Consider the following 60,254-nt stretch of genomic DNA (forward strand, 5'->3'; position numbering starts at 1 on the left):
AAGTAAGTCTTCTATATATAGCTCTTATTAGCCTAGTTAGTAGAGCTAGCAACAATGAATTGCAGATTAAGGGGTCCGAAGCAAGTTAGCTGGTAAATTCACAAAAATCCTGCATTTTTTCATATTTCGACCACCACATATCAATTGTTATTAGTAGTATTTTATATAGCCAGCTTTAGTTAAAGTTTATCGTAAGCTTGTTAGATTCTAAATGCAGTTGGAGCTAGACTGTAGGTTTACGTAAGCAACACTTTTACTCTAGCTAGCTGTAGGCCTACATGTATCATAGCCAGAAGATCACCACAAACAAAAGGAGTGGAAGAACACTGGACATATTGTACAATAAAATGTTTTATTGAATGCAATTGGTTGCCTTGTTTATTCTGTTCTATTTACCAAACTCCTTTCTTGTCTTAAATTGAGCAGTTGCTGGTGATAATGGTTAGATTCAACTTGCATCAAGTACTACGAATATAAGTGTTGTTAATGTGGTAAATTGTAAGTGGGCTGATGAATAAAGTCCCATTTACTTCAACAGTCGAAGGTTAAACGTTAAGTGGAACAATATAGTTAGTCCTCATAAGGCTACTGTTTGGTATGTACAGTATGGTACAGTACAGTTGGTACAGTATGGTAACTAGCATAGCCATTTCTAGCTCTGCTTCACAATATTGCGTTATGTATTATAAGTTCATGTAATACATACATGTTAATAAAGTATCAGACATACATGATACAACACACCAGTACCCAATTGACATTGTGTTAATATACCAAAAATGTCAGTGAATCGAGATGGTGCTGCTGTCTGTCCCGCCGAAAACCATTCAAACAGGTTCACAGCAGTGGGGTTTTTGTTTAACTACAGCGAGCTATCGGAACCACGTGACAAAAAAGCTCTAGCTTTTTTCCTGTGTTTCACTGGCAGTGAGTGTTCACAATGTTGTATTTCACTCCATTCTACACCAAACACGTCAGGGAGGACTACCTTTTGTAGATACGAGTCTGCTGAAGATAGCTAGAATATCGGATTTCTTTAACCGAGCCTGTTTCATTCATAATTTGCCTAAGAAAGCGACTTCCGTTGGCCGGCTTCATTGAAAACCATTCAAACCGGTTGACAGCAGTGGGTTTTTTGGAACTACAGCGAGCTACATGAACCACGTGATCACGTGTCGGCGAGATCAAAGCGTGTTGCAACTCTCTTATTCTATGGCTCTGGTGTAGACCTAACTGTAAAAAAGTGAACTTATGAACATGACGCGACCAAAACATGGCTGCCGCCTAAGTCTATGCGGTCTCCCTGGCGCATAGGCTTATTACAAAGACTTTCACGCCCCAAATCAAAATTCTGAGCCGACAGGTCTGTGGGGAATTGCTTTTTCTCCTAAAGGCTGCCCTCCTCAACCTTTTTTATGAACAATTTGCCGAGATGCAAAATGACTCACTAATGAAGAACACAGAGGAAAAAAGCTAGAGCTACAGTAGCTACTTTTCGAGTTCGGTTTTCCGTCACTTCAGACTCACGATCTAAAGGTCTAAAAGGTCTAAAACCTTCACCATAATTCAAGAGTAGTGTACTTTCACGAACCCAATCATTGATTCTAGCTTAAAATGTGTAAAAATAGGACTTGGGGACCGAACGTGGCTGCCTCCAACACTATCAGGCGATTCCAGTTGAAAACAACAATGGCCGCGGAAAAATAATTGATATTCGTAACGGCGAGCTGCGATTGGAAGCGAAATAAAACAGGAGCTAAAAACAGAGGGTGGGGCTTGGACAGCACACAATTTCCAGAAAGGATGTGTGTGCGTCTCGCCAAGCTCGCACGTGTCAAGTAGGGTGACCACTGACCACCTGTCCCCCTTTGCGCTGTATCGCACAGCATTTTCAATATGGGACGTGCGAGACAAGGGGTGAAAATGCTGTGTGACACAACGCAAAGCGCGACAGGTGGTCACCCTAGTGTCAAGGGGCAGGATGCGTCTGAGAATTTGGAGCACGCGCGCTGTGGAGCAATTCAATTGAATTCAATCATATATTGACATATCAAGGTGAAATTACTTCAGAATGATGTCATCTTGAAGGCACAAAGGTTTGAAAAACCATCAGTCAAAATTATATTTGATTTATTAACACAAAGATATTGTGGCAATGTGGACATTTACATAAATACACTTCTTTCAGCCATTTTGTATTGCATTCCTTATTCAATTTCACCCTATAGAAAGACATGTATTCTACAAATCTGTAACAATTTGGTTCATGAGGAGAAGGGTTTTGAAGGTTGTACCAAATTTGGACAGTACAGCAAAATCTATCATGGCGGACCTTATGGGTTCTTGAGGCTTTTTTGTTCCCCATGAGAAATAAGGCATGTATACCAATTTTCAGGCATTTTGGAATAATGGGGCGCTGGGGAAATGACGTAGACTTTGGGCGTGGCTTATAGCGCCACCTATGGGCGTACATGGGCCATTAGCGGTCTGGGAGTAGTGAGTGACCTGTTGTATCATTGGGCCAAATTTGAAAAAATCGGGTCAAGGACTTTTTGAGCTATTGGGCCATTTAGCGGAGAAATATAATAATAAGAATACTAACAAAAACAATGGGTTCCCTCTTACCGGAGAAACCCTAAATACTAACAAAAACAATAGGGTTCCTCCTACCGGAGGAAGGATTGCTTGCTTGATATTTCAGGCATGTTGAGCAGGTCGTCACCTCATTTTCCACATGTTCAAATTCCTTGGGTCCATGCAAACTCTTGGTTCTCTGTTCTTTTTATTCACTATGACAAGCGAACTCACCCAGTCAGTCAGCTCGTCAATTTTTTCAATCACATTAAGTCCTTCCATTCTGTCTAACTCCTCTTTCAGTGGCTTTTGAAGAGCCTCCTACCGGAGGATCCCTAATAATAAGAAGAATACTAACAAAAACAATAGGTTTCCTCGTACCGGAGGAACCCTAATAATAATAGGAATACTAACAAAAACAATAGGTTCCCTCCTACCGGAGGAACCCGAAATAATCTTCTTTTAACCTTCGCAATGTGGGGGGTCTGAGACAGCCCAACGGTTAAAAGAAAATGCTTCACTTTGTTTTTGTATGCGGTAAAGTTGTCGCAATACGACGGTGGGTCACAATGACTGATGGGTCAGAATGACCCGAAGATAACACAAGGGTTAAGAGAGTGCTGGTAGTAGACAGTGACCAAGAAATGTATTATGATGAACTCATGAGAGTACAGTGACCTGTTCAAGGACCTACGATGCCTACCTGGTGAGCACACAATCAGAGTGGACAAGAATGTGCCGCCAGTAATCAATCCATGTCAGAAAGTGCCATTTGCTCTTCAAAAGCCACTGAAAGAGGAGTTAGACAGAATGGAAGGACTTAATGTGATTGAAAAAAATTACGAGTTGACTGACTGGGGGAGTTCGCTTTTCATAGTGAATAAAAAGAACAGAGAACCAAGAGTTTGCATGGACCCAAGGAATTTGAACATGTGGAAAATGAGGTGACGACCTGCTCAACATGCCTGAAATATCAAGCAAGCAATCCTGCCGAGTCGCTACTGCCGCACCCAGTGCCCGACAGGCCATACATGAAGGTGGGAGCAGATCTTTTTGTTTGTGCTGGGAAAGACTACGTTGTAGTGACTGATTACTATTCGCTGTATCCAGAGGTGTAGACTGAGCTCCACGACAGCAGAGGCTGTGATAACAGCCATGAAGGCAGTGTTTTCCAGACATGGCGTGCCAAGTGAAGTGTTTACGACCATAGTTTTCCATTTCAAGCTTTAGACGCTTTGCAGATGAATGGAATTTTGTGCACACAACATCGAGTCCTCACTACCCACAGTCTAATGGGTTAGTGGAAAAATCTGTTCAGACGGTGAAGAGACTGCTGTACAAAGCTAAGGATGATGGGACAGACTTTTACCAGAGCTTGCTGGTATACCGCACAACACTACTTGACTGTGGTATGTCACCAGCGCACCTCCTCATAGGACGTAGGCTGAGATCAACCTGCCCATTCAAGAAAGTCTGCTGAAAATAGGGTTGTAAAGTCTGCTGTAAAACTGGCTCTTGATAATGATGTCTTTAGGATGAGGTTTCCCTGTTTTATGCTCTTAGAGCAAAAGGTCATTTAGACTCCCCTTACTGCTGCCTGTATTTGTTGTCACTGCCAACTTTCGAAATCTGAGTCAAAAACATTGGCAGACATAACAAAGTATGGCAGAAATAGACATTTCCAGAATGTCTAAGGTTTCCTGAAATGCCCTGGCAATGATAAAAAAAACGTTAACAAAACTTGTGTGCTGTAGTATAAATAAAACTCTGTGGGTCTACTATGCACAAAATCATAGAATTACTTATTTTTGACGTAATAGCTTTCTTTGTGTCTCTGATCCTATACAGTTTGTAAAACAGTTTTGAATTGTAGCGTCTCGGCTACTGATATCCTGTCGTGGTAAAAGCTCAGTCCAGTCAGGAGTTCTACGTCTCGGACTCGCGCAGCATGGAACTGAGCCCAGTCTTGGACCCACTGGAAGTCTGATCCATTCTACAGGAGAAAAGACGGAAGAAGAGCAGGGTAATATAGGAGCTCATTACATTTTCTACAGTGCTGCCTTATAACTTTGGCATGCATTAAGAAGCTATCTTTACTTATAGGCTGGTTCAAATTTGTCTACTTTATAGAAATCTAGAGAGAAGATCTTATTTGTTCCGTTAAACGAGAGATCTGTATTTGAGTCGATTTTCCACAGAGTGGACTGCAGACCCACAAAAGGATAGAATGGGTAGCTAGGCAGCCAGACTAGGTAACCAGGTGGAAAAACAGTCAGCCAACCAGACAGACAGCCATTCAGCCAAACCTGAGACGGGGGTTTACTCACAGCACAGGTCTCTGTGTGGTCGGCCCTGTGGGGGAGGAGGAAGGACCGGGCCTGAAGGGGACCCTCACAGTCCACAGGGGGGAACGATGAGTTCCCACAGCTGGTCAAGATCACAAAGTAGTGAGTGGGCATGTTCCTGTACAGGGATGGATGAGTGGGATTACTGCCAGGTAGACTGGGGTCACTGGAACATTGTACCTATTTACTGAAAAATGCTATACATGACTCATGGGATGTTATTAATCAGACGCAACACACTTACACAGAGTTTGTTGAAAAATCATCAAAGTTTCCATCATAGTCATTGTCAAAGACAGGCCCACTCATCACATTGACTCCATTCAGTTGCTGTGAGTATTTTGGCACAATGACATCATGAAAGTAGGTCCATACATCTGCAAGGATGAGATACAATTATAATAAAGTAATATTCAATAAACCAACATGAGATGGCCTGAATATCCACCCTACCACCAGAGGGCACTGTCTCTACACTGAACCACTGAAGAGTCAGGGCACATTAATGATGAATCAATCCATCTTTTAGGCCACAACAATTAACACAAGTACTGACAAAAACATTTCAGTGCTTGACAAACCTTCATTATTGTCTCAACCACCAGAGGTACATGTATTAATATAGAGTATATCATTCTAACCAGTGATCCAAGATGGCGCCGATGATGGCTGCCTCGGTCGTTAGGTGCGCTCTTTTTTGTCTTGTTTTGTCTGTTAATTCAGTGTTCTGCCAAGATTTCCGGGGTTCTCTAACTAGAGAAGTACTTCTAAACATCAGGACTACAACTCCTGTGGATTTATTTCCCACTTTTCTGCTTCCAGCGGCAGAATTAGTGGGAATTATAGTCAAAGCCACCCTCGGCTTTGTCCTAGCAGCGAAGCGCCGTAGGAGAGGCAAACGAGCCGGTGCTCTGGTGCGACTCCGTTGGCGTGGGGCACGCACAGCGTTACCGGGGATATTTCTCTCCAACGTGCGTTCACTGAGCAACAAACTGGATGAACTTCAGCTACTGGTGTGGAAAAACAGAGACTTTCATTCATCTTCCGTTGTGTGCTTTACGGAGACATGGCTGAGTGAACTGATCCCAGACTCTGCGCTACAGCTAGCAGGTTTCAAACTGCTGAGAGCGGATCGTGACCATGTGCTCTCTGGCAAAACGAAAGGCGGTGGTATTTGTTTTTACATTAACAGTGGCTGGTGTGAAGATGTGACAGTGATTCTGCAGCACTGTTCTCCTGATCTGGAATCATTTTTTATTAACTGTAGATCTTTTTACTCGCCACGAGAGTTTGCATCATTCATTCTGGTTGGCGTCTACATGCCTCCGCAGGCTAGCGTCAACGTGTGCTTGCCAGCCAGATACTGAGTGTGGAGCATGAAAATCCGGATTCCTTGGTTATTGTGCTAGGCGACTTTAACAAAGGCAATCTCACTCAAGAACTCCCAAAATATAGACAATTCATCAAATGCCCTACCAGAGAAGGAAACACCTTGGATCACTGCTACTCTACAATCAGCAAAGCATACCATGCGGTCCCCCGAGCAGCACTGGGTCACTCTGACCACGCCATGGTCCACCTGATTCCTGCATACAGGCAGAAGCTAAAGCGCTGTAAGCCTGCTGTGAGGACATCAAAACAGTGGACCAGTGAAGCTATGGAGGATCTGCGGGCGTGCTTGGACTGCACTGACTGGGACATGTTCACGACTGCTACCAATAGTCTGGATGAGCTCACAGAGGCTGTGACATCATACATCAGCTTCTGTGAGGACTGCTGTATACCAACACGCACCAGGGTAAGCTACAACAACGACAAACCCTGGTTTACAGCTAAACTCAGAAGGTTGAGGTCAGAGAAAGAGGCCGCGTTTAGGAGTGGGGACAAAGACAGTTTCAAGGAGTCGAAGAACAGGTTTAGCAAGGCGGTGAGGGAGGCTAAACGACTGTACTCAGAGAGACTAAAACACCAATTCTCTGCAAACGACTCTGCTTCTGTCTGGAGAGGGCTCAGGCAAATTACCAACTACAAGCCCAGAGCCCCCCACTCCACTAACGACTCCCGCCTGGCCAACGACCTGAATGAATTCTACTGCAGATTTGAAAGACAATTGGACAGTCCTGAACTACCCCTTCCCACCCAGGAGGCCTCCCACCTCCCCCCCTCTACAGTGACGACTCTCTCCATTTAGGAGGGTGAAGTTAACAGACTTTTCAAGAGGCAGAATCCCCGCAAAGCAGCTGGGCCGGACTCTGTCTCTCCAGCCATCCTCAAGCACTGCGCTGACCAGCTGTCTCCGGTGTTTACCTACATCTTTAACACCTCCCTTGAGACATGCCATGTGCCGGCCTGTCTCAAGTCCTCCACCATCATCCCTGTGCCCAAAAAGCCAAGGCCAACAGGACATAATGACTACAGACCCGTCGCCCTGACCTCTGTGGTAATGAAGTCTTTCGAGCGCCTGGTGCTGGCACACCTTAAATCCATCACTGACCCTCTACTGGACCCCCTGCAGTTTGCCTACAGAGCCAACAGGTCTGTGGACGATGCAGTTAACATGGCCCTCCACTTCACCCTACAGCACCTGGACTCCCCAGCATCCTATGCCAGGATCCTGTTTGTGGACTTCAGCTCTGCCTTCAATACCATCATCCCCGCCCTGCATCAGGACAAGCTCTCCCAGCTGAACGTGCTTGATTCCACCTGCAGGTAGATCACAGACTTCCTGTCTGACAGGAAGCAGTGCGTTAAGCTGGGAACACAAGTCTCTGACTCCCGGTCCATCAGCACCGGATCACCTCTGGGCTGCGTCCTTTCTCCTCTGCTCTTCTCCCTGTACACCAACAGTTGCACCTCCAGTCATCCGTGGTCTGGTGGAGACGAGTCTGATTATAGGTGGGAAGCGGCCAACCTGGTGACCTGGTGCAGCCAGAACAACTTAGAGCTCAATGCTCTTAAGACAGTGGAGATGGTTGTGGACTTCAGGAGGAACACAGCCCCACTCACCCCCATCACCCTGTGTGACTCCCCAGTCAACACTGTGGAGTCCTTCCGCTTCCTGGGCACTATCCTCTCCCAGGACCTCAAGTGGGAACTGAACATCAGCTCCCTCATCAAGAAAGCACAACAGAGGATGTACTTCCTTCGGCAGCTGAAGAAGTTCAACCTGCCAAAGACAATGATGGTGCACTTCTACTCAGCCATCATTGAGTCCATCCTCACCTCCTCCATCACCGTCTGGTACGCTGCTGCCACTGCCAAGGACAAGAGCAGACTGCAGCGTATCATCCGTACTGCTGAGAAGGTGATTGGCTGCAATCTGCCTACCCTCGAGGACCTGCACACCTCGAGGACCCTGAGGCGAGCGAGGAAGATTGTGGCCGACTCCTCCCACCCTGGACACTCCCTGTTTCAGTCACTCCCCTCCGGCAGAAGGCTGCGGTCCATCAGGACCAATACCACACGCCACAAAAACAGTTTCTTCCCTTCCGCTGTTGGCCTCTTCAACAAGGCCAAGGGACCACACTGACTCTAATGACTTCTTTCTTAAAACACACTGCTTTTTGCACTGCATTACAACATGGTATCTTGTACATTTGTATTTTTTGTACTATTTGTATTTTTGTATTTTTGTATTGTAATTTATGGCAACTTATATTTTATTTTATTGTATATTTAATTCTATTCTAATCCCACTTAGTACTGCTAGTTTATGTACCCTTAGTATAGTTAGTCCACATGTTTAAATTTTAGGTATATGTTTATCGTATGCACCTTCCTGCCAAAGCAAATTCCTTGTCTGTGCAAACTTTCATGGCGAATAAATCCCATTCTGATTCTGATTCTGATTCAGTGGTAGCATTCAATGACTTAATTTCTCATCGAGCTAAATGCAAGTGAGAACTTCAGCCTTGGTTGGCTCAAACCCAAAACCACATGTTTTTGGCTTTGTTGCACTACACTTAACAAATAAAACCATATTGTACTACTAAATTGTCAAACTTTTTAGTCTATATGTATAAAGTAACAGACATGGTCTGTCTGCCAAATCGACAGCTAGTACAGTAAAGTTTTGTCATAACATAAAGAGCAACATTAGGGAGTAGGGAGTCAGGTGGCAGAGCGGTTAGGGATGCGGGCTTGTAATCAGAAGGTTGCCAGTTCGATTCCTGGCCGTGCTAGATGACGTTGTGTCCTTGGGCAAGGCACTTCACCCTACTTGCCTCGGGGGAATGTCCCTGTACTTACTGTAAGTCGCTCTGGATAAGAGCGTCTGCTAAATATGTAAATGTAAACATTAATGTGGAGACCATCTGTAGTAACATCTAGGATGTCTTCAACCCTCCTCCCCCCGCTAGATGAAAACGGTCTGTTCTTGGAATCAAGGTAGGTTGGAGTGTGCTGTACTGTGCAGTTTGTAAAAAAGTATGACTCATTAGACAAAACCATATTTAAGACTAAACATCTGTGTAGGAACAGCCTGTACAGAAGGCATGGCATGAAATCATGTCTGGTCCATGACCTAAATGGGTTAGGGTTAGCCCCAAATCTACAGACTCTAATAAATTTCTTATCCACTACATTTAAGCAATCTAGCTTTGCTGCTGGCACATATTGTACATTGTTCACAACACAACTTACTTTGGAAAGCAGGGAACATAGGTGCCATGTTGCTGGTGATGAGGGAATCTGCTTCTAAACCATTACTGCTCAGATCTGCGGATTGAAACCAAGGAGTAAAGATGGATGCTGCGACATCATTCACAACTAATAAAGTTGTCAAAATTATTTTATGTGTTTAGTTTGAAATAATGAATACTCCTGGAAAGGAAAGAACACATCAAGTATATACAGTCTCAGGTCATAACCATTCAGTGTAGAAGATGAAGCTGGGGTGATTCACCATTGGGACATCTGTGTGTGTGTGGGTGTTTTCATGTGGTTTTAGCTCATCGTTCTAATTTCAGCCTGACGGATGGTGGGGGGAGGAAGGCCTCCAACACACTCACTGGGAGGGTGGAGCAGGCCGAAGGACAGGTCTGGGTCATCGCTGTAGCGCGTGCACGTCTGACTCGCTGTCGCTGGGACACGTACGTCGGCACGCACGCACGCCAGCCGCTCTGGGCTCAGAGCCTGGACATGGTCCTGACAGACAGAGAGAAGTACTGTGAGACTGACAGGGCCAGAAATAAAGAGAGCCTGGGTCATCACAGCAGGTTCTGTTGACTCTGTACTCTACTACCGTAACCCTAAGGTCAAATTTTTTCTAATCACATTTGAAATGTAAAAAGCTGTGAGAGATATAAAAAAAGGACATGCAAGTACAACACAATGACACTGACAAAAAAACATTCCAAAATATATTATTTACATTCACCTCATAATGAGTGCGACAAGAACAGTGAAAGCCAGCACGAGCAAGGAAGGGTCCAGAGAACACCAACCATCCCTTTCACATAATGAACACTCTCTTTGATGTCTCAACCAAGCCCTAACCACGGCAGAAACACAGGCGACTAGTCTTAAGTTGAACAAGCCTATATTTAAACATGAAAGGTTCCCCATACACAGGACCCACCAGTGGCTGAATGGTATATGCCACCCAGAGGGGCATGCGAAGGTCTTTGCTGTAGCTATTGATGTAGTCAGTCTGGTGCAGGAGACAGTAGTCTGCGTTCTCCATGAGAACTCTGGGGGTTCCGTATGGGAGGTGATACCGAAGCTCCGCTGTGGAACCTGGGGAAGGACAGGAGATGTTTCCAGAAAGACATGAGGAAGACATACACATATTAAAGCGATAAACGTACTATACAATGAGATCCATGGCATCGATTCAAGATAAACACCACATCAACATACTCTATACTCACTAGCATTAGCTTTGAGGAGCTGTTTGTTCAGAGTCTTCTCCTGAAACAAATAATTTTGATAGGTTGTCATGAAATTGGTGTGCTTTGCTGTATTGTCAATGGAAAACTTGCCATATACCAATGTACACTGTGTAAAATAAGGCTGTCCAATCCTGTTCCTGGAGATCTCCTGTCCTGTAAAGTGATTTTCACTCTAATCCCATTTGTGACACACTCTGGTGAAAAGGGGCTGTTGTCATTTCTCAGTTTTTACGGATTGTGAAAGTGCAGATTGTAAGCTTTCAAATTATGTGTCATACATTGAAATCTGTAAATAGTTAAAAAATACTGTTACATTTGCCTGAAAATGCCTAAACAGCATACCCAAAGTAAATTGAAAGCTGTTATTGAACCATTTAGAGTACATGCATGTAAATGGTCTATTTTGAAAAGTGACACTCAGAAGTTATTTCCCCTGTTGTCAGGACCCCTGTAAGTCCTACTGATGTTGAGTAATATAAGCTTGAACACAAGGAAACTGAAAGTTTCTTTCTCCGCCTAGATTTTGTTTTGAAAACAGAGGCCTGAAGAGGCCTAGAGATGGTAGGTAATAGCTGGAAGACAGAATTGGACCACAGCTTGAAGCCTTACCCAATTCAAGTCAAGGTCAAACATAATACCACAATATATTCATATTTGACACATGTTTTTATAAGAGTACATCAAAGCATGCTTTTTGGCCTTTTTATAAGAGTACATCAAGGGCCTTTTGGAGACTCCAAAATGACCCTTTGTAACCAAGGTCAAATACATAGGATAAAAAGGAATTCTTTTTCATATAATTGTTATCTCTAATGAAAGGTGGTACTTAGAACTATCATATATAATAGCTAAATCCCCCATTAGTATTGCTGAAACACAAAAACTGAAGCATGAAAACATTGGAGTGCTTTATCTGATTCCCAGGAAATGCACAAGAAACACAGCTTGTGTATATCTATATTACGCCCAGGACTTTTATTTTGAAGGCTCCACAGATACCTAGCATGTTGGGTATTAGCATTTTCAGCATCTCATTAGCTACAAGGCTAACAAGCTCATTTCAAAAAGCCAGTCAAAGCCAGTTTGAGAAATTTGTTTAGAACGAGTGTGTGTGTGTGTGTGTGTGTGTGTGGGGGGGGGGGGGCACAGACCTAGTTGGCTGTAGAGGGCTGTCATCCGGGCATGGATGGCAAACATGGCAAACAAGGTGTCAATCGAAAGTACAGAGTGTAGTGGCCATCTTCACACTCTCTGATTGTAAATATTTGAATCACAGCTCTTTGTATGAGTGATAGTGCGTGAGAGAGTACGAAAATTGAAATGGCGAAGGAAGAATGAAGCAACAACTTTGTGGCTATGTTTGGATATAAAGTTGGATATAATGTTGAACTACTCGACTTGTTAGATAGTTTGGACCTTTGGGAATGTAACCAGTCAATTTTTGTTCGGATTCTTTGCATACCAGGGGCCTGTACTATGAATCAAGATCAACATGCTCTGGATTACTTTCAGTTACCCGGCTACACAAAGCCTAACAATCACGATAAGCGGTATCACGACGGTGGTTATCAACTCTCTAACTCAACCCAGATCTTTCCAATCTAGAGACGTGCGCGTTCACATAAAGGGGCGGTGTTTGCACCGTATGTCCAATCGCAAACATGGACAAAACAAGGGCCTGTAAGAGGACATAGGCCTGCTACGCCCTCTACGGGGGGTGAGGAGGAGTACAGGCGTCGCCAGAGTGACCAGGTGGGGCGAATCATGCTAACGACTGTGTTTGTACCCTGAAGGTGCTGGCTGAGGCTACAAGAGGGGGGAAGAAGGACGGAGTAGGGGGGATGTCTCTCCAAAGTTATGATGTGTTGAAGGAAGGACGCACATAAAATACAGCATTTTCTTTATTTCGAGCCTCGTCTCTGGTTGTTTCTTTCTTATTACACTGTCACAGTGGAGCTGTATAACATATATGAATCATACAAACGCTCACATTGGTAGAGAATGCGGGCACGCTGACTAAATTCCACAGATAAGGACGAAGAACGGCCGACCAACATGGACGAGGCAATCCTGAACCAGCTGGCAGCGTGCGCCGTCAAACAGACGCTGTTATTGGAGGCAATCCAACAGGATATGGATAAAGAAAAGCCAGAACCGCGGAGGAACCCCCCCAAGCATAAACAACCTCATCCCCAGACTGTCCAGGGAGGATGACATCGAAGCGTACCTCATAGCGTTCGAGAGGACCGCTAGAAGGGAGGGATGGCCAGGCGACGAATGGGTAGGGCTGATCACGCCTTTACTAACGGGACCAGCGCAGGCAGCCTATTATGACTTAAGTGAGGACGCCGATGTTCACTATCACCGCCTGAAAACTGAGATTTTAGCCCGGTATAACCTAACACCCCGGGCACGGGCACAAAGGTTCCACGCGTGGACCTATACAGAGGGTGAGTCTCCGCGAGGGCAACTCTACCAGTTGACACAGCTGGTTAAAGGCTGGCCCAATCAGTAGCCGCAGCGTTAGAGACGATTGCTTGACAAATGTTTGAGGGAGCTACCAACGAGTTTGCTCAGAACGGTGAGTCAGAGCGACCCACAGTCCATGGACGCCCTTGTAAAGGTTATTGACTCATGTGGTGCCACCGAAGCTCTGGTGAAGGCAGGGAGGCGAGAGAGGCCAGCGACAGGACCACCAGTCAGAAGAGACAAACAAGAAGGAAGGCTTACAGCAGAAAGAGAGAGAACAGGAACTGCACCTACCCCATGGCCCTTACAGTGTTTTCGGTGTCAGGCATTTGGACATATGCCTCGGAACTGCCCTATGATAGATGAGCCGATGCCAACAGAGGCCCGCATGCCGAGTCCCCCTCCCCCACAGGACAGAACCCCGCAGGTTCAAGGGACATGCTGGCATACAGAATTGGCACCAGCCCAGAAAACACCGGTGAAGATTGGGGTAATGGAAACATACGCGTTCTTGGATTCAGGCAGAATGGTTTCCCTTATCCAAAAGACTATGACTCACAACAGGCAGCGGTAGAGGGGGAGGTGGCTGTCTCATGTATACATGGGGACACTCAAGTCTACCCAAGAGGTAAAGTAAGAATGATCACCCCTGTGGGACGAATCACTATGCATATGGGGTTCTCCACAAAATTAACGGTACCTGTATTACTGGGACGGGATTTTCCCATCTTTGACAAGCTGTGGGCGAACGCAGAGAAACACAAGAAGGAGAATAAGAAAAAACGAAGCAACCGGTTGCACACGGGTCTGGCCCATAGCCCTACGAATCAACACAAACCAAGGGAAAAGAGAAAGAAACAAACAGGACGCTGTGAGGGTTTCTTAGGTAAAAAAGAGGAAGAGGAAACTGCCCGAAACCACCCGGTACGTTCTTATTTTGGACGGTACGTTTATTTTCTGGGGGAAAATCGAGACAATTTTAGAAAATTCTATGGATTTTTTTCGGAAGGGAAAATAAATTTGAACTCTTTGATGTGAAAACGTTAGCTACCTTAGCTAGCTAGCTACTGGCAAGTAGCTTACATTAGCTAACAACGTTAGCTACCAACTGAAGGTTGTCAGTGCAAGCTAGTAAATGTTAGCCAGAGCCTCATTATGGCTCTGATGTTAGCTCTAGCTACTGTACACTCACATAACGGTTCCAATTCAGCACACCAGCATGAAGGTCACAACCTATAGACAACGAGCCTCTCATCGTCAAATAAGAGGTGCTGCGAGATGATGTCATTAGAAATATCACAGCACTTGCTGCACGGCAGTCGTGTCTACTATAAGTTTGTTGAGGTATACCAGTAGTCATGGCATGTTTGTTATTTGACAGATTTGTAACTATGTATTTCCAAGCTACAGGCATTGAAGTATTTTCCTAGCAATGCTTTATTTGGTAGTGGTTGTCATGTTGACTGTAAGCTGTTTTAGGAAAAGTGATAGTACTAGTACATGTATGTTTGTAACTAGACAGCCTCTTTTTTTTACTTTGTAATAACTATGTATTTCCAGTGGTTTTCATGTTATGTTGCAGTCATGTTGACTAAGTTTTTGAGGAAAAGTACTACTACAGCCTCTTTTTTGAAATTTTCTAACAATGATTATGTATTTCCAAACTACAAGTGTTGAAGTTGTTTCCTAGCAATGGTATATTTGCTGTCCATTTCTATTCCTGATTGCAAGTGACAGTAAAAGATGCGCACTTACACTGGTAGGAACACATTTTGATAGCATATGGACACATTTTGCGTGCTGATTTGGCAATTTTCCGGGGGTACTTTTATACGGGGGGTACTTTTTGTAGATTTTCAGGATTAGTCCGGGGGGTACTTTTATTCCGGGGGGTACTTTTATTTGGGTGATAAAAGTATACATATTTTGCTATACATATAAATCTAATTTAGGTTATAAATAATATTATATATTATTTATATTTATATTTCACAACTTTTTACAGATTGTGAAAGTGCAAATTGTAAGCTTTCAAATGATATGTCATACATTGAAATCTGACGTGAAACATTATATTTAAGCTTACTTGACTCGAGACCAAATCTGCCGATTCACTACCTGATTAGGAGGGGGGATGGTCCGTACTTTGTACAGAGAAACACAGCCTCCATACGAAACATTACAGTTAGTACCACCACACTAGCATAAGTAGCCTAGGGCAAAAACAGCTGCAGTGGCTTCTTCAACACTTAATAATAATTACTTAATAATTTTTGTAATATGCAAGAAAATAAAAACTGTAAAAAAATATTTTCGGCTTCTAGCGGACAATACGGAATGCCGACAAGAGCCTCTTTTCATTGACTGTGTCAAATTTGTGCAAGGGAGTCCTTGCTACATCTGCTGATAGAAAAGCGAATCACGGCCTCAAAAGAAAGGAAAAAATGCTTGATTGTGCAGACAGCAGCAATTGAACAGAAACAGGAGGAAAATAGCTTTAAACTAGCTTTTTCAGGTGTGATTTTGAAAAGATGATGGTGATGATGATGATGGTGATGAAACATATCTAAAAAAAAGTCAAGAAAGCAGGGTCCTGGAATTGGATTGAATGCGAAGATACATATATTTTTCTCTTCACTGCGGTGAAATTACCAGCACTCAGCGCTTCTAAGGATTAACACAAAAACAATCAAACCCTGTCTGAAGGCGTGAAAAGGTCTAGAATCTTTCAAGGGGGATTTCTCTACTAGATCATTCCAGGTTTACGAACATTCAAATACGCGTATATTCTTATTTTCTTATTTATCTTTTGACTAAACTTGTCTCACCAAAGACAACAGAAAGTCATTGTACTTGTATTGAAGTATTGGATTTGTATTCAAATCACAAATGTTGACTTACTAAAATGACTAATGTTATTGTCATAATTTCATCCTAATGCCCAGTATGGCCGCCCACACTGCCTATTTAAATGAGAGAGAGACAGAGATATCTCGAGAAAATTTCAATTTTAGGCTCCGATCCTTAATTGTTACCCCCAGTTTTCTGTTGTCCCTTATTATCTGCCCCAGGCTTGCCCCAATTGGCTTTCCATGACAGAGCTATAAACATTTATCATGTGCATAACCCCTCCCCATACAATGGGGATAGCTTGAAGGCTTTCAAGAGTACAGATGCTTATCAATATGCTGTAGTGATGGACATGCCGGCTATTTTTCGTGAGCCGACTCGTTTGGCTCAGATAACTGAAAAGAGCCGGCTCTTTTGGCTCCCGAACGGCTCTTTAAAAAATTAATGTTTTAACTATGAATTTGACTATGATAGGTGTGAAAACAATTTGCATTAAATTATTAAATGAAATCATACTATACCTTAACCACAACGTCTTTAAAAATGCATTGATTTGTTATGGCTCTCCTCTGAGTTTCGACTACTCGTCTAACTGAGTGTGTACGAGTTGGCTCGGCCCTACCTCATGCAGTATAATTGGTGGACACCGCGTGTATGATTGACAGGAACAGAATGTGAGGATGATCGCATGCACCTTTAGGCCTACAAGTATTTTTTTTATTGTTCTTTTTATTAGTAAATTATTTTAAATACAATTAAAATTCATTATTTCATAATCATCAAATTTGTATAGGCTATATTAATCTATAAAAAATAGAGTTGGCTCTTCGGATATCCCGACGTTCACCTATACGACCCATCACTAATATGCTGAGGCTGGATGGGTGAATGATGTGAAAGTGCGGCTCCTGGCCACCAAGGACTTATATTTAATCATGCGAAATGTAAGTATTATTTAAAAAAAGTCTAATGTATAATTTTGGTGGTAGTTTACTCTGACTTGGTAGTGAGTTGTTAGCTAAGTGGCTAACAGCTAGATAGCACTCATCTTATGAGTTTTTCTTATAACTTTAAGCTAAGTAACATGGCATTTAATTATGTTTGAGGTATAACTTGTCCAGTGGGGCTGAAGTACATTTTTCTTCCAACAAAAAAAAATCCACTTGTCCCGGACAAGATGTGTCGAGCCCTGAGATGTGTTTATGTACGACATATTGCAGGCATGACTGAGACCGAGTCGTCCCGGGGAAAACGCTAGGTTTTCCCCTTTTAAGGTATGCTCATGCATATATAGATGAGCTGCGCGCTGATTGGTTGGTTTTCAACGAGTGAATGGCGCGGACGAAATTAAAAAGAAAGAACACAGGTCAAATTGTTCAAAAAAAGCTTTTTCCGTTTGGCAGTTGAAAAGAACACAGTGCTCTGAATGTTGTTGTATATTGCTTGCTGAAGGTAATAAAGAGCTCAACTTTTCTACACCCAAGCAGGGCCGGAGTGGGCCCACTTTTCAGCCCTGGAGTTTCAGGCCCAAGACCGGCCCTTTTTTTTGTATACCAAACAGGGCCGGATGCAGCCTGCTTTGACTGTGGGTGCAGTGAACTTTTATGGGGGGTATCATGATTACAGAAAGGGATTGTATTATCATATATTGATACCATTTTTGAGACTGCTTAACGATCCGAGTGTTAATCAGGCACGGAGCCAGACGTTGTAAACATTCGGAACTTTGCCCCAACCTAGGACGTATGGGTCTGATGTGATGCAAGATAGGCACTTCTACACTTAATGCTTGCGCGCAAAGCGAAAATTTGTGGCCAGTATTTGAGCGCAAAATACTTTTTTGAGCTTTATGTAAAATGAACAGACGTTTTTCAATTGGTAAAACCTTGTCTTGTGATGCCATCACTCCGGCCCTGCTCCCATCCATCCTCCCTGACGTGTATCGTTACGGTAGGGCTGCCCGTCCAAGATATCGATAGCCAATCTGAGAAAACCTTTTGGAAAAGACGCGCTATGGACCCAACCAACTCTATTTGGGAGGGGAGAACTGCCTCAAATGGTACAACCCATGCAGAGGCTGAGGTGTCAGAATGCGGAACGTGTGTAGCCTACTTTAAGAGAAGATAGACTAAGATAGACGGTACACTAACGTGACAAATGTCCTCGACCGGCCCAAAAGTGAAGCGGCCCACCGGCCCAAAAGTGAAGCAGCCCACCGGGAACTCTCCCGATTCTCCCGATTACCCACCCCAGCCCTGCACCCAAGTGTCTTGGAGTGGTGCAACACTGGAAGTTTTGACATCAGTAAACACATTTATTTATGTAACAAAATTCACTGATCTATACTGAAAGTAGCCTATATCCACTTTATATTTTTGTTCTGTTCGCTAGCCAGACCCTTTTAAAGCAGCTTATTATCGGTTGTAAAAGCGAATTTGCTTCTAAATAATGAAACCAAATGTCCCTATTTTCCTTACTATGCTTAGTTTCATTTAATTGCAAATGCCTTTGTTACTCACATTGCGGTAGGCTACTTAGTAGCTTTAGTTTGACATCAGTAAACACATTCATTTATGTAACAAAATTCAATGATCTAAACTGAAAGTATATCCACTTTATTAATGTTGTTCTGTTAGCTAGCCCCTTTGAAAGCAGTTTGGCTGTAAAAGCGAATTAGCTTCTAAATAACAACAAATAATTTTCCTTTTTTCCTTACTACGCTTAGTTTAATTTAATTACAAATGCAATTAATGCAGTTAATCGCATTAGTTCAATCACGGTAGCCTACTGCACTCCGTTAGATTATAAAAAGGACACCTGCAATATTGAATTTGCAGAGTGCCCAGAGTGAAGGGGCTGGGACACGAAGAAAGCAAGCTGGCGGCAAATTCTTTAAAAATTATTTTATGTTGAAATGCTTATCCAAACGTCAATCGCGGCAGTGCACTCCGTTGGGTTATAAGGAGGACATATGCAGAAAATGAGCTGATTGTGGGAAACTAAACCCATTCTAATTTGTACACACACACAGATTCCTGTGGCCTGTTCCATAAAGGCCGCTCAAAAAGCTGGACTTCCCAAATCCCAAACCTGACTTGAATTAACCTAACAAGTAGGTTGGGGCTAAAGCGGTTCCATAAAGGCCGATTCTAGTTCACGCAATCCGACTAATTCAAGTCATATTCAAGAAGTTAAGATAATTGCACGTGCACCCTATTCTTAAGCAGCCCAAAAGGTAGAACATTGATCATATCGATCCACCACTGCAAAACGCAATGTTCACGGCCACGTGACTTCTTCCTGAAAGAACGTTCCCTTTAAGCCGTGTACTATGTCAGCTCCCTCATCCACCACTTAATCAAAATAAAATGACACGCCATGATTGACATGAACGATAGGCTATGGAGGTCGAGGTAAAAAAAATATAGATTTTTGTTTTAAGTGTAGGTCGAGGTTCTTTTTTTATAGACCTTTACGTCATTGATTAAAAAAACAGACACCCTCTAAACACATCTAAATTGACATTGTTTTAAATAAATAGCCTAGTATTAATCAATATATTATCTAATAGCCTAACTTTTTAACATGGTTTTTGTGTTTTGTGTGTTTTATTGAACTGATAGTGATTTTTTGTTGTTGTTGAATGTCCACGGTAAATCATCGTTTTCCTGTTGTGTTACAGGAACATCTGGTTACATTTAGTAATTTAGCAGACGCTCTTATCCAGAGCAACTTACAGTAAGTACAGGGACATTCCCCCGAGGCAAGTAGGGTGAAGTGCCTTGCCCAAGGACACATCATTTTTGCACGCCGGGAATCGAACCAGCGACCTTCTGATTACTAGCCCGATTCTCTAACCGCTCAGCAACCTTCATTTCTACATCAAAACACTGAGCAACTGTTATGCTTCGTTCGTTTGCAAGCCATGATGTCTGTAGAGGAAAAAACGATATCGCACTTGCATGGTTGTAGCTCAGATTCTCATGGGCGGGCCAGAGAAAGGGGAGGTAACCTTCCTCCTTATGACAACATAAGGAGAAGATTTTCAAAACCGAGCGTTTGAGCTTTCATTTTCTCAAAGGCGGAGAAGAATACCTAGGGCTTGGTTTACACCTATCAACATTTCTAGCCACTGGGGGACCAAAGGCAGATTAGGGGAACTCATATTCATGTTAAATAACCTCCTAAAGTGACATTTTCATGTCATGGGACCTTTAAGACAGTCTAAGGCTAAATCTAGTCTTAACCCTTGTGCTGCCTTCGGGTCACATGACCCAAAGGTTCATAACGAACCATCGTTGTGTTTACCCAATTTTACCCAATACAAAAACAAATTAAAATAATTTTCTTTTAACCTTTGCAATGTGGGGGGTCTGAGACAGCCCAACGGTTAAAAGAAAATGCTTCACTTTGTTTTGGTATGCGGTAAAGTTGTCGCAATACGACGGTGGGACACAATGACTGATGGGTCAGAATGACCCGAAGATAACACAAGGGTTAAACAACTGGCCCCAGGCTAGTTTCGCAGCATAAGTTGCCATAGTAGCTGAGTTCGAACTGGCTTTATGGTACTGAATGAACGGAATGGATGTATCGCAATGGCTGTAGCCCCGTTGCTGTAAGATGCCTCGAATTTGCCCATTCTCATCTGATAACCCTGGTTTGCAGAGGTACACACTCAGTCATTTCAATGAGGGGAAAGGCGGATATCGCGCGCGCCATAACACCAACAGCAGAACGGTTATCCAAATAACAAAGAAGTGTACAACACTCACGTGTTCACGTGTTGCATGTGTATTCACACACATACTTGATGCTATCTACCTTTACATTAGCGACAGTAACTCAGCTGTTAGCTGCAGAGCTAATGTTACAGCCACATTCTAAGGGTAGCAAGCTAGGTAACCATATACAGTAAAGCTACAAAATGATATAGCGTTAGTTAACTTCAGAGCTCCAGAACTACAGACCGGTATCACTGTTACCCTTCCTTTCAAAAACAATTGAACGTGCTGTATCTAACCAACTGTCTAACTTTCTCTCTCAGAACAACCTGCTTGATCCCAACCAATCGGGCTTCAAGACTGGCCACTCCACAGAGACTGCCCTCCTTTCAGTCACCACTGCCCTCCAGTCTGCCAGAGCGGCTTCCAGGTCATCCGTCATCATTCTGCTGGACCTTTCTGCAGCGTTTGATACGGTTAACCACCAGATCCTGCTCGCCAGACTTTCTGAGATGGGCATCACTGGCACTGCACTCCAGTGGATCTCATCCTACCTGTCGGGAAGATCCTACCAGGTTTCCTGGGGAGGCAAACTGTCAGGACCTCGCCAGCTCTCCACTGGTGTCCCACAGGGCTCCGTCCTTGGACCCCTCCTCTTCTCTCTGTACACCACCTCACTTGGACCAATCATCACCTCCCATGGCTTCTCCTACCACTGCTACGCTGACGACACGCAGCTGTACCTGTCGTTCCGCCCGACCGATCCGGGGATCTCAGCTAGGATTGAGGCCTGCCTCACAGACATCTCCGCCTGGATGACCGAGCACCACCTCCAGCTGAACCTCGCCAAAACAGAACTTATCATCCCGGCTAAACCCTCTATCTCCCACGATCTCTCAATCACCTTGGGATCTGCGACGGTGACCCCTTCACCCTCTGCCAGGAACCTTGGGGTTACCATGGACGACGAGCTCTCCCTCACGGCCCACATTGCTGCGGTCTCCCGGTCGTGTAGATTCACCCTCTACAACATCCGGAAGATCAAGAGATACTGATGAAGAAAGTGTTTGTCCGTCTCTTCATAAACGGAGTGACTAAGTTCAGTTGAGTTCTGGATTTTAATACGTATTTATCAATCTGCAGATTGGGAGAGAAAACCAGTCTTCTGACCATAAATGACAACACAACACCAAGCTTAGGTCTCAACCAGGTCTCTCTCAGCTCCGAAAGCCGGAGGACCATCTTTTATAGGGCACAGGAATGTAAACATAGATAGTGACAGTCAGGCAGTAATGACGTTACAACAGTCTCAGAGGAAGAGCTTCACAGCTCCCAACACATGACCACTCAGACTAGAGAGATCATAGTTGGCGCTCTCCTTGTAGTCATGACAAAGGACGTTTACCCAGTACTTTCTCCTGATCACGAACATCTTTTAACCCTGACACATAGACACAATCTACTGTTATTAATAGCAAGCTTACATGATAAACGTACTAACTAGTATCCAATGACTAGTTCTATTGATTAGTGATTAATGTAAGCACACAGGAAATCCCAATTTCTTCCACAATACCTATCTGAGCACTCCACCCAGCTGCTAGTCCAAACACTTGTCCTCTCCAAGTTGGACTATTGCAACTCGCTGCTCGCTGGTCTCCCAGCATGTGCAACCCGCCCTCTTCAGAGGATTCAGAACACAGCGGCCCGCCTGGTCTACAATCTACCCAGCCGCTCACATGTTACCCCGCTCCTCATCTCTCTCCACTGACTACCTATCATGGCCCGTATCAGATTCAAGACCCTGGTATTGACCTTCCGAGCAGTGAACGGGACTGCACCCGTCTACATCAAGTCTCTCCTGCAGCCTTACACCCCCACCCGTCACCTATGGTCTTCTTCAGACAACCGCCTGGTGGTCCCACCGCTCAAGACCGCCCGGTCCCAACACAAGCTCTTCTCCTGCCTGGCCCCCCAGTGGTGGAATCAACTCCCCACCTCCATCAGAGATACTGACTGTCTCTCCACCTTCAAGAAAAGGCTCAAGACGCACTTGTTCCGGGAGTACAACGGTACTTAGGAATGGTTCGCTTGACCCGATGTTAGTTTCCTCAAGGATCACAATGACTCTTCCTTAGAGACTTGTTGCTCTTGTGGTTAGTGGTAACTGATTAAAAGTTTTGTTCTCGCTGTGATATATTGTTTTTATTACTGTTGCTTGCTTTTTTCCACAGGTACACTTGCACTTACAGCGGTTCATGTTGTTTAATTGTAACTTGTTTAACTACATGCTCTTATGGTTCTTCCCTTTGGCACTTACTTTGGTTGTTCACAATGCGTGCTTCATGTTTTGGCTACTCGCGATGTTTTTTGGCTATCTTGTTGTTATGATCAGTGACCTATGCACTTTGTAAAGCTCTCTCTTGGAAGTCGCTTTGGATAAAAGCGTCTGCTAAATGAATAAATGTAAATGTGATCAACAGAAAATGACTAATGTGAAATTGAAAACCAATCTGGATTTGATCTGAAATGTAAAACACTAAATATTTTTTTGTATAAGTATTCACCCCCTCAGGGATAGGATACAATAATATTTCCACCGCACCGAATATCCCTTGGGATGCAGTGAAGTCAATTCTAAAATTATAACGTCAATTATAAATGGAACAGTAGCTTTAAATTTAGGAAAATTTGAGGGTTTGTGTGACAAGGGCATTAGTCTAGGAGGTCACCAAGAGGCATATGGCACCTCTGAAGGAGTTAAAGGCTTCCATGGCTGAGAAGAGAGGGTCTGTGGATACTACAACAGTTTCCCTGGTGTTTCACCAGTTTCAGCTTTATACGAGAGTGGCAAAGATAAAGCCACTTTTGACATCTCGGCTCGTGTTTGCCAAAAGACATGTGGAAGACTGAAACAAAGTGGAAGAAGGTTCTATGGTTTGATGAGACCAAAGTTGAGCTTTTTGGTCTTAACACTAAACGTTATGTTTGGCGTAGAAGCAGAGAAGCTTGATGGTGACAGCATCATGCAGAGGGGATACTTCTCTGCAGCAGGGCTTGGAAGGCTTGTGAAGGTAGAGAGTAAAATTAATTCAACAAAGTACACAGAAATCCAGGAGGTCAACCTGCTACAGTCTTGCAAGAGAACTGTGACTTGGGACAAGATTTGTTGTTGATCAGGGTCAAAAAAGCTTTATTAAATCCACTGTAATTTAATTCTATAAAACAAAACATGAAAAAGTACTTTTTACAGACACTGTACAGACATTGTGGGTACTGGTCGTACCTGTAGCTTGGTGCGGGAGCTGCAGGAGCAGCCCAGGTTGTCTGTGGGGGCGAGGCTTCTGCCCTCACAAGGTGAGTCATGGGAAAGTTCAGCAGGGTAGACAGGCAGGAAAGTGGGGTTTCGGAGGAGGTGGTTGAGACTCCCATGAGTCCCGTTGTTGGGGGCAGGAGGAATGCCTAACAAATCTGACAATGAATATGGAGATTTCAGATATCAGATATTGCTCCAGTGTAGATGTTCGGGGTGTTTGGGTGCAGGACTGTGATATGCTTCAGCCCTGGTCTGCACAGCTAAATCCCCTAAAAGTCACAATATTACAGAAATGAAAGTTTCAGATTCACTTCCCTCAGCAAACAGATGCATGTTTGTGAACAGAGGTCTTACCGCACAGAAGGTTGTAAACTTCTATATTTTCGAAAGGTGGAACAAAGGTTTTGTACTTCAGCCCTGGGCCATAACCTATGAAAATAGTCTGAAAAAGACACATTTAATATTCTGAGAGAAACACAGTATTACATTAATCATTACACATGATTGAACATGATACAACACAGACTGTTTTTACATTGCAACAGGATCTTGTTATTATAATGTGCATAATTGAGGAGAACAGAGGACCACCTTCAGAACCTCTGGCTTTTACCTGAATCCCCACCCAAACAGTATAATTTAAACCTAGAAATGGGCCTTGTGTACATACTTCTTTATCAGTAGCATAACAAAGTAAACAGCATGTAAGTGTTTTGGAATGAATTTAACCGCCATACATGCAGGTGCAATAGTCAGCCAACAGACACCAAAATAATTATAAGATCTAATTTCGAAAATGGGCTGCTATTACGTAAGATAGTAAGGTAACTGTCTGCTGTGCTGTCTAATAAAGTCCCTCGCTGTCTGCAAAGACACTTAAGAAAACAACGTTTCAATACAAACTTTCATGCACCTGTTTTTTTTAAAGAAGGGAGTAAATTCCATGGATAATTATACCAAAGCAAACCACAATCTAAACTACCACAAAGACCAACATGTAGATGGCAGTAAAAAGTACTGTCAAGTACACCATGGCCCATCTAGGAAAACAGCACAAACAGCAGATATCCAAAGGCTGTACTGAAAAGCTGCTGGTATTTCAGCCTGCTTCGTTTCCATTTGAGAGATTTAGTCTGCCTTTAGTCTGAGAATTTTAACTCTTCCTCAAGCTCAGAGGTTGAGTCTGGGCTTGAGGGGATGATTGTTAGGAACCATGGCAACTATTGTTCTCCTATAGCCCACCACACCCCAAAAACTTATTATGGGTTGTGGAATGCATTACATTACACAAATCCAATCAAATGAAACTGTATTGGTTTATCCCTTTTTACAATGTCAATAAATGCTTCACTGTTGCCCAACAATAACCAACCTAAACCCTCAGATGACAAGAAAATACTTAAATAGGACTGTAAAAATGTGCTACAGTACTGTATGTATTTCACTGTGTTTGACTGCTGCTTAGGCTGGTGAAGCCAATCTGATGTTTTTTCTTCCCTTGTGTTTACTGGGGTGTGTATTTTTGGCATACAACTGTATGGTGTCATACAGGGTATCAGTTGACAGACTGGACACTAACCTGCATGTTTTTGAAAACGTTATCCGAGCCATGGAATCCACCAGTGCAGTACTTGATTTCCTTAGGCTGACTGTGGAAGAGAAGAGAGAAAAACAATAATATCAAAGTCTATACACTCACACGTGCACATTTACACACACACAAGTAGTGTCCACTGTAGATACCTCGGTATTCTGTATTTTAGTATTTCTAATATTACTGCTAAATCCCAAGGACGGGTTGGGGATACTTGTATATTTAAGGTTCAAGTTAAGTTTAGAGATGATACATTGTACTGTACTTATTTATTAAAATGTATTACATGTTAGTTTTTTTGTACAGGTCCAAAATCACTACTGCTGTAATAGTTTATAATAGTTAAATTATTGTAAAACAATAAACACATCAGGCTTAACAAACCAATTCAAATTTGATCACATTCTCTAAATAAACAGGCTTTCCAGTACATCGATGGCCATTACTATGCCAGTATGTGTCAGCAGTAGGGTTATGTGAGGGTGTCTTACAGTGCTGCCTGCCAGGCAGGCTTCATGTAGAGATGGGCCCTTTCAATCCGCACATTGTTGGCAAAGTGCATCCGTTTTGGTAGGTGCTCCTTCAGGAAGGGCCTCATGGGCTGGTCTGGGGTCTTGCACTGAAAGACAGACAGACAGGGAGCCATGTAGACAGTTGTGTGGAGGAAAGAGTGATTGGGGGGTGGTGCTTTGTTTGACATCTGGTCAGCCAAGTGGATAATTCTCTCATTCATCGTCTGTATACTACATGTTAAGCGGAGCACTGGAGAAAAATGCCTCGCATACCGATATGTTCTTCACCAGCCCCTCATAGTCAACTGCAGGAGGGACACAGAGACAAAGCAAAAATGTCAGACACTGAGAATTCAAGTGAAGGACAGGGATGTGCTCATGGCAGGAAGTGGATGGAGAAGGGGACTGGAAATTACGCGGTTATCTTACAGGAGAAGAAGTCTTCGGGCAGACGCACAGGTCTGATTCTGGCCGCGGGGCCCTGGATGACGGTGAAGTCCTGGATGTTTTCTTGGTAAGATGAGACGTAGGCGGCCTTCTGACAGGAAGCCTCTTCCATTCCTGCGCTCACAGGAAACACAGTCACTGTTACTGCTGACACTTCAAATTGCACAAAACAGATTTCACAATCATTCTCACCAACAGTAAGAGAGCTTGTAGAAAAAAGTTAATTATATCCATATTTACTTTTTACAGTTTGTCAAATATCAAATCCTGAATACTATTGCCAGATAAACTATGATCTGTTTGCTCATCATTGCACAATTCTGTAAATGTTCATTAATAAACCAGAATTCATAGATAAAATGCAGAAATAAAGTACCCAACTGACATAATTCAATGGCCACAGCATACTTACTTACTTATCCATATGCATCAACTATCCTGTACATGCAGTTCCATGACCATTCCATCACCATTCACAAACTATAAACTAATTTCAATAGATTAAAAACATTTTTGATCAACAGCCTGATGCAGCGCTTATTCCAAAGCCTGTTAACCCTTGTGCTGTCTTTGGGTCACATGACCCAAAGGTTCATAACGAACCATCGTTGTGTTTACCCAATTTTACCCAATACAAAAACAAATATTTTTATTTTATTTTAACCTTCGCAATGTGGGGGATCTGAGACAGCCCAACGGTTAAAAGAAAATGCTTCACTTTGTTTTTGTATGCGGTAAAGTTGTCGCAATACGACGGTGGGCCACAATGACTGATGGGTCAGAATGATCCGAAGATAACACAAGGGTTAAGTGGTGGCCTGAACCACATTTGTCTAAATTCCCAGATGCTAAACATTTCTAATCACAAGAGTGATTAGACACACATGCAGTGCAGATGTTAAAAGCATTTACATTTAGTCATTTAGCAGACGCTCTTATCCAGAGCGACTTACAGTAAGTACAGGGACATTCCCCCGAGGCAAGTAGGGTGAAGTGCCTTGCCCAAGGACACAACGTCATCTGGCACGGCCGGGAATCGAACTGGCAACCTTCTGATTACAAGCCCGCTTCCCTAACCGCTCAGCCACCTGACTCCCACTACATTTACTTTCACTGTGGTGAACTGCTCTTCCATTAGGCTGTTAAGACAAACAAATAATAACTTCTACTTATACATAACTTATACTATGACTCAACCAAGACAAACAGTGGGGCCGACAGTCACTGTAGCTTCTGCACATCCCCACAAAGGAGGGCTGATGGAAGTGAGGGCACATAGTGTAACAATGCAACAGTACAACAGTACAATTCAAACAAATGGACCCCTTCAAACTAACTGAGTTTTGCAGCATGAGTTATTTAATTATGTATCAGAGCAGCAAAATACAATTCAGGCTGCCCACCTAATTTTGTTAGTGTTGTCATGTAGGGCAAAGGATACGTTGCTTAGGGCTGTATTGATGTGCTTAAAATACGGTTGCCATTTTTCATACATAATGTATACCACAAAGACCAAGTATGTAATGTTTTTTTTGTTACCACTGGCCCCCCAGTGGTGGAATCAACTCCCCACCTCCATCAGAGACATTGACTGTCTCTCCACCTTCAAGAAAAGGCTCAAGACACACTTGTTCCGGGAGTACAACGGTACTTAGGAATGGTTCGCTTGACCCGATGTTAGTTTCCTCAAGGATCACAATGACTCTTGCTTAGAGACTTGTTGCTCTTGTGGTCAATGGTAACTGATTTACATTTTTGTACTCGCTGTGATATATTGTTTTTATTATTGTTTCTTGCTTTTTCCACAGGTACACTTGCACTTATAGCGGTTCATGTTGTTTAATTGTAACTTGTTTAACTACATGCTCTTATGGTTCTTCCCTTTGGCACTTACTTTGGTTGTTCACAATGTGTGCAATGTGTGCTTTGTAAAGCTCTCTCTTGGAAGTCGCTTTGGATAAAAGCGTCTGCTAAATGAATAAATGTAAATGTACCAAAAATATTGAGGAATCCCAAGTCGGACACAGTGTGTGTAGCTAGTCCTCACCGTGGTCAGACAGCAGGATGATGTTGACACAGAGGTGCAGGTTTCTCTGTTTGAGCCCATCCATCAGCAGCCCCAGCAGCCTGTCCACCTTCAGCAGAGCCTCGATCACCTGCACACACACGCTCACTTACACCCATCACCCAGCATGGGCCTGACTACAACTCCATTGGGATTTTATTAGGATTACTGGTAATCGTGTTTTTTTGTTGTTGTTTTTTTAAGGCATGTCACCCATTTCAAATATGGATTTTATACTGTATATGGATATGTGTTACTGTACTGTAGGAAATATACATTTATGTACATAAATATGTGTTACTGTATAAGTGTTAACTTTGCAGTTTCTGTCTATGTTTTGTCTGCTTGTTGCCAGTTATTCAGTACAGCATATTCAGCTGTTCACTGGTTACAGATGGTCTGACCTGGCTGCTCATCGGCCCATAGCGATGACCTGAAGAGTCCGGCTCTTCTAAGTACAAAGTGTAGAAATCAGGCCTGCCATCACAAACAGCCCAGAGGTTAGAAGGACAGACGGCATGCATAAGGAGGATGTGCAATGTCTGTCAGGAGAAAGTCTACCTTTTCCCCTCAGTCAAACTCAGCCATTCAAATAAGGTTGTGATTCTCTTCTCAAATGGAATAACTCTGAATAAAACCAAAATGTATTTATTCTTCAGAGAAATTACAATCAATATAAAAACTGTTTCTATTTAAAAAAAATACATTGACAAAAAAGTATTTATATATGTGTATATAAGTATACACATATATAAACATTCCATATAAACTATAAACAAGTTAATAGTCTATTCATTCCTTACCTGTCATACTTTTTGTAGTAATCTGGGAATCTTCCTTTGATGTCTACATCCGATCCAGGCCAGAAGAAAGTGGCTGATTTCAGGTTGTTGTACATGGCAGTCAACCAGATCTGCGCTCAGAGTAACATTAGACTCTCAAAATACACCCATGCATAGAAATAATCATAAATCTTCAAACATCAGATATCTCTTTGTCTTTTTCCATTACTGGGAAAGGCTTTAGCCAAAAAAGCCATGCAAACACAGTTTACTCTTAAGGAATGCGATCAAATAGTTTGATGCATTGAGTAGTCCATTTGGATTTCACTGATAAAATATTGTAAATACAGAGTTTCACCATCAATCCCAATCAGTGGTCATGGGACATGTAGTTGTCTTTCTGAATCAGACTCAGGCTGCTTCTGGACATAGGCCACATTGAGTGTGAAGGGGGAGGGGAGGCGTTTGAGGTTGGGTGGGGGGTCTGGGCGGGGGTTTGTATGACACTGAGCTGGAGGATGGCATGCAAAGAGAGTCTCAAACTTCATAGAGAGAGAATCCAAACGAGGGAAGCCCACAGCTCGTGCAGCCTGTCATTTTGCGGAGGCAGAACCCATATTTATTTCAAGAGGCCTCTTATGTGGGACTGAAACCCTGCCTCCCCAATCTCACTGAGATTCAACTGACTGCTGTCAACAGAACAGCCCCTTGTGGAGTTTGTGGAGGGCAAATGACAGTAAAATAATTAAAGCACGATAACTTCTGTTCCCACCCAATCCATATATCTTAACAGTTCTGCCCTAAGATATTGTGTATTACTTCCAGTTCTGGGATGTTTTTCAATGATACTTGTACAAGAGTTTAGGGGAATTTTAGAGTAAGACCAAACGAAATGTTCAGAGGCGTGCTCTATCATGTTTCTGTTCCCCTGAGCCTCAATGTTTATAGTATCGATCTGGGAAACGATTGTAACAACAAAAAGAGAATAACAAACCATCAATCTTTTTTCTATATCATTGTTTAAGGAATTGTCTAAAGAACGGCAATACCCAACAGAATTTCAAGAACACAAGCTCTCACCGGCTCGCCTTGGTACCATTTGGCATTGAACTTCTCTGCAGCTCTTAGACTGAAGCTGGCATTCAGGGTCACATCGTACATTTTGTTGTCCACAATTCCATGAGACTCAGGATAAAGGCCCTGCAGAGAGGACATGACACACATACACACACACAAATACACAAACACAAATATACACACACACACACACACACAAATATACACACACACAATTACACATGTGTATTTATGTGTATTTAATGTGTATTTAACTCTGGGGGACTGGGGAGACTAAATTGAGATGAATGACTGACTCACAGTCACGATGGTGTAATGATTAGGAAAGGTTTTGGTCGGGTAGGCAGGTCTCATGTGTGGGGTAGATGTCCCGCAGTTGCCTGGAATACAGGGAGGTTTGGTCAGAACTAGCTCAGACAACTGTCCTGTGGCTTGTTGCCACCACATAAACAGTGTTTGTCGAGCAATGATGTGCTAAGTACTGTAACTTACGTAACTTGCTGATGACAGGAAGGAGGCTGCCGTAAGCCTTCAAGTACCCTGCTCGGAACCCATCCATAGACACCAAGATGAGAGGGGGTTTGGAGAAACTGAAGAATAAACAAAGAGAGAGCATTTATCAACCCTTTTGGAAAAATGGGGAGATTTGAGTTGTGTCTAACTATAGACTAGAGTCTACACAAGTTGATTCTGCATGACAGCGCCTTGTTGTAAAAAGTACGGTAGAGCTCATTGACTTGATTGAAGTGAACAGGCGGTGCCAAATGGAGAATCTGGATCCATTGTTGTGACAGAGTTTCCTCCATCCCGCTCAAAATAAAAAAAGTTTTCCCCATGCCTTTTTTCTGGAATAGAAAAGCTACTTTCTAAAGCCACATTTATTCCCCATTTCAGATAGGTTGCAAGTCACTATTCTTACTCCTACAGAAAAAAGAGCTGCAGCCAGGCCAGATATGGGAGTTATTTTAGTCTCTCCGTAGTTGAGTAACAGCAGTATTAAAACAGAAGGTATTGATTAGTGTGAAGACTTTTGTGTGAGAGGACATTCCTGTGTTAGAAAGACTAACCACTCACAAAAAATTACATCCAAAAGAAACCTTGTGTGGTTGACTCACATTGTAGAAAAAGTAAACAGTTAATTAATTTGTTTGGAAAAAACTTAAACTGTCCTTAAAATAAACTCTTAGTTTAGTTTTCCGTAGTCTAATGAATCTAGGGTCACACCCTTCCAGTAGTGCAGACACACTCATGGAGTCAAACGTGTATGTTTCCATGAAGACACTGATGTTCTTTTTGGTGTCTACAGTCAATCAGTCCAGTCATAAAAGACAACGCTGATATCTTAATTGTGTTTTTAGAGTACTTTCACATGCAAATACAGCTTCAGCTTCATTGTACTACATTCATTTCAAGAATCTATTACTCTGTTTCAACATTTAAAAACAGTGAGCGGTTAAAAGACCCTGCGATCCCTGTGAACTGCTCTCCAGATATTGTGGTTTATTAGCCAGTATTACCCAACAGGACATAAGGGTATTGAGGTGAATGAGTATTACCCAACAGTACATTGGGGTGTTGAGGTGAATGAGTATTACCCAACAGGACATTGGGGTGTTTTGATGTCCTCACACTCATCCTCCAGCCACGACTTCCCACCCACTAGAAAAGACATACAACTATCAGTTACAATATCACCACAGTACCTACACCGTTTATACACATTTCTCAGTGTTAATCTGGCTACAGATCAAACCTACAATGTTATCTAAATGATTACAGCAATTACTTTGTTGAAAAAGCACATTAGCAAAGCCAAGGAATATGAATGATGTCGTAAACAACCACGGCTCAGAGACTAGAGAAATGTATTTAAGATAGTTAAAGCAATGGCTAACAGAAGCACAAAGGGAGGTTTTCTACCACAATGGGGAGCTAGAAAAGAGAAAGATCAACCAACCCCATAAATGTAATACATGCAAATCTATCTAAAGAAAATACAAATAATTATAGTGTTCCAAACTAAATAAAACATGATCTAGCAGAGTCATAATAGACAATTTAAGTAGGACACACACACAGTGAACTACACATCCTACACTCTAACATCTGGTGCAGTTTATGTTTTTTTTTGTACAAACAACGTCGAAACTAAGCAAACAAGCTCCTACAGTGGACCATGCTTAGACTGACTGACTATGGTACGCTAGTGGGCCATCTTGCAACTCAGGCCTGGGGCTTGGTTGAGCCTGCTCCCTTACCCGTGCACACACTGTAGTAGTTAGAGCAGCAATCTCCCGTTGCCTCACAGCCCCCTGAGCAGGAGCACAGACTGTAGGACAACCTTTCCTCCCCACAGCGAAATTTGGAACAGGTCCAATGCTGACCTGGTGGGAAATAAACAACACCCAAAGTGAGGGATGGGAGAGAGAGAGAGAGAGAGAGAGAGAGAGAGAGAGAGAGAGAGAGAGAGAGAGAGAGAGAGAGAGAGAGAGAGAGAGAGAGAGAGAGAGAGAGAGAGAGAGAGAGAGAGAGAGAGAGAGAGAGAGAGAGAGAGAGAGAGAGAGAGAGAGAGAGAGAGAGAGAGAAATCACTGTATGCTAGAAAGTCACATCAGGACAAATTCATGACAGTAAATCAAAATAGACTGAAATAATTCTCATCAGTTTTGCAAAAGAGGCTGCCTGTTCACCCTACCATAGCACAGTTGACCTGTAAGACGTAAGACAATGAAAATATATTTTCTCAGAGCTGAATATTTCCAGGGCCTTGCCTTTGACAACCAACCAACCAAACACCAACAACTCATTATTGTCTGATAATAATATAATTGTTAAATCTATATATAATAAATCATTTTTATAATCCTAGGAGACATGCTTGACCAACAGCAATTTTGGAACTGGAACATTTTGGATTCAGAAGACGCTTCAGTCTCAATCTACTGAACACCTTATGGAGCAGCTAGGACAACTAGGAGGACGGAGGGATTCTAGCATGTTTATGAGAGAACCCCCCCAACCCCAACTCCAACTCATCTTTCCTCTCTCTCTCCATTTCTCGGACTGTGGTCATGTGAATGGTCTAACAGGTCTGCACTGTCTCCGTGTACAGTTCTCAAGAGAAAAAAGCCTTTCCCCGCCTTCCCTGCAAATAGATGGGTCTCTCTAGGGAACCAGAGGCACATATGGCTGCCATGCTGACTAGGTGGCAGAGATAGATTCCTCAATGCATTGGGAAACTACACAGCAGAGAATTGCACCACTCCCAGATACGCCTACCCACAGTAAACGGGTGAGGCCCCTAAAAAGATGTTTCGGTCCTGTGATTTCCATGTGAAAACACTGATGGGGGCTGACCAGGGTTAGCCAGATGGGTTCTGTGTCACACTCAATCTACTCCAAAGTCTGTCCCAAAGTTAGTATTATAGTCTACGCTTATAGATTAGTGTGTATAGCCCTTAAATGTCCAGGAAACACATTTAGGCACAAAAGCACAGAAGGCATGCAGTGTGCAAACATTAACACTGAAACCTCCTCTCCCCATTTTTGAATACAAAATCACATAATATTGTACCAGGTCAGCATGAATAATATCTTTATCTAGCCTACTGTCACCAGTTGTAAATCGGTCTAGCGTAAGGTTGACCTAGAGTTTCTGGGGAGAGCGTGTTGGGCAGTGAGGACGTACCAGGCTCTACACACACTTCCTGGTAGTCCAGGCAGCAGGTTCCCTCCGCCTCACAGGAGGGATCGCAGTGGCATGTTGCAGACTTGTCCCTGCTCCCGGTCACACACCTGTTTCTACAGCTGATCACTACAGAGGCATGTTGGGTGACAGACATACTGCACATGTAAATGAGTTACCTTAAGATCATGTGGTACAGTTATGCATGAACATGAGGGAGTCATTAATGTCATCCTGGGAGATAAATTCCACAAGTGTGAAGTAACGGTATCACAGCTCAACAACTGTTCACAGGAGAGCAGACTGAAACAACTTTAAAATGGATGTACTTTTCATGCTACAGGAGAATACAGGGAGTTTCAGTGGACTTTTGTGTACCTGTGCCAGTAAACTGTGTTTTGCACAGATGCCTGTGGTTAGACATGGACCACATAGACAGCTGGTTTTGTTTACGGTTGAGATTACCTTCTATGTCACAACGCTGCCTCAAGGCAAACACCACTGCAAGAATGAGTACCACCAACAAGCACAGCAACAGCACCTGAGAAGCACAATAGACAAAGACCACAACATGTTTTGATCAGTTTGATCTCTACAGCTAAAATGATAAGAACAGTGTAATCTGCCTTCTGAAAACTTTACATCGATGCTAGTTTGGCACCCTGCTTCCACTGCTCTCCAACACATCACAGCTTGTCTGAATCGAGTCGGACACACTTTGAACCCTTATACTGCAATCTGCTCTGATGGATGATCATTCTGTTTAGTCCGTCTTTTCCCTTATCTGGAGCTTTCTGCATCCCAAGAAAAGCATGCTGCATTACCAAAACACTAGTATATAAAGACCGACGAGGGACTTCACAGACAGAGAAGTATTGTTTAAAGAGAAGAGCTACTTTCCTGACTGAGCTTTTGGCTCTTAGTACTGCATCTTGATCTCCATTTTTTATTTCCTTCTTCCCAGTGCCAAACCACATGACCTAACCCTAACCCACGCTTACGTTGAAAAACAAGAAAAGGGAAAAAAATAAATGCTGAATTCTAGCCACATAAAGAAGTACTCCGCACAGATTTGAACTAAGATCATGTTAGAAAGAAGGATATTCAGCTGTTTTAATGTCTCAGATGTACAGTCTAAATAGCGGTTATAAGGGAATCCCCACATTACAAGTAATGCCAAATTGGCATGTAACTTTCAATGTGGATTAAAAAATAACATAATAAGGAGCTTGCCTTTCAAAGAGGGTTCATGGCCTCATTCTGAAGTGTTTGAGAAATTCTGAACATAGTGCTCTGTTTGGTATGGCTTTGCACAGTGGGTTTATTTAGTGTATGTGTGGCTCTTTTTTACTACCTGTGTGGGGACCCGATATTCCAACAAGAATAGTAAACTTGTCCTATTTCCAGTGGGTATAGAAGTACATTAGGGGTTGGGGTTAGGAGTTAGGGTTTGCTCTGGGATAGCTTTAGAGCTTTGATAGGATTACAATTCAGATTAGGTTTTTAGGTTAAGGTTAGGACTAAGGTTTGGGGTTAGAGAAAACAGGATTTTGGGACTGGATTTTAGGTCCCCACAAGCATAGCTATACACAATGTGTATGTGTGATGACTGCATCCAGGTGTCTATTTTCAGATTGGTGCTTTTTCACCCTTGGTTGGTGTCTAAAGCCTTTGGACTCCAGGACGATCATCAAAACAAACAGTGTCTGGTGGAAACCTACAAGTTAGTGGACAGTCGTCTGAAGACGGAGGTTGATACAATAAATAGAGTAGGCCTATCTTATGCAAGCTATTGAGATGCGCAGGTTTTAAGATTGAACACTGGCAACTTAAACCTATAATTAACATGACAGTTTTTAATAAATATTCATCAAGTTCGTGATTCATTTTAATCAATGGCAAATAAATAATTTATTGTCTATTTCTAGGTCAAGTCTAAAAGCTACACTAGCGAAATGTTAAACCGTTTATAGACCAATCAGAGTCTTATCAGACCTGGGAAGCATCGGTTCGACAAGGTCAGCGTACACTTTGCTACAAGATGTGTTATTTTATTTTACAACTCATTTATGTGTCAATATGAACCAGATGTTGCAAAACATCTCAAAGGAATGTAGAAAGCTTCGTCTGACAAGCCACGACTATTGTCCCGACAATTGAGTCCACACAAACCATCTATTGAGACGATGACACTGACTCGCCAATTTATGACATTCTTTAAAGTAGGAATTTAGCACAGCATAGGCCTACTGGCAGGCTGATAGATAGGCATGTGTACAAGGCCACATAGGCTACATGTATACATTGGTTGGGTAAATGTCCGTGACTTCAAACGCCAGATAGTCTACATGTGGCATACCTAGATAACACAAGCTGAATTCGGTAGTTTAAATTTACAATTAACTTTAACTTGTAAAATGTTAGCGTAATTATTGTAGATTATACAAATAACTCACCCCAAGAATGATTTTGCATTTATTGGAGTTCCTCTTCACTTTATCACTGTGTCTCATCTGATTATCAAGTCTCGACGACCCTAATAACGTAGCTGCATGCTCTGTAGTATGGTCATCCCCTTTGGATATTTCCATACTGTCGCCACTGACAGCACTTGCACAGATCAGTTAAATTATTATACTGCCTAAGTCTCGTCAGACACTCTTTAGCCTTTGGACTTTGGTGCCAATGTAGAACCGCCTCTTTTTCAATTGACGTCTCAATATGTGTATTGTAGTCTATCTAATGTCCGCATGTGCAGTTACCATACCCTGCCTACAATAGGCGGTACAATTATTGGACAAACCACGGCGAAGTCCAGCCTCCGGCCAGGGAGGTGTGAAATATAACTCCACCAGCCTTCCTGAGCATGTGTTTATTTTTTCCTCCATGCAGGATTCTACAGATGTACCTATGTTTTAAATCGTTTTGGGACTTCAATAGAACAATACTACTGTAGGCTACATCAGAGACAAAACAGTCATTCATGTCTTCATATGAATACAATATTATACATTGTATATAATACGCTATCAACGTATCTGTCTATGAAGTGTATACTGGTGCAATTCTGCCGCCACCTGGTGGTATTATAACTTTCAAACAGTCATCACATGGAGTTTACAGTTTTTTTCAACTGCTGACACACTTCTTTTTTTTACCTTTCCTCTTTTTTTCAAAACTTTAAACACAAATCCAAGAATTCCACACACAGAATGCAAAATGCCTCGCATCTCTTGCAAAATGAATCACTGCATTCAAAATATCACAAACACGTTTCAAAAGCAAACATTTGTCTTACGTTGCAAACACCTTTGCCATAATATTACATTTTTGGATATATCATATACACACAGTTATTCAAAACCTAAAACTCTTCTCTCCTATGTACATTTCTGGAATGGCAGAGATGTTGAAAGATTCATAGTAAACACGAAAACAAGATTGAAACCAAACTTTTTTTTTTACTGTAAGCATTTGTGGTTGTGAATACACAGTACGAAAGAAAAAGTGTAGTAGGACAGAAACCAAATCTAATTTTGAAAAAGGTGATTACGGAATGGTGTGTCTGTGTGTGCCATGAACTGTAGCATACAGTAATATATACTATTTTCTACAATATTGTCAGAATGTCTTCTTACAGTCACTGTACTGTTGCACAGTATGATACAGTAATCCACCAGACTGTGACCAATCATGCAGTGCACTGCAGTCAATGGATGCATGGGTGCTTACAGTTTTTCTCGATTGGTTACACACATTTTCTGAATGCATACCTCATACTCTCAGAACTCTACACACAAATCAAAAAAACACACACACAATGGGCAAAACCTCTCACTTCTCCTGCAAAATTAAACTTAACATTCAAAACAATGTTATTTAATCTCAAAATGGTATTTTGTTTTCAAATGACAAACACAAACCATCATATGAATAGACATTTATAAGAACCATTTGAACACTGATGTGCTCAATGTAAAACACTATGATGAATGGAAAACACTTCTTCTTCATTCATCATAGTGAGTTAGGCCTTTTTTTGTTCAGTGTTACATTTACTACAGACAGTACATACATAAGTGTGTTGTAAAATATTTGAGAATATTGTTTTTATACTCAGAACACAGAAATACACGGTAACAAATATATTTTACATATATGTACACAGTGTACATCCCAACCAACACAAAGTTGCACATACAGCGGTTTACATACAAAACAACAGAATAATTTACTGTATAGTGTATACAGTTACATTATTATTATTTTTCTTTGTATTTGCCGTAATGTTATGGCGTTATTTTCTAGGACCATGTTCATGATTTCAGTTTCCTGTTCAGGAGAAAGAAGACGTTCCCGACCACCTTGTGTTGGTAATCTTTCAGTTCTGCCAAACATATAGTAAAATACTGTAAATACTGTGTAGGAATACAAAGTAGGAATACATTTTCCAAATACTTGAAACATACTTTATTTTTACAGTCCTACAGAACAGTCCACAGGCAATACTTTACTACTGTACTCATTGAGTACTGTATTGATATGCAGTAGGCATACTGCAATTTTGTAGTGAGAGTAGATTTCTTACCTATTCTCATTTCGGAAAGTCCCGATGATGGATGCTACAGTGTACCTGCTAAAATTTTGGCTGTACTCTTTTCCCAGCCTCCCTCATTGTTAGACCATGGTTGACTACATGGTCAACCAAAGCGGCTCGGATCTCATCAGAGATTATGGTCCTTGGCCTTCCTCATCCTCGTCCTCCCTGTCCTCCTCCTCTTACTCTCACTCCTCTGCCTCTGCCTCTGTTTCCAATGTTGGCATCCATTGCTCAAAAACAGAAGAGGTCACCTGTTGCCCTTTTATGCTAAAGCTCTGATTGCTAATTGTAAAACTGTGTGACAGGTGTTTGTCCATGCGATGAGTCAGTGTGCGTATTTGAATGGCAGTGTGTTCTTTGTGAAAACAAAAGATTTTCTTCATGAAAATTGTGCCAAATGCAGAGAATTGTGTGTAGTGTTTTTAAAAAAGTGTGTGTTAGAACTGCAATTTGAGTGTAAAGCAGGAATTGTGCTTGTAGTTTAGCACAATTGGTTCATGGGGTTGGTGCATGTGTTACATGTTGTGGTCATTCTGTCTCAAGTACCAGTATTTGTGTGTAAACAATTGAGAAAAACTGTAAATATAAGTATGTGTATAGTATACCGTGTGTTGAAACAGCTATCATGTGTACATTATAACATGTGTACATTACAGTAGATTGTTACATACCTGTTATCATTTCTACAGTAAAGGTTCAAATTATTCTAAAGCCATGATTGGTTGGGGTTGATTAAAGCAATAAGTGTTTGCACATGTGAGGAGTTAGTGTGAGGCACTGATGAATTAGTGTGGCATTTTGATTGGTTGTGTTTGAAAAAGGAAATCAAGATGCTTACTGTTAGAATTGTGTGTGTTACGGGGAGAATTGTGTGTTGTGTTTTGCAAAAAGTGTTTTATGAAATTGAAAACTGAGTCAAAGGCCAAAAATGTGCGTATGGTTTTGCAGATTTGAGGTGTGGTTCTGGTGTTTGAGTGTCAGGTTTCAGAAATTGTGTGACAAGTAAGGATTTTGTGTGTAAGCAATTGAAAACAAATCTAAATAGGCCTTTTAAAAATATAAATGGAGCTCCAAAGTCAATGCTTGCTGCTAAATAAATAATGTGCAAAACCTATATGTATATACGCCTATTAAAACCTCTCTTAAGAATTTAGAAATAGCTGTTTCTGTAATAAAAGTAATTTAGCTATTTGCCATTTATTGCAAGCATTGTATATAGTGCTGTATGATATTACTATTCCTTGAAACAAAGTAGAAGTTGTTGTTGAAACAGAAAAGGAATGAACTAAAAAGCACTCCAATGAGTTGATTTGCGGATGGTTTCCTTTCTACAAGATGGTAGTGTGGCACTTAACAATAAAGTAAAATGCAGACTGCATCGACTTAAATATGTATGTACAATGAGATTCCCTTTATAATCATCCATTTCCCACAGTGTTCCAGTTTAAGAAAGTCCAAGCCTGAGAATAATCTTTCCGTGTCCAATGAGGGGGTTGGGTCTCCCTCAGAGCCAGTTAGAGCTCATGTAAAGGATAATGCCCGACGAGGTGTACAATATAAAGGTAAGATGTCTTACGGCTGAGTCTAGAACGTCCGCACATGGCGGCCATCTTGCCACAGTCAGCTCGCTCACCCATAACTTTGTGTTGGTGGTACATGTACTTTTAAAATAACCATAACTTGCTCAATTTTTAAACGGTTTGGTTTGTTATCAATGTCAGAGATGTAGTTATGCCACTGCATACTTATATTCTATGTTTTAGAACATAACATAACTAGAGAGAGGGTACAATTTCTGGGGAAATTTTGTGCTTGCTTGCGTCGGTTGCAGGGGGGTCCGTCCCCACAAGTTTTTCCCTTCGACCAGAGGGTCCAACCAAATCTCAGCCGCTTCACAGTTGCTGCCATCATTAGAACCTTTAAAATGGAGAACAGGTATGAATTATATTTGCCTTGTGTACTGAAATACTGCCTATCAATAGAATACAGTGTGCTCACTGTATTTGTATTTTGCAGGACTGAAAGAGAACCACACCGTGGAGGAAGAACATGTACTTTCACAGCCGAACAGGAGACTGACATTGTGAAAATGGTTTGTGAAAACAATACTATCACACTCCGACAGATACAAACCAGGATCCTGGCTGTCCATGCCTCATTCAGAAACATCCAGACCGTCAGCCTCTCTACACTGGACCGTGTTCTCCGCAGGAATGCCATGCGGATGAAACAAGTGTACAGGGTCCTATTCGACCGGAACACAGACCACATCAAGGAGTTACGGCAAGAGTTTGTGCTTGTAAGTCCCATACATTCAGCACTGACACATTCATGTATTGTACCTGTAATCCAATATTGTTCCTTTTCTACAGTGTCTCACTGTAGCCCACTGTGTTGACCCATCTGTGTCCATACTATAACTTGCATTATCACAATGTCTGTTCCAGCGGATCCAGGAGCATGACACAGCTAATGAGCTATATGAATACATATTCATTGATGAGGTTGGATTCAACCTGGTGAAGAGGAGGCGCCGGAAATGTCATTGGCCACCGCGCCATTGTTGAGGTCCCCGGCCAGCGTGATGGGAACATCACTTTGTGTGCTGCAATGGATTGAGCAGGCCCGTTGACAGTACTGTAATGTTCAGAAATAAAACGTTTTTGCCGCATGTGTGCTGTTTTATGTTTGACTATGAAAAAATTAGGCCTACACTGAGACATTTTACAAAAGTTGAAATGGCTCATTCTCCAGAGTCATTGTCATTCATATGGTGTGTTCCATTTCTAGAATTGTGTTTTCAATTTTGCATTACTGTGTGCTGTGAATGCTTATTGTGTGTACTGTTATGAATGGTATGTGTGTCATTTGAAAATATGTCTGTGTGTACCAAATGAGAACACGAGTTGCATTTTGTGAACAGGTAAGAGATTTGATGGCAAAGAGTCATCTTGCAAAGGGAGTGTCAGGTTTAGTATTTTGTGTGTGAGGTTTTCAGTTTTGTGTGTGCAGTTTTGAGAAAGCCGTTATTGTTTTGAGAAATGTGTGTTAACAATTGTGAAAAACTGTAAAGTCTTTCAAAATTGTAAAAGGAGGCTTTGACTCAGTCCCTGTTGTTATGGTTACTTATTTCAGACACTTTGTACAGGCTCATACTATGTAGCCAGCGCAATAATTAGAAAACGGTGAAAAGCAATTACGTAGTAGGTGTGCGTATATCACCTGATAATGGACACCTCTGCAGCCATTCAGAATCGAGTATTCACCCTGCCCATGGTATAAGATGTGATAATCACCGTCACGTCTGTTGTGGCAGTAACGTGTGACCTCTCCCACATTTAGCACCCCTCATGGAGAAGAAACCGGGCCTTTATTGTAGCCAGTACTGTTTATCTTTGTGTGAGTGTGTGTGTGTGTGTGTGGGGGGGTTGTGTGTGTGTGTCTATGGGCATGTGTGTAGTCAAACTATGCAATACATGTATGACTGTGTGTGTGGCTAAACATTTGTGTGTGGGTTGGTATATGTGTATTTGTGGGGTGCACTGGTGTGTGCATGTGTGAGAGAGAGAGTGAAAGAGAGAGAGAGAGAGAGAGAGAGAGAGAGAGAGAGAGAGAGAGAGAGAGAGAGAGCAAGTGAGAAGTGTGTGTGTCCTAAGCTCAGTGAAGTGTTTGTCCCTCAGCAGAGTGTCTCAGCATAGAGCCTCCAGCTGTTCTCCCCCAGCTGGCCATTAGAATCTGACCTTCCCTCTGCACCCTCACATCGAGTACTTACTGTCCTGCTGCACATTCTCCCTCCAATATGTGAAAAACATTTTGTTCTTGAAATGGCTCTTTTATTTTTTGAATTAAGTTTACAATCCTTTTTTTGCCATCTAGATTCTGAAAAATGTCAAGACAACCAACTGTAGACACACACCATTCCGAACGATCACATAAAGTTGTCGTTATACTTTCAAAAAGGAGCAATGCATCAGCAACAGGTGACATTCCGTAACATGACTTTCCAGGACTCTTTCTGCTGACACCAGAGGGTCTCATCATCGTAAAGGAATGAGTCTATGGTAGACTGCTTTGGTGCTTTGTGTGGTTTGTGTGTAGAGACTGCAATCAAAGCTCTCCAGGTGCACTTGAAGGAGTGTACAATGTATTGTGTATTGTAGGTGTGCTTAATCAGCTCATACTAAAGAGCACATCGACTCCCCAAAGTTGTAGCACCTAGTAAAAACTGAAAAAATGTCATGCTTGAGTGGATTATTGAGCTGAAAAAGCACTTTCCATATCAGCTTCTATTGAAGTCTTTCTCCTTTTCACCATTGACTGTCCTAGATTTTAGCCAAGTGAGTCAGTCCCAGTTATCCTGGATGTGTTGGCGGACCTGGCTAATCATAAGAAGCCTGATCTCTAATCATAAGAAGTTGCTGTGGCTGGTTTGGAGAAGAAAACCCCCCACAAAAGGGAACACCAATACAGTTTGTAAAGACTGTTGTCAACAATGTGAAAATGCGTTAGCCCTCTCAGTTGTCACTTTACCAAATTATAATGCTGTACCAATCCTTTTGAAGTTGTTGAGAGATGACAGTGAGGGAGTTTTGAAAAGGAGAGGCACGCTTCGCTCTGTCCTTTGACTGATTTGATCATGCATCCATCCCCTCGCTGGGAGGGACGTGTCAGCCGCTCTCAACCCTCCCTTGAGCATCCCCCCCCCCCCCCTCCCCTCTCTCTCTCTCTCTCTCTCTCTCTCTGTTTGCTTCCACTGTCTCCCTCTCTGTGACTGATCCTCTCCTTCCCTTCACTCTTTTGCCCTATTTCCTTCTCTTCAAGCTGTTCCTTTTTTCTTTTTTGACCATTGTAGACCCCATACTTTCAACCACCGACTTTGTCAAGGATTGAAAGACTACTTACTAAAGAGTTGTCTTACATTTCATTAGAACTGTGTCTTTGTGGCTTGTGTGTTTGTGTGTGGAACTTAGTCATACCAGGCAAAGACTACGGTGGCCCTGAAGTGCAAAACACACCCACTAATATGAGTACATCCCCCAAATGAAAACACTCTTCCCAAAGAGTTACGTGGACCAGGATAGTTGTTAGGCTATCGATTTTTACGTTAAACAACTGTCCTTGTGCACGTAACGCTGTCATTATTGCATTTTGTACTTCTGTTGATCAATTTCTTATTTCCAGTTACTGTGCATCCAATCAGCGACGAAAGTGTTGTACCTACCCTTTCCGTTTTGAGTTAATGTAATGTTGTTTTGAGTTAATGTAATGTCGTTTCCCATTTGGGGGAGCGTGTCTTTGTATTGGGGGGAAGTGAGCAAGTCATCCTATTTGGGGGGAGTTGACTTGTATTTGGGGGGAGTGTTTTCATTTGGGGGATGTACTCATATTATTGGGTGTGTTTTACACTTCAGGGCCACCATAATACACATACAGTATACACATTTTTAGACATAGACACATGTTTATCCATTGACTCTCTATTGACTCAACAGTTTAAACACTGTCCTTTGTTTTCCTTCCTTTTTATGTCTCTCTTTTCCAAACTAGTTAGGGAAACAAATAGGGAAACATTGTTCAAAGGCGTTACGTACATCTATTAGCCCAACAAATGTGATTAGTCTTCAAAGATTGAAGCTTATTTGAGCTTGGTTCTGTTTTAAGTTTATGGTAGAACCACCACAGCACAAGGCTTAGCTAGATCATTTATTTCAGTTACTTTTATGCATTCTTCTAATACTTCCTAAATGTGTTTATGTTTAGTATTACAGTTTTTCACAATTGTTAACACACAAAAAGCACAAATTTGGCACCATTTTCACAACCTTCATTTCATGTACCAATTGCTCGACCCAATTTGGCACTACTTCACACTCCCTTATCTGCATTAGACTCTGACTTTCCTTGTTTACACACTGATGTCAATTACACATCACCTTGTTGTCAAAACACTACATACAATGTTCAGTTGTTGCACACACTTCTCAAGTAAAGTCTCAAAGCTTCAACCTACAACACACAAATATTCAAATCTCTAAACACTCAGGTCTGGTGGGCAATTTGCGATCAGGATTGCAGCATTAAAAGGGCCTTGAGCCTCTGTTTTATTTGGTGAATAATGGAGAACTTAGAACATAATGGAGAACTTAGAACATATCGACAAGAAGGAGAGGGGTAAGAGTGAGAGGAGGAAGAGAAGGACAAGGAAGAGGAAGAGGACAAGGAAGAGGGGGGAGAGGATGACAAGGAGGAAGAAGAGGACGACAATAAGAAGGAGGATGAGGAGGAAGAGGAGAAGAAGAAAGAGGAGGAGGAGAAAGAAGAAGGAGAACGGTGATCTCTAATGAGATTCGGGCCACCGTGGTTGACCATGGGCTCAACCATGGTTTGAGCATGAGGGAGGCTGGCCAGAGGGTCCAACCAAATCTCTGCCTCATCACAATCTCATCAAATCTCAATCTTCAACTTGGTGAAGAGGAGGCGCCGGGGCAGAAATGTCATTGGCCAGCGCGCCATTGTTGGAGTTCCCGGCAAGCGTGGTGGGAACATCACTTTGTGTGCTGCAATGGGTTGAGCAGGCCCGTTGACAGTACTGTAATGTTCAGAAATAAAACTTTTTTTGCTGCATATGTGTGCTGTTTTATGTTTGACTATGAAAAAAGTAGGCCTACACTGAGACATTTTACAAAAGGAGAAATGGCTCATCTCCAGAGTCATTGTCATTCATATGGTGTGTTCCATTTCTAGAATTGTGTTTTCAATTTTGCCCTACAGTGTGCTGTGAATGCTTGGTCGTGTATACTGTTATGAATGGTATGTGTGTGTCATTTGAAAATATGGCTGTGTGTACCAAATGAGAACACAAGTTCCATTTTGTGAACAGGTAAGAGATTTGAAGGCAAAGAGTCATCTTGCAAAGGAAGTGTCAGGTTTAGCATTTTGTGTGTGTGAGGTTTTCAGTTTTGTGTGAGCAGTTTTGAGAAAGCCGTTATTGTTTTGAAAAAACGTGTGTTAACAATTGTGAAAAACTGTAATAGGCCTAACCAGTGAACTTGAGTATGATGTTATGACCACTGACTAGACAATTTCTAAGTGGGAGTCACCTTATTTTGCAGATTAAAGGATATTGACCCGAGGGGACATATGGACAGGTTTCTGTCCAGCCAGACAAGCAGACAGGCAGCTGTAGTTCGTGAGGGCCCAGCTGGGATTCTGAGGATGTGTGTAACTGCTTCATTAGCGTGAGTCAGACGTGTCACACAGCAGGATACAGAAAGTCCCCAGCCTGTCACTCATTAACAAGCATCAATATTGCAGGACAGACCACGTCTAAACCGGCTACTCTGAGGTCAGGCTGCCTTAGATATGAGTTTAAAAGATTGTTTCAGATTACCCCTTACCCCTAGCCCTTGTGTCTCGAAACTGAGGGGTAAGGGCTACATAGCCCTATGAAATGAGACACCACTTGGTTACGGTTACGTATATCTATGTCTCCAAAGCAAGTAGTGTTATGCACTGATATCGGGGGGGATGTGTCCCCCCCAATATATATTATGATTATGGCCTTGCATTCAAGGCTAATCAGAGAAATGGGCTACAATTGTTAACACACAAAAAGCCAAAATTTCATGTACCAATTGCTCGACCGAATTTGGCACTACTTCACACTCCCTTATCTGCATTAGACTCTGACTTTCCTTGTTTACACACTGATGTCAATTACACATCACCTTGTTGTCAAAATACTACACACAATGTTCAGTTGTTGCACACACTTCTCAAGTAAAGTCTCAAAGCATCAACCTACGACACACAAATATTCAAATCTCTAAACACTCAGGTCTGGTGGGAAATTTGCGATCAGGACTGCAGCATTAAAAGGGCCTTGAGCCTCTGTTTTGTTTGGTGAATAATGGAGAACTTAGAACATATCGACAACCAGAGAAGGAGAGGGGTAAGATTGAGAGGAGGACAAGGAAGAGGACAAGGAAGAGGACAAGGAAGAGGACAAGGAAGAGGAGGGAGAGGATGACAAGGAGGAGGAGGAGGAAGAGGAGGACGACAAGAAGAAGGAGGATGAGGAGGAGGAGGAAGAGGAGAAGAAGAAGGAGGAGGAGGAGAAAGAAGAAGGAGAACGGTGATCTCTAATGAGATTCGGGCCACCGTGGTGGACCATGTGCTCAACCATGGTTTGAGTATGAGGGAGGCTGGCCAGAGGGTCCAACCAAATCTCAGCCGCTTCACAGTTGCTGCCATCATTAGAACCTTTAGAATGGAAAACAGGTATGAATTATATTTGCCTTGTGTACTGAAATACTGCCTATCAATAGAATACAGTGTGCTCACTGTATTTGTATTTTGCAGGACTGAAAAAGAACCACACCGTGGAGGAAGAACATGCACTTTTAACAGCTGAACAGGAGACTGACATTGTGAAAATGGTTTGTGAAAACAATACTATCACACTCCGACAGATACAAACCAGGATCCTGGCTGACCATGCCACATTCAGAAACATCCAGACCGTCAGCCTCTCTACACTGGACCGTGTTCTCCACAGGAATGCCATGCGGATGAAACAAGTGTACAGGGTCCTATTCGACCGGAACACAGACCACATCAAGGAGTTACGGCAAGAGTTTGTGCTTGTAAGTCCCATACATTCAGCACTGACACATTCATGTATTGTACCTGTAATCCAATATTGTTCCTTTTCTACAGTGTCTCATTGTAGCCCACTGTGTTGACCCATCTGTGTCAATACTATAACTTGCATTATCATGCTGTCTGTTCCAGCGGATCCAAGAGCATGACACAGCTATATGAATACATAGTCATTGATGAGGTTGGATTCAACCTGGCGAAGAGGAGGCACAGGGGCAGAAATGTCATTGGCCAGCGCACCATTGTTGAGGTCCCCGGCCAGCGTCATGGGAACATCACTTTGTGTGCTGCAATGGGTTGAGCAGGCCCATTGACAGTACTGTACTGTTCAGAAATAAAACTTTTTTTCCCGCATATGTGTGCTGTTTTATGTTTGACTATGAAAAAATTAGGCCTACACTGAGACATTTACAAAAGTTGAATTACAGTTTCAAATGCTTACACAATTTTTTTTTACTTGTCCTATTTTTTTCAAAACTTAACACACAAATCCTGCATGAACTGTAGCATACAGTAATATATACTATTTTCTACAATATTGTCAGAATGTCTTCTTACAGTCACTGTACTGTTGCACGGTATGATACAGTAATCCACCAGACTGTGACCAATCATGCAGTGCACTGCAGTCAATGGATGCATGGGTGGTAAAATATATGTTTGTGTATAGTATACCGTGTGTTGTGCTGAAACAGCTATTATGTGTACATTAGAACATGTGTATATTACAGTATATTGTTACATACCTGTTATCTTTTCAACATTAAAGGTTCAAATTATACCCACCACTGTAAATCAACTCAAATTAGGCTATTTATAGGCCTATTCTAAAGCCATGATTGGTTGGTGTTGAGTAAATTCAATTCAATATATTTATTTGTCATTGTCATAGAAAACAAGTAAATTCTGTTTAGAGCATTCAAACACTGCATAGTTTGACATAAGTGCAATACAAAGTGCAATATCCCTCCAATAAACTTCCCATAAATAACCCCTGTGTAAACCTTAGCACAATCAATACACGTAACAGTAATAATAACAATATTCAGTATTCGCAGCATCGTGAAGGGCTTTTAACAACATGGACGACCTAACAGAAACATAACAAGGGTGGAACAGTCAAGATATGTGGAGTATTTTGTTATTTGTGCAACAATGCAAAGTACAGTTGTTAAATTGATGGGTGTGGTTACTGTCCATGAGAGGGAGGCAGAAACGGCGGGGGAGGGGGGGCACTGTTCAGAAGCCTCACAGCCTGTGGGTACAGACTGTTGGTCAGTCTGGATGTTCTGGCCCGTATGGACCTGTACCTTCTACCTGAGGGCAGCAGGTGGAACAGATGGTGAGCTGGGTGGTGACGGTCCCGCAGGATGTTGTGCACTCTCCTCAGACAGTGGGTGGCTTAGACGGTACTGATCTCGGGGAGAGTCGTCCCAATGATTCTCCCCGCAGTTTTTACCACTCGTTGGAGTGCCTGCTGTTCAGCCTTAGTGCAGCTGGAAAACCACACTAAGAAACTGTACGTTAAAACGCTGCTGATGGCACAGTTGTAGAAGTTTGTCATCAGTGGTTTCGGGATTTTGGCGCTCCTCAGTTTCCTCAGATAGTAGAGGCGTTGTTGGGCCTTTCCCACACCTAAGGCAATGTGAGTACCCCAGGACAGGTCTTCAGTCAAGATCACCCCCAGGAACTTAAAGTTGGGCACCCTCTCTACCTCCTCTGTGCCAATAGAGAGTGTCTGATGGTTATTTTGTCCGCAATTGCGGAAATCTACAATGATCTCCTTGGTCTTCTTGATGTTCAAGACCAGGTTATTGCAGTGGCACCATGACGCCAGATGTTGCACCTCATTCCTGTAGGCAGTCTCATTGTTGTTGTTAATGAGACCGAGCACTATGGTGTCCTCCACAAATTTGACAATGAGATTGGAGGAGGAGGAGGCAAGGCAGTCATGCGTGTACAAAGTATAGAGCAGGGGCAATGGCATCCTCAGTTGATCTGTTCTCCCTGTATGCAAATTGATATGGATCAAGTGATGGTGAGATAGCTGCTTTACAGTTTTTCTCAATTGTTTACACACAAATACTGGTACTTGAGACACAATGACCACAACATGTAACTCATGCACCAACCCCATGAACCAATTCTGCTAAACTACAAGCACAATTCCTGCTTTACACTCAAATTACAGTTCTAAAACACACTTTTTTCAAAACACTACACACAATTCTCTGCATTTGGCACAATTTTCATGAAGACAATCTTTTGTTTTCACAAGGAACACACTGCCATTCAAATACGCACACTGACTCATCGCATGGACAAACACCTGTCACACAGTTTTACAATTAGCAATCAGAGCTTTAGCATAAAAGGTCAACAGGTGACCTCTTCTGTTTTTGAGCAATGGATGCCAACATTGGAAACAGAGGCAGAGGCAGAGGAGTGAGAGTAAGAGGAGGAGGACGGGGAGGACGAGGATGAGGAAGGCCAAGGACCATAATCTCTGATGAGATCCGAGCCGCTTTGGTTGACCATGTGGTCAACCATGGTCTAACAATGAGGGAGGCTGGGCAAAGAGGACAGCCAAATTTGAGCAGGTACACTGTAGCATCCATCATCCGGACTTTCCGAAATGAGAATAGGTAAGAAATCTACTCTCACTACAAAATTGCAGTAGGCCTACTGCATATCAATACAGTACTCAAGGAGTACAGTAGTACAGTATTGCCTGTGGACTGTTCTGTATGACTGTAAAAATAAAGTAAGTTTCAAGTATTTGGAAAATGTATTCCTACTTTGTATTCCAACACAGTATTTACAGTATTTTACTATTTGTTTGTCAGAACTGAAAGATTACCAACACAAGGTGGTCGGGAACGTCTTCTGTCTCCTGAACAGGGAACTGAAATCATGAACATGGTCCTAGAAAATAACGCCATAACATTACGGCAAATACAAAGAAAAATTATAATAATGTAGCTGTATACACTATACAGTAAATTATTCTGTTGTTTTGTATGTAGACCACTGTACGTGCAACTTTGTGTTGTTTGGGATGTACACTGTGTACATTGTTTTTCTGGGAAAAATATGTAAAATATATTTGTTCCGGTCGATTCCCGGTCATGCCAACTGACGTTGTGTCCTTGGGCAAGGCACTTCACCCTACTTGCCTCGGGGGAATGTCCCTGTACTTACTGTAAGTCGCTCTGGATAAGAGCGTCTGCTTAAATGTAAAATGTAAAGAGGTTTAGGTCCTCAGCTAAGGTGGGACAGTCAGCTGAGGGAGGTGGAGTTTTCCTCTTATAGTCCGTGATGGCCCTGATACCCTCCCAGACCTGCCTAGGATTTGTGGCAGTGTGGAATCTGGCTTCAATACGCCTCTTGTGTTGTTCTTTGGCAGTACTGATGCCCCTCCTTAAAGCAGTCCTGGCTGCACTGTATGCCCCCGGGTCACCCGAGCTAAAAACACTATTCCTAGCCCGTATTAGTTGTTGCACTCCGTTTGTCATCCAAGGTTGTCTGTTTGGGAACACATGGAATTGTCTCCAGCATGTTACATTGTCCACACAGAAGGAGATGTAATCCAAGACAGCGGAGGCGTGTTTATCCAAGGTGTCACGAGTCTCCGTGCCCTGCCCCCTTTAAATACATCCCAGTCTGTGTGGTGGAAACAGTCTTGGAGCCTAGGGATAGCATCCTCTGGCCATGTTCTCACTGTTCTGACTGTAGTCCCAGTACTCCTGATCCTGGGTGTATAACGCGGGTGTAGCAGAAGAAGAAAAGCAATGAGTGTTTGCACATGTGAGGAGTTAGTGTAAGGCACTGATGAATTAGTGTGGCATTTTGATTGGTTGTGTTTAAAAAGGAAATCAAGATGCTTCCTGTTAGAATTTTGTGTGTTACGTGGAGAATTGTGTGTTGTGTTTTGCAAAAAGTGTTTTATGAAATTGAAAACTGAGTCAAAGGCCCGAAATGTGCGTATGGTTTTGCAGATTTGAGGTGTGGTTCTGGTGTTTGAGTGTCAGGTTTTAGAAATTGTGTGAAAAGTAAGGAATTTGTGTGTAAGCATTTGAAAAAAACAGTAAATGAAAGTTGCCCCTAAAATGAGTTTAGTAATTCAGTATCAAACTCATTAATTTACTAATTTCATGGGTGATGAGTTTACTTTGACCCAGAAGTGGATGGTCTAAGGAGACCACTCCAGCAGCATGGACCTTCCTTCCGTCCTCCAAGAAGTCCCATCACACAGCCTGTACGCGTGAACACTCCGCCTCTAAACCGTCACACTGTCTCGACGACGCACACACAACCAGGTGTGTAACACCCGTTGTGGCACTGAAGTTGATAAATAGATTCCTCTCTGATCGCAGGGACGTACAGAATAATTATCTGACACTAGCTGACGCCATGCGGGCGGAGGGAGCGACGGGCAAATGAAAGGCTTTAATTGAATGTCAGCGGGAAGCCAGGATGAACTTCATGTGATGAGACACAGCCAGCTGATGGGCACCCCTCCCAGACTGCTGGGCTGGTGGGGTGGAGGTTGAGGGGAGAGAGGGCGGGGCGTAAGGGGTGCTTCATATTAGCCTCCACTCTGCCTGGCATCGGTTTAATGATGTCTTCATGCCAGAAGATTATGTAATGGGCTCTCCATTAACGTTAAGTCATCCTCGAATCCAGAGCCCTACCAACAATAGGAGGACACAGCACGAGAGCCGACACGCTCACTCCGCGTGTGTGTTTGTGTGTGTGTGTGTGTGGAGGAATTGTGCCTGGATAGGCACAATATCAAAGTGCTTTATTGCTTCAAGAAGAGATAGGGAGTTCTTCTTCCTGCTTCTGGAGTTGAAAATCAGACCTACAGTGTACCAGAATGACAATACTGTACATTGCATCAAAGGTACTACTACTGTACGTATATAAATCCCTGTTAAGATGTCACTCTCCACAAAGTTTTTTTTACATCGCAGTTATAATTTAATCCCTAAAACTTAATTCTATGGCATAATTCCTATGTAGACTATTTTTACAGACAACCTTAATGTTCTTGCCAACAAGATTATGAAAGGTGCATTCAGTAGAGACCTAGGGTTTAGTGAAGAGGATATGTGAGGACAGTTTTCTGTATTTTCCACCTCCCAGATTTCAAATAACAGCTTAGGCAAGTTTAGAAGAGTTTCAAGTTTAGGATGTTGGAGTGCACCTCAATGATGTGCCTTCTGTGCATCAGAGGGAAGGATCGTCGGTTGAGAGGATGTCTCAGCTCTCTAAAAAGTGGGACAGGAAAACTGATTTGGTGTTCCAAAAGCATACACTATAAGAGACATTTGGTTTGGTTTGTAAATTTGAATACTTGCAAAAAAATGCTATAAAAGAAAAAGTTATTATGTACTTTTGGAAATTAGCCACAAGTAATGTGTGATAGGCAATGCAATAAATACTATGGTCATTGTGGAAAAGTCCCACTGGGAAGAGGCCCCGGGGAAGACCCAGGACACGCTGGAGGGACTATGTCTCTCGGCTGGCCTGGGAACGCCTCAGGGTCCCCCAGGAAGAGCTGGTGGAAGTGGCCGGGGAGAGGGAAGTCTGGGCCTCCCTGCTTAGGTTGCTGCCCCCGCGACCCGACCCCCGGATAAGCGGAAGATAATGGATGGATGGATGGAAAAGTTTATAATTACACACATTCAAATTGTGTGTGCAATGCATTTAATTACAATAATAATAGGATAATACATACCATCAAGAGAGAGCCTCTCTACAACCGTGTGAAAGAACAGAGTGTTGCTTAGTATAGCACACATACAATCACAGGCTCCACAACATGCTGAAGTTGCATAGTAAGTACATGTTGTTTATTTATCTACCTAATACACATTATTTAATTGCATTGTAACAAGATCACTGTAATGTAAATTGTTAACTTGTACAGGTGAAAAAAATATTCAGAATGCTATGTGTAGAATAAGATAAATTCCATGTGGCGTACGGCATTCCCATATCATTCACAAAAATACAGATGGGAAGAAGGTACGTTGTTCAATGAGTATGTTTGATGCATGCGCTGTTGATTTCATGACCATAATTGATATCCGTGCTTTTGAATTCCTTAGAGGGAACCCTGGAGTTCAGTGAGGACAGTCTATGATCGGACTCCAAACCCTCCCATTACAAAACAACAGCTCCTTAACTGTCCTCAAAGCACAGAAGTGCGCCTCTGATCTTGTAGTTTGGCACAGTCCCTAAAGTGCGGTCCTCTGTCCTTCTCTCTCTCTCTTTCTCTCTTTGCATCAGTTACTCAGATTCATGCAGCTTAATCTGCATGGCCCCAACCAAGGAAGAGTTAGGAATCACCCACTGGAAGTTGCGAGGGAGAAGTTCACATGGCCTTCCCATAGTTTTGAGAATAACAGCCACTACTCTGAATCCATGGCACACGTCCTCTGCCAAGAACTAAAATATCTTGATCATTTCAAAAGATGGGGGGAGTCAGGTGGCTGAGCGGTGAGGGAATCGGGCTAGTAATCCGAAGGTTGCCAGTTCGATTCCCGGTCATGCCAACTGACGTTGTGTCCTTGGGCAAGGCACTTCACCCTACTTGCCTCGGGGGAATGTCCCTGTACTTACTGTAAGTCGCTCTGGATAAGAGCGTCTGCTAAATGACTAAATGTAAATGTAATTTCATTGGTAGAGTACATCTACTATATACCGACATTGGGTCCACTTCAGTATTTGACAAGAAATGAAGATTACTGCATATCCTTCAATACATATTATATTTGTATAATATTGATTCCTTTTGCTGGGATCATGAAAGGTTGCAGTTATGCCATTGATTTATTGATACATTGATAAATTTGATGCATGTGGGTGTTTGATTGACAGTTCAATGGTTTATGTAGGGCTCAGTCTGGGTGCAATCTGGTTGACCTGGATATCGAAGAACAAGCTATTTTTATCACGGCTCGTGGTGATCACCTTAATACTGGACAGCTCCACTGACAGAGTGAGGGAGGGACCTACTGTGGTTCCAACACACAGTCAGCATATGGAATTTCTGCAGACTGTGCTATGATTGCAAATGAAATGTCTTGAGACATGATTAAGTCAGTGATGCAACAGGAAAATAAACAAGTGTTTTGTGAAGAATTTAGCATTAGGGGAGTAGGTAGTGGTGCTTTCTAAACAAAAAAACAGTTTTTCTCAATTGCTAAGACACATTTCTTGAATGTGTACTGTGTTTTCTCCAAACTCTATACACACATCTTCATACTTACACTGTTTTGGCCAAACCCTTGACTTTTGACCCAAAATCAAACACTGTAGTCAAAACCATATTATCTGTCGTATAAACCTAACTTTGCATTCAAAATACACACAAAGCCCTCAAATAAATTCAACCTTCTGAATACCCTTTAGACACTGCTGGGAGGAATTGAAAACACTATTATAAAAAGGTTTTCAAGAACCATTGACTATAACGTGTCCCTGAATTCTAGATATGTTCCACCTCATGAGTTTGACATGATGTAAATCATAAAACTCACAATTACTGCAATTGTCCTTCTTACAGGCTGTTTATTTTCTATTTACATTATACAGCAATTGCATTTTGAGCTCTTGTTACTGTAGTGGTCACAGTATACAAATAGTAATTCTGTTAGTCAACAACACAAATGTATTGCTGTAAATTGTAATTTGGGGAACAAAGGCTTAGAAAACAAGGAAATAAACAAATAATTTTTACCTGGGTAACAGAGCTTGAGTACAGTACTGTTCATTGTGGGTCAGCATCCTATCTCTGACCAGGGTCAGGCCAAAGATTTTCCTCAACATCACAGGCAATGTTTTCTCTAGCCAAAGAGCAGGGAAAATGCCCCTGAATGCCTGAGCCATCCCTGACAAGACTCAAGAGCAATGTCCCCACAAGCTTCTTCCATGGCTTGGAGAAGGTTGTTCTGTCATAGGGATTTCTGTCATAGTGTGGCATGGATCTCATTTGAGATTGTTGTTCTTCTTCCTCTTCCTCTGCCTCTTCCTCTCCCTTGTCCACCTCCTCTCATTTGGACAATTCTTCCTTTTCTTCTGATATTTGCGTCCATGATTTCAAAGTACAGATGAGCTTACCTTTGTATTCATTCCAAACCCCTGATTGCTTGTTGAGTATATTTGCTTGTTAGTGCTTACACATGGATAATTGGTTGTTAAGGGTGTTTGAATTGCGCTGTTTTGGGTGTACTTATCAAATGGCAGTGTTTTCTGAATGACATAATGGTGATAATTGTGTCTTAAAGTAAGAGGTGTGTTTAGACTTTTGCAAAGAAGTGTGAATGAACCTGAGAAATGTGTCAACAATTGTAAATTGTGTTTAAAGATTGGGGTACATGGTCTTTATGCTGGGATTTGGCAAAATGGTTTTGTGGGGATGGCTTACACATACCATTTTTGTGTGTTAGCAATCGAGAAAAACTGTATTATTGCTTTCTCTACTGAGGAGTGGTCAAGATGACCACACCTCAACTACTTCGGAAAGACATGAGACTAATGGATATATTTTGCCACTGAAGCAATCTTAAGATAAACTTTCTCTTTATATCAATTTTGATGTGCATATGGTCCAGTCTGGATAATATAGGACATAAACAGATTTGAATGAGTATGTTTTGGAAAACATCTGCATTTGGGAATAAGGGGAAGAGAAGCTCAGTAAGTGGAAGCACATGGAAAATAAGTCACTTCTATAATCCCAAATGAGAGGAGAAACGGGGCTTTGGTTAGCAGCATAATGAAGTGTTGCATTCAGATTAGCTCTCAAACAGGACTGGTGAAGGAACTGATTAAAAGTAGAGAGTAGTTCTGTTGTTTGTGTGGTGTCTGTTAGCCTAATGTTTGCTTGTACTTAAGATCTTTAACTTTAGTAAAATTGTAAATGTGGAAACTGGAAGAAAACATTGCTGGTGAACATAGGTATTCCATTATCCGAGTCTTTGATGTAGCTATAATCCTCATTATATAATGCATATGCTTGCTCATACGATCTGTTAACAGGAGAGATTGTGCCCAAATTTGATGAAATCACATGGAAGAACTAGAGAGGGTACAATTTCTGGGGAAATTGTAGGGTGTGCTTGCTTGCGTCGGTTGCACAGGGGTCCGTTTTTGAATGACATTTTTACAACTGATATTTCTGTATATTTTATATAAAAATGAATACTTATTATTTATAAAGATTACATAGATTTAAAAGCATTTTTTTTGCTGCTCATTTACAACTGAAAATACGAGTTAAGTGTAGAATGAAATAGATGTCTTCTCATTTCCCCTGCAAGAGGCAGCCTTAACGTTGAATCAAAACGAATAAATTTGGCTGACCGGTGTAAAAATGTACCTAATCTCTATGACTTAAACGTCATCTTAAGTTTTTCCCTTCTCATGATATTTTCAGGCATTTAGCCTACTCATTGCATTCATTCATTAATAAAGAACCCCCTTTGGAGATTATTCTACGACGTTACCCGGCAGTAGAAGATGGAATCGCGATTCAAACAGTACCATCTGCTAACTGAAAATATGCCCCCCAAAACGTAAATAAGCTTGACATTTATTTAGTGGAAAATCGCTCATTCATAAAAAGCTCACTGGTAGCGATCATTGTCAGTAACAACGCAAAATGCAATATAGCCCTGTGTGGAGAAGCTGCCCCGGTAAATTGTACTACTACGGTAAAGTATTAGACTACTGTTCGTCTTGGTAGCGATTGCGTTGGTTGAATTGGATTTAACGTTCCGTTGTATGGTTTAAGCTGAAATTAATTATTTTCATGAACAGATTGACAACGTTTAGGCTGTGGCAATGAAGTTCAGGTTAGTAGTTAGATAGACTTTTGATTTAAGTAAGGGGAGTGCCGAACATGTTCTGTCGCCGTTTGACTTCCTAAACAGCTGTGTAGTGTAGATGTTTTTGTGGTGTGTCTCGCGTAAGCTACAGCGTTGCAGTGAGCTACACTGGTTTGAAACCACAGGTAATGGTAATTTCACCAACAAATCGTTTACTAATGTCAGAATAAATCATACAACGAAAATGTATATGTGAGGAATGTTTATTTTAACGATTGAAAACAGATACATCATAGACCACTGTAGTATGTGTTGCCCGGGCAACACAGGCTAATGTCATGATGCTAATACTTCAGTAAAATAGTAGACTACTGTTTCAGAAAGTAGATGTACTTCCTTAATAATATCAGCTTATATTGTACATTACACATCACAATTGTGTGTCATATCACAAAGTAAAATGAGTAAATAGTTATCACCCTGGCCTCTTTGCTTGTGGCGTTTCTGCAGCTGCCTTGCAGTAAAGCTATAGATAGCCTAGCTATCCCCCAAGTTAACAGATGCGAAACGAATGTTCTGCCAAAGGTAGTCACGTGTGTTTTTGTGACGTTAGTGACGTAGTGACGTTAGTAACGTCAGTGACTGTGGCTAGCAAATTAGCCACCGTTAGCTTCACTTTTCGCCACAAAAACTTAACTTAAGCCCAAACCATGCAACGGAACGTAAATTCCAATAGAAGCAACTCAATCGCTACCAAGACGAAACTGTTGACACCTACGTTGTCTATGTAGGCCAAATATTGACTGAGTTTTAGGGGGGCAAAAAGAATTTAAAAAAAAAATAATAATAATAATAATAATATATATGTGAGAGAACAAAGGTTGTGCTCTCGCCGAAGGCTTGAGCACACCCCATAATATATATGTGAGAGAACAAAGGTTGTGCCCTTGCCGAAGGCAAAGCACACCCAACTAGAGAGGATACAATTTCTGGGGAAATTGTAGGGTGTGCTTGCTTGCGTCGGTTGCACAGGGGTCTGTATATTTTATATAAAAATGCATCGGGCCTACTTATTATTTATAAAGATTACATAGATTTAAAAGCATCTTTTTTTTGCTGCTCATTTACAACTCAAAATATGAGTGAAGTGTAGAATGAAATATGATGTCTTCTCATTTCCCCTGCAAGAGGCAGCTGACAGGCTGAATCAAAACGAATACATTTGGCAGACCGGTGTACAAATGGACCTAATCTCTATGACTTAAACGTCCTTTTAAGTTGTCCCTTCTCGTGATATTTTCAGGCATTTAGACTACTCATATTGCATTCATTCATTAATAAAGAACCCCCTTTTAAGATTATTCTACGACTTTACCGGCAGAAGATAGAATCGCGATTCAAACAGTACCATCTGCTAACTGAAAATATGCCCCCAAAAACGTAAATAAGCTTGACATTTATTTAGTGGAAAATAGCTCATTCATAAAAAGCTCACTGGTAGCGATCATTGTCAGTAACAACTCAAAATGCGATATAGCCCTGTGTGGAGAAGCTGCCCCGGTAAATTCTACTACTACAGTACAGTACTAGACTACTGCTGTGTTCGTCTTGATAGCGATTGCGTTGGTTGAATTCGATTAAACGTTCCGTTGTACGGTTTAGGCTGAAATTAATTATTTTCATGAACAGATTGACAAAGTTTAGGCTGTGGCAATGAAGTTCAGGTTAGTAGTCAGATAGTTTCCCTACTGAAAGACTTTTGAGTAAGGGGAGTGCCGAACATGTTCTGTTGCCGTTTGACTTAAACAGCTGAGGAGTTGTTGTTAGCTACTCACACTAGTGTCTCGGGTACAGTAGGCTACAGCGTTGCAGTGAGCTACACTGGTTTGAAACCACAGGTAATGGTAATTTCACCAACAAATCGTTTTCTAATGTCAGAATAAATCCTACAACGAAAATGTATATGTGAGGAATGTTTATTTTAACGATTGAAAACAGATAACGCTACATCATAGACCACTGTAGTATGTGTTGCCCGGGAAACACAGGCTAATGTCATGATGCTAATACTTCAGTGAAATAGTAGACTACTGTTTCCGAAAGTAGATGTACTTCCTTAATAATATCAGCTTATATTGTACATTACACATCACAATTGTGTGTCATATCACAAAGTAAAATGAGTAAATAGTTATCACCCTGGCCTCTTTGCTTGTGGCGTTTCTGCAGCTGCCTTGCAGTAAAGCTATAGTTAGCCTAGCTATCCCCCAAGTTAACAGATGTGAAACGAATGTTCTGGCAAAGGTAGTCACGCGTGTTTTCGTGACGTTAGTGACGCAGTGACGTTAGTAACGTCAGTGACTGTGGCTAGCAAATTAGCCACCGTTAGCTTCACTTTTCGCCACAAAAACTTAACTTACGCTTAAACCATGCAACGGAACGTAAATTCCAATAGAAGCAACTCAATCGCTACCAAGACGAAACTTTTGACACCTACGTTGTCTATGTAGGCCAAGTATTTACTGAGTTTTAGGGGGGCAAAAAGAAATAAAAATAAAAATAATAATAATAATAATATATATGTGAGAGAACAAAGGTTGTGCTCTCGCCGAAGGCTTGAGCACACCCAATAACAACTGCAGCTGTGGCAGTAAAATTAAGGCATAGTCGCAAACATTAGATTTCGAGCATAATTCTATATTATATGGACGTTACAACAGGTAAATCGTTGTTCCAAATGTAGAATTTAAAGAACTGCGATGCAAATCTCACACACGTAAAACCATACACAAAATACGCTGGCGCCTGCACACACACACACACA

The 60,254-nt window shown here is 42.1% G+C and overlaps 1 protein-coding gene across 2 annotated transcripts; it reads right to left on the minus strand.

Annotated features, from left to right (window-relative positions):
- Window positions 1–2,093: 2,093 nt before the first annotated feature.
- Window positions 2,094–36,921, minus strand: enpp1 (ectonucleotide pyrophosphatase/phosphodiesterase 1). 2 transcript variants are annotated; one of them, XM_067241641.1, is made up of 25 exons: window positions 36,787–36,921; window positions 34,796–34,871; window positions 34,334–34,459; window positions 32,905–33,030; window positions 32,242–32,305; window positions 31,139–31,236; window positions 30,947–31,026; window positions 30,650–30,769; window positions 29,591–29,700; window positions 29,349–29,414; window positions 29,192–29,264; window positions 28,770–28,878; window positions 26,705–26,836; window positions 26,549–26,580; window positions 26,255–26,382; window positions 25,749–25,818; window positions 24,524–24,611; window positions 24,140–24,324; window positions 10,790–10,829; window positions 10,498–10,655; window positions 9,929–10,064; window positions 9,561–9,635; window positions 5,164–5,296; window positions 4,902–5,037; window positions 2,094–4,567 (listed from the first exon to the last, which is right to left on the minus strand). In XM_067241641.1, exons 1-25 carry the CDS (start codon window positions 36,919–36,921, stop codon window positions 4,415–4,417), a joined length of 2,649 nt encoding a protein of 882 aa, XP_067097742.1. In that variant the 3' UTR covers window positions 2,094–4,414. The 2 variants fall into 2 exon arrangements, with proteins under 2 accessions (XP_067097742.1, XP_067097743.1); XM_067241642.1 differs by lacking the exons at window positions 34,334–34,459; window positions 34,796–34,871; window positions 36,787–36,921 and having other exon boundaries at window positions 32,213–32,305; window positions 32,905–33,007.
- Between the last annotated feature and the right edge of the window lie 23,333 nt (window positions 36,922–60,254).

This window comes from Osmerus mordax, chromosome 8 (assembly GCF_038355195.1).
Source record: "Osmerus mordax isolate fOsmMor3 chromosome 8, fOsmMor3.pri, whole genome shotgun sequence".
Classification (NCBI taxonomy): Eukaryota; Metazoa; Chordata; class Actinopteri; order Osmeriformes; family Osmeridae; genus Osmerus; species Osmerus mordax.

Coding starts and splice junctions, on each gene's coding strand:
- enpp1 (XM_067241641.1), bottom strand. CDS start 36,921: ATGGAAATATCCAAAGGGGATGACCATACTACAGAGCATGCAGCTACG. Junction 26,581..26,704: donor GCCCGAAGACTTCTTCTCCT/GTAAGATAACCG, acceptor TCCCTCCTGCAG/TTGACTATGAGGGGCTGGTG. Junction 24,612..25,748: donor ACGTTTTCAAAAACATGCAG/GTTAGTGTCCAG, acceptor TGTCTTTTTCAG/ACTATTTTCATAGGTTATGG.